The sequence below is a fragment of the Sorex araneus genome, chromosome 8 (assembly GCF_027595985.1).
Source record: "Sorex araneus isolate mSorAra2 chromosome 8, mSorAra2.pri, whole genome shotgun sequence".
Classification (NCBI taxonomy): Eukaryota; Metazoa; Chordata; class Mammalia; order Eulipotyphla; family Soricidae; genus Sorex; species Sorex araneus.
The window spans coordinates 53,708,727-53,778,091 of record NC_073309.1 but is presented as its reverse complement, the minus strand read 5'-3'; the positions used below and the strand labels follow the sequence as shown (position 1 = coordinate 53,778,091).

Here is a 69,365-nt window from a genome sequence, read left to right as displayed (position 1 = left end):
CCTGGCTCTGTACTCAGGAATTACTCCTGGTGGTGCTCAGAGGACCCTATGGGATGCCGGGGATCAAATCCAGGTTGGCCCTATGCAAGGTTTTACCCACTGTCCTATTACTCCGGCCCCTCTACCATTTCTTCTGGAGGTAGCCACTGGGGTTGCATCATTATTAATGTATACATGCTACAGACATCATCACAAGATTTATGTGAATTTAGACCTCCCCCTTTTTGTGCCTCTGTCCAGGGTCAATGCGTGAGCAGACCATAAGCTTCTCACAAGGCTGTGTAATTTGGCTGCAGTTTCTACACATCATTTAATTGAATCAAAATCAAGTGACCCCGTGACATGGGACTTCACATCCCATTGCGCAAGGCAGGACGCTGGGCCTTGGAGGAGTTTGGGGGCTCACCTGGTACCATTCTCTTCATAAAGGAAAGCACCTGGGTTTAATCCCAGGCCCGGTGCTTACAAAGCCTCGTTGAATGCTTCATAGTGCATGACAGCAGGATGGCAGGAAGTTTCTGTATAACTGTTTATTATCCTAAAATCCTAGGGGGATGTTCTGCATAATAAGCTCCTGGCGCCATCTCACCCTGACTGATGTGGGCTCCTGAGCTCCACCTACTGTGGCTTCCCTGGAGAGGGCCGGATTGTTCCTCATCTGCATCCAAGGCAGATACGTCTGCATCCGAGACTCCGGGCTCAGAAAGATTCTCTTCCGTGCTCTCCTGGAGTGCCTGTGTGCAAAGCAACGAGAAGTTTCAGGAGGTGAAGCTGATTTCTGACAAGACATTTGTTCTTCCTTCCATCCTTGCAGCAACTGTCCAAAGGCCCCATTTCTTCAATCATCCATCAAAGAGAGAGCCCACAGTGGTTACATTTCAATTGCAGTGAACACACACACTGACCTGTGTGGAAGCACCAACATTCCACAGAGAGAGGGCCTCAGCCTTGGGGAGCCTCTGGAACCCCCAGGGTCTCATGTTGTTGAAAAGATCTCAACCCCCCATCTCCCTGAGGTCCCCCATATGCCAGAGGGGGATGTCTGTGTCTGTGGAATTCTAGTCAGCGCATTTGCTTCCCCATCAACGTTTCCAAAATTACTTCCTGTCTTCCCGTCTCCCTAAAAAATTCTATGCCAGCACACCTGCTCCCACCAAGCCACTGCATCTACTCTGGTGAAAAATCTGCAGACCCCACTGAGGCACATTCTCACGGGCATTTCCCAGGCCTGAACTTACTGGGCTGGAGCGATAGCACAGTGAGTGGGGTGTTTGCCTTGCGTGAGGCCGACCAGGTTCTATTCCTGTTCATCTCGGAGAGCCCGGCAAGCTACTGAGAGTATCCCGCCCGCACGGCAGAGTCTGGCAGGCTACCTGTGGCATATTCGATATGCCAAAAACAGTAACAAGTCTAACAATGGAGACGTTACTGGTGCCTGTTCCAGCAGATCGATGAGCAACGGGATGGCAGTGCTACAATAGTGCCGCTACAGACCTTATTGGACATCTCATTGTCCTTCTTTTCCCATCTTCCTCCTTTGAAGTTTTAATTCCCAAAGTAAGGAATTCTCTGACACCAGTGTCGTGTCCTGAATCACACTTTCATCTACTACAATCTCTCTGGAGCCCTGAGAAATCCCAGGAGCCGCAGTGCTTGGTGTGACAAGCTCCTTCCACGTGGAGTCTCAAGTTCAAGCTGGGGCTGGGCACCCTACTAGCTACCAGTGTAAGGATTCACCAGCTCCTCTCTGAATCTAGTTTTTTCCCAGAATTGTGACAGGCTCAGAAAAGCAACAGAAATTTCCGCTCACTGGTTATGATAAAGACACCAGCCTGAGGCTGGAGAGATAGCACAGCAGGTAGGGTGTTTGCCTAGCACGCGGCCGACCCAAGTTCGATTCCCAGCATCCCATATGGTCCCATGAGCACTGCAAGGGGTAATTCCTGAATTCAGAGCCAGGAGTGACCCCTGTGCATCATCCGGTGTGACCCAAAAAGCAAAAAAAAAAAAAAAAAAAAAAAAAAAAAAGGTGATGCCCATCACTCTCCAGCATCTGACACTTTAAAAACAACAACAACAAGTTTATTTTACTTTCATTTATTTTTTGGTGTTGGGTCCACATCCGGTGCTGCTCAGGGCTTACTCGTGGCTCTGCATTCAGGTATCACTCCTGTTGGTGCTTGGGGGACCATACGGGGTGCTGGGGGTCAAATCCGGATTAGCCGATTGGAAAACAACCGCCTTCCCACTGTACCAGCGGTCCGGTTCCAGGTGTTTGGAGCCTGTATCCGTAGGATTTGCATGGAAGTTTTAGTTTTTCCAGACTTTCTCTTTGAAGTCCTTCTCTGGGTCTCAGGGTGTCATGATAACTATAGCCTTAGCTTTCTGATGGTCAGCCCCTGTCATCAGTCACTCAGAAACAGAGCAATAAATGAAAAAAAATAGAGACAGTGGTGTCTTATATAATTTTCTCCTTGGAACATTCCTTGGCCCTAAACTTGCTATAACTATATCAGCACATTTATTTTTTAAAAAAATCCATTGAAACCCATATCTCACACCAAGCCCAAAAGGCCGACCCGGGTTTGGCCACTTGGTCTCCCTAGTTTCCAGGAGTGACTCCTGAGCAGAGAGCCAGGGATAAGCCCTGAGCACAGCTGGGTGTGGCCAAAATGCCAAATAATATTAATTTTGACATAGCCACAGTGAGTGAATTTTGAGTCTGGGGCCGACCCTTGACATGCTCTATAGCCAAAAGCATGTACTTGCATGCACTTGTCAGAAAAAGTGAAGGTTTGGGGGGCTGGAGTGATAGCACAGCAGATAGGGTGTTTGCCTTGCACGCAGCCGACCTGGGTTCGATTCCCAGCATCCCATATGGTCCCCTGACCACCGCCAGGAGTAACCCCTGTGCATCACTGGGTGTAACCCAAAAAGCAAAAAAAAAAAAAAAAGTGAAGGTTTGTCTGCAGCCTGCAGACTGTATCACCAGCCCCTCCTGCCCCTGCCCCTCACCTCCATGGGTAGTGCCTTCTTTGTTCTTCACCAGCCCCCACAAACCTGGTGACCCTGAGTCCACAACAAACGCTCTTGCCCACACTCCCCCATAACCCCACGGACCCAGTGTCCCACGGACCAAGTGTTTCCCGTGTGTCCTTCTGCTGAGACCGATTCATGGTCAGGCCGAGGGCTCCACCCTGAGGAACCAGGTGCACCTGCTTCCCACAGGCAGAGTGGGGTGTGGCTGGGGTCACCCCAAGGACGAGAGGGTAGAGGGGATGTCGGGCTGCCCACGTCACTCACCTTGGGGGCCGCCCGAGCTTCAGGTTGAGGGGCATCTGCTCTCACTGGTGCTGGGGTTACCTTTGTGACCCTAATGGGTGACACCGGAGTATTGATCAGGGACGTTCCCTGAGAGTGAACTGTGATGGGGCGGGCTATGGGGGAGGGAGACTAGGAGCCTAAACCCAGACTGAAACGGTTGGCTCTGGAACAAAACTGGGCACTGCCTGCTCAGCCCAGGGGTACTAATGACCCTCGCCAGCACCTCAGCCCACCGCAGCCCAGGGTCGCCCGCCCAGTCATGCTTCTCCACTTTGACCCCAACCCAGGTGGGCTCACGTGTGGAAACGGTACTCAAGGAATGCTCCCAGCAGACCCATAACAATGGCCTCCACAATGCTACCCACGAGCAGCAGCACGATCCAGCCATACTCTGCAGACACGAGAAGCATGGACAGACAGGCAGACGCTGCTTCTGCACGGTTGCCTCTGATCCAGCCTCCTTCCCGCCCTGTGCCCAGCCCCTCGGTTCTACCCGGTGCAGGGGGACGGCAGCCACCCCCGGGCCCCACCCAGCGCCACCCACGCCCTCGAGAAACTTCCATCTCTTCCCATCCCGGGCTCTGTGTGACAGACCCACACGTGTCCCTGCAGGACAGAGGGATTCTGGGCCCCTCCCTGGACACTCAGAGGCAGAGACAGACAGGGCTGGGGCGGGCCCTTCTCTGCAGCTGTCTGTCTCCTCTCTGGGTCTGCACTAGCCCTGTCAGTCAGTGTCCAGGGCACTTTCTCAGTGACTGCGGAAGGTTCTGGATAGGCGGGTGCTGAGAGCTCCCGGCCCTGAGCATCACCTGTCGACAGTGTGATGCCCAGTGGGGACAGCAGCAAAGGGTGACTCTCGTGGGGGACCAGATGCCACTAGCAATGGGAGCTGGCTGTGGGGGTGTGCTGGACTCCGGGGAGCGGGCAGGGTGCAGGTGAGTGGGGTGGGGGCACAGCGCAGAGGACTCGGGCAGTGCTGTGACCTGGCTAACACTGCAGTGATCTGCTCGTGACATTGCACGTTTGCTGAGACCCAAAGAGCGTGTGACCCCAAGCAAGAGCCCACATGTCAGGCTGGGGGTTAGGGGAGGTGTCCGTGCAGCCTTGGGTGGGAGAAGGGGGGGCCGTGCATGTGGGGGACATGGAACCTCGTCGCCTTCCTGTCCTTTTGCTGTGAGAAACCAAGTCCACTAGAATTGTCCCCAGAACATCAGAGACTCTCACTGGGGAGGGGCAGGAGGAAGCACAGCAGCACCAGGGAAGACCAGGGACCAGACCAGTATCAGGGAGCTGGCCTGGCTGTGGGGGTTCATCTCACCATAGCCCCCCGTCCCTCCCCATGTGGGCCGCCCGACTCTGAGCCAGAGGTGACCCTTTCCCATCATAGCTTCTCCTACCATTGGGTTCACACAAGTCCGATGCGTATGGGTCACCTAGGATGAGAGACAGAAGTCCTTAGGGAGGAGGGGATGGGGAGACCCACGTGCCAGCCCCACCTCAAAGACTGCGGAGCTGGGCAGGGGCCGCGTCTTTCTGACCTTCTCCTCAAATCGACCTCCAGGCTCAAAGGTCTCTCAATTGAACTCTCCTGCCCCCTGCACCCAACTGCCTCAGGGGTCCTGCCCCCCTCCCCCCGCCCCACTCACAAATGACGTTCATCTGCACGCTTTTCTTGGCATTGACGTTCACATGCTGGAATGCCACGTGACAGGTGATGAAGTCGCCGTGGTCCCTGTGTCGGGGGGTGATGACGACCTCCGAGGAGAAGTTCCTCTTCTTGGCCACGTAGGAGGGGCCCGGCACTGTCCAGAAGAAGAACGGTCTCCTCTCCCATCGGCAGACCCTGGGCATGGAGCAGGCCACGGTCTCGTTGTGGCCAGCCTCCATCTCATAGGACATGCGGACCCTGGGGCTTAAGCTCTCTGCGAGAAGAGGGAGAGACGGGAGGGGGGCAGCGGGGAGGGTCTGAGGTGCCTCCCAAGATCGCTTTGGTCTCACTGTCCACCTGACACCCCAATCCCCAGGTCGGTGGGAGCGCTCTGCCTCAGCTTCACTTGTTTGGGATGGTGGTAGTTCTGGGGTCACCTGGCAGTGTCTGGCTGACTCTCAGTCTGTGGCTCAGGGGTCACATCTGGCGGGACTGGGGGGCCTGCAGGGCTTTGGGGACTGAAGTCTGGTCTGTCCCATGCAAGGCAAGCACTTTTTTTCCCTTTATGGTCACACCCGGTGATATACAGGGGTTACTCCTGGCTCATGCACTCAGGAATTCTCCCTGGTGGTGCTCGGGGGACCATATGAGATGCTGGGAATCGAACCCGGGTTGGCCGCATGCAAGGCAAACGCCCTACCTGCTGTGCTATCGCTCCAGCCCCAAGGCAAGCACTTTTCACTGCTTCTATCTCTCCAGTCCCTCTGCCCAGTCTCTCAGCCTTCCTCTGGGGGCTCCTGTACTTGCTCCTTACCCTCCACTATCAATGTGACATCGTCCGCGAACCTGACCGGTGAACTCTTTATGGTGGCAGTAAAATAGAATACACCGCTGTCTTTCATCTTGACATTTTCGATGCTAAAGGAACAATCGTTGCTGCCTTTCTTCCCATGACACACGGCTCTTTTTTTAAAATTCAAACTAACGGTCACATTTCCTCCTTTGTTTGTGCATATGGGGACCGTAGGTTCAATCTCACGGTACCAGGAGCCAATGACATCCTGAGAGGTGCTTGAACCGTCGGGGACGGAGAAGGAGCAGCGGACAAAGACACAGAGTTTCTCCTGCGCTGCCACAGGGTTCTGGATATTCAGCCTGTACCCATCTGCTGGTGTGTCTGTGGTCAGCGGCACGGACCAAGGCATGATCATCATCGTGTTCGGTGCCATGGGGGTAGGGAGATCATCATCTGAGGGGACAAGACAGTCAGCAAACCTGTCCCTTGATGAAGACCCCTCCCCTGGGTCCACTCACCTGCCCGCAGCATAGGCAGTGGTGACAGCAGCAGCAGTAGTGGCAGCATGTCGAGGGGCCGGCCTCTGGGCTACCTGGGAAGGAAAGGGAGACCCGGCGAGTGGTCGCGGGGCAGCTCGGGGTGCGGAGAGGAGCTGGAGAGGAGCTCTGAGTGCCAGAGTTCAGTCTTTTTTTTTGGGGGGGGCGGGGCTCATACCTGCCAGGGCTCAGTGCCTGGCTTTGCGCTAAGGGATCACTCCTAGGGGGGCTTGTGGGATCCCATGGGGTGCCGGGGATCGAAGCTGGATTGGCTGCGTGCAAGGCAGTGCCCTCCCCTCTGCCCTATCGCTCCGGGCCTCAGCGCTAAGTCTTCTGCAGAACGGGATGCTCAAAGCCTCCGCGCTCCGCTCCTGTGTACAGAGAAGGGGTGTCTGCAGGCCCCAGTTCCCGCACAAACACCCGGCGGGAGCAGCACCACTGAGCTGGGTCCGGCTCAGCACCCTGGGCCTTTCCTCTAGCCCTGAGCTGCGCCAGCACCGCTCGGTCCCTGATACGGGACACATAACAGTGTCCTTCTGAGGCACTGTCCTGAGAGCAGTGTCCCTGCCAGGGTCGCTCACCACGTGGCGGGCTGCAGCCTTGATCTATGGGAGCACTCACAGAGGAGAAGTTGGGGACCCCTGAGGAAGTGCATTCAGCAGCTCGTTCATTTACTCACTCACTCCTCAAGCACCTAGGAGCCCTGTGTGCAGGGGTCGGGGTGCAGGAGCCTTTTGTCCCCGAGACTCCCCCCGCCCCGAGACCTCGCTTCCTTCAGACACAGCACTGAGTCTTCAGAGCTGAGTCCCTGACTGATGGCCACGTGCTTTGGTATTTTGTAAAATAACCTTTGAAAATTTTTAATTTTTGCTTTTTTGGGTCACACCCAGCGATGCTGAGGGGCTACTCCTGGCTCTGTACTCAGGAATTATTCCTGGAAGTACTGGGGGACCATATGGGATGCCGGGGATGGAACCTGGGTCCGCCGCATGTGAGGCAAACGCCCTACCCGCTGTGCTATAACTCCTGCCCCACGTTTGAATTTTTTTTTTCTTTTTGGGTCAAACCCAGCGATGCTCAGGGGTTACTCCTGGCTCTGCACTCAGGACTTACTCCTGGCGATTCCTGAGGGACCTTATGGGGTGTCAGGGATCGAACCCGGGCTGGCCTTGTGCAAGGCAAACGCCCTACCCGCCGTGCTATCGCTCCAGCCCCCCACCTTTGAAATTTTTGCGGGAGGGCTTGTCTTGATTTGTTTTGGGGGCACTCTAGCCAGGGATGGAAGGGGGGTCAGCAACATGCAGAGCAAGCACCCACTTCTTGGGCCCAAGAGGCGACGTCCCTGCCCTCTGCTCTCCCTTCTTCCAAACTCTCAGCACGGGGACTTCAGGCTCTGGGGGGCATCCACGTGTCCCAGAATCTCACTGGTGTTTATGAAAATATCTTTGGGAGGTTTTGGTTAGCTTTTTGGAGGGAGGAGCTGTCTTGCTTAGTTTGGGGGGCACTCTAGCTGGTGTTCAGGGGCCATTTCAGGCTCAGTTCCTGGGTGTTGTTCACAGCAGTGCTCGGGACCTGGGTGCCGTGCTGGGTTGGAGCCCAGGCCTCCTGCATGCAAACCATGAGCTCCTGGCCCCCCCGGCCTCTCTCTGCGGCTGGGCGGGGGTGGAGCGGGTGGAGGGGGAAGGCAGCAGTTTCTCTCTTATTTCTACTCTGCTGATTCTTCACGTTTCAATCACATCTCAAGCTCCCCATGTAGCATCTTCATGTGACCACAGGGTCAGAGACTGAGCAGGGGGTTGGGGGGCCTCCCACTGGGCTGCTGCCCCCGAGGGAGTAGAGCCCGTTAGCAACCCGTTCTGCAAGTCAGCATTTCCTGGGATGTGAAAAATCTGATTCCCTTGTGAAATCAGAAACATCTGTCTGATATTTTCACATTCATGAGAGAAAATTTTTCTTAACGTTAGAATTTCAGAATCAGGACCGGAGTGCAGAGTGCAGCGAATTTGTCTCGGACACAGACAATCTGAGTTCAATCCCTGAAACCCCATATGGTCCCCAAGCTCAAAAAAATATTAGCACTGTCATCCCCTTGCTCATTGATTTGCTGGAGCAGGCACCAATAACATCTCCATTGTGAGACTTATTGTTACTGTTTTGGGAATATCGAATATGCCACAGAGCTTGCCAGGCTTTGCCGTGCGGGCGGGATACTCTCGGTTGCTTGCCAGGCTCTCTGAGAGGGACAGAGGAATCGAACCCGGGTTGGCTGTGTGCAAGGCAAATAAATGCCCTACCCACTGTGCTATAATGGTGTGGTACCAAGTTGAAACCTAGAATATTGGCTTATGATTAAAAAAAAAAGTAATGTCCTGTTCCTGGGTTGGGAAGGCCCCTGTCTTCACGAAGCCTTGAATGAACACTACTTAAAAGAAGAGAGATGGCACTCAAGGGAGTTTTCTGGACATCACTGTCTGTGGAGAAAAGAACATTTCACTGGCACAGAGACCTTCCCCATAGCCTATTCCATGCCCCTGGACACTCGGGCATGGAAATGAATGGTGTCTACTAGAGAATTTCTTAGCAATAGACTTGAATTTGTGTGTATTTTTTCCATACAGAAAAATATTTCTGAAACGGGTTTCTATGGTTAAGGTTGTAGGCAGCCCCCATACTGTTTTATTTAGATGGAACCAGATGACATTTTCCATTCTGGAGAAGCCTGTATTCTCTCCTGAGCACATATCTCCTTACCTCCCTTTAATTCCCCAAGTAAGCTTGTTTTACTTTAAAAAATTGTTTGCTGGGGCCAAGACTGGAGCGACAGTGCAGTGGGGAGGGTGTTTGCCTTTCATGCGGCTGATGTGGGTTAGATCCCGGCATCCCATATGGTTCCCTGAGCACCACCAGGAGTAATTCCTGAGTGCAGAGCCAGGAGTAACCCCTGAGTGTTACTGAGTATGGCCCAGAAATAAACAAAAAATGTACTAAGGGCATATGGGAGGGTGTTGGGAGGGGACGTTGAGGCAGGTAGAGGATCTTGGTACTGGGTGTGGAGTTGTAATAGCATGTTAAATTGTTATTAACAGTACTACAAACCACAGTGCCTAAAACAATTCAAAATAATAATAATAATAATAATAATTTAAAAAAACTGGATTTGATCCGGAGAAATAGTGCAGTGGGCTGGTCATTTGCTTTGCACGAGGTCAACCTGGGTTTGATCCCTGGCATCCCATATGGTCCCTGTATATATCTGTAGCCATAGTTGATCTTTAAACTGGAAATGTCTATTTACCCACCTTTTGATAAATCTGTGACAGTTACATGCATGTGTTTGGATGCATATGTTGTAAGTACAATAAAAAGAATGAAGGAGCCCATCACAGTATTCTCATGAAAAGAATGAAATCAATGGCAGGAATTGCCAAGCTTTGCCTGCAATGATTGGGTTCTCTCTCATGCCTGTCTGCTGTGTGCCAGATTTCCACAGCATGCATCTGTGAGTACTTGCTGTTGTCACTCTTTCAGATTAGTATTGAATAGTAGCACTCTACTGTTGCACTGTTGTCCCATTGTTCATTGATTTGCTCGAACGGGCGCCAGTAACGTCTCCGTTGTGAGACTTGTTACTGTTTTCGGCATATGGAACCTGCCACGGGGAGCTTGCCAGGCTCTGCAGTGTGGGTGGGATACTCTTGGTAGCTTTCTAGGCTCTCCGAGAGGGATGAGAGAATTGAACCCGGGTCAGCTGTGTGCAAGGCAAACACCCTACCCGCTGTGCTATCGCTCCAGTCCCGGTGTTGAATAGTACTTCTGTTTAAATGCCATCCTTTTGGGGGAATGCATCTTTGAGCCACACTGTGAGGTACATGGGGGCTATTCCCAGGTTTCTGTTAGTGGGTCATTCTTGGCAGTGTTTGGGGGACTCGATGGTGCCAGGGATCAAAATGGGGTCAGCTGTATGCAGGGCTGGTGCCTGCCCACACATTCTCTCTCTGGCCTCTTCAATATCTTGTTTTATGTTACACAGAGGCAAAGCAGGCTTCGCTTTTCCTCATGGACACTTCAGGCTTTGGCTTGTCCATGAATGTGGGTGCTGAGCTGGATGCGTTCAGCTGAATGTGGGTCCTTTTCATGCCATCATTGTATCAGTCCCTTCCTCCATCTTTAATGTTGACATGCGCAGATGGTCCTCCATCTTGTTCTTTACAGAAAATCACGCAGAGGGAATCAGACCAAACAGATCCTCAAAGTCTTCCTTCTCTCTTTCAGCATGATGCTTCCAAGGCCACAGGGACTGGTGGGGGGGCGGGGTGGGGGTGGATGAACCAATGATTTCAGCCTGTCTTCTTCTTCTTCTTCTTCTTCTTTTTTTTTTTTTTTTTGCTTTTTGGGTCACACCTGGAGATGCACAGGGGTTACTTCTGGTTTTGTACTCAGGAATTACTCCTGGCGGTGTTCAGGGGACCATATGGGATGCTGGGAATCGAACTTCGGTCGGCCACGTGCAAGGCAAACGCCCTACCCGCTGTGCTATCGCTCCGGCCCCCTCAGCCTGTCTTCTGTCTTTTCCCGACTGGCACTCTAGGGTTTCAATCAGGTCTGTGTATGGAATTTCCATCGACCCTTTGAGTTGTGTGTGTGTGTGTGTGTGTGTGTGTGTGTGTGTGTGTGTGTGTGTGAGAGAGAGAGAGAGAGAGAGAGAGAGAGAGAGAGAGAGAGAGAGATGAGGGAATGAGGTGGGATGGGACTTGAAGTCTCTACAGCTGATGACTTGCAGGTCACTCTGAGAGCTCTCTTTCTCTCCTCTCTTTCTCCTCCCTCCTCTCTCCCTCTTCCCCTCTTTCTCTCCCTCCCTCCCTCCATCTTTCTCACTCTCCCCCTCTCTGTTCCAGAAAGGCCCCAGGAGACAGAGGCTCAGCCCATGCTAAGTGCAGGGGATTTTCTGGAATGTGGCTGAGGTGCGCTCCCCGGGCCTGTTGTGGGTTCTTGCCACGCGTCTGCTACAGCCATCGGATATGTATTTAGGAGCATTTACATCATCGCCCATATCTTTTCGCTCTTTTGTCCGTCATAAGCTTTCCTTTCCCAGTTACTCTCTCAGTTCATCAGGCCTTCCTCTCTGCGCCCCGAGGAGCGTGGGGGGGCCCTGTGTCGCCGCGCCTGCGGCCTCTGGCTGCCTCTAGGGCACAGGAAAACGCAGGCGGGGAAGGCCGCGCCCCGGGGCCCCGCCCTCCGGCCGTGGCGGCGCCTCCCGCGGTGCCGTGCCTGCACCGTAACGTTCACCTCCACCCTGGCTCCTCTCTCCCAGCTGAGGTTCGCACCCCGAGAAGAACGGCTCTAGGCTGGCGGGCGATGACGAGCGGCGGCTGCGGCTTGCGGACTGAAAAGTGGAGGGGGACTCGGAGAGACGCGGCGGAGGGGGCGAGCCCCGAGACGACGCTCCGAGCCCCGACGGCGCGCTGTGTCCGCTGCGGCCTTTCGCGTGGCCCTCGCGACTGCGCAGTGCCCTCGGGAGCGGTCCCGGCGTCGCGGGAGCCCAGGCGACCGTCGTCCCCCGCGCACAGGCACAGCGGCGAGCCTTCCCGCGGGCGACGGCGGGGGCGCTGCTGACACGAGGGGGACTGCTGAGGGTGACGGGGGCTGCTGACACGACGGGGTGGCTGACGGGACGGGGGCTGCTGAGGGTGACGGGGGCTGCTGACACGACGGGGTGGCTGACAGGACGGGGGCTGCTGAGGGTGACGGGGGCTGCTGACACGACGGGGTGGCTGACAGGACGGGGGCTGCTGAGGGTGACGACGGGGCTGCAGACGGCGAATGGGGGCTGCCGCTGACACCACAGGGGCTGCTGCCCACCCGGAACCTCCACCTCCCCCCACACACACCCAGGCAGAGGCACATGCCTTGATCCTCTCTGCCCCAGCGCCCAGAAAACATCACATGAGGCTGACACCCAAGGACAGCAGATACCAGGGCCAGGGGGATTGCCCAATAGCTGGAAGCCTGCTTCATGAGCGGAGGGGAGAAGGCATATGGAATAGAGACGGGATCACTAAGAAGATGATGGCTGGAGGAATCAGTCGGGATGGGAGATGTGTGTCGAAAGTAGATAGTGGACTAAACATGATGACCTCTCAGTGTCTATTTTGCAAGCCATAATGCCCAAAAGGAGAGAGAGAGAGAGAGAGAGAGAGAGAGAGAGAGAGAGAGAGAGAGAGTATGGGGAATATTGTCTGCCATAGAGACGGGCAGGGTGGGAAAGGGGGGTATACCCAGGATATTGGTGGTGGGATGGGTGTTTGATCATTGTGTGATTGGAAACCAACATGAAAGCTTGTAACTATCTCACAGTGATTCAATTAAAAAAAAAAACTGTGATCTTCCCACCTTCAACAGAGAAGAGGCCAGGCAGTCTGGTGAGCAACTCGGCCGGAGAAATGCTCCGGACCCAAATCCGGGCCAACAACACCAGGGATCCAGACGGAGGAGGTACAGCAGGCACACCTTCTCCGGATGGAGCCCTGGCGACACTGAACAGCCACTAACACGGCTCCGGGTTGCGGGACTGGAACACATCCGAGCGGCGCGGCCGCATCAGCGGCCGCGCGACCTTTTCTAAAAACTGAAAACATACAATCTTTTAATGACAAACCAATTATCAAATGCTTCCTTAGTAGGGCTGTCTTCATTGGGGGGAAACTCCAACAACAATAGTGAGTTTTGTTTTGCAATATGGAATGTAAGCAAGGTAGAGAGAAAATGAAGTGAAATTCATCAGTTATACAGTTGGGGGGGCTGTGGCGGGGGGTATACTGGGGATTTTGGTGGTGGAATATGGGCACTGGTGAAGGGATGGTGTTTGAATATTGTATAACTGAGACATAAACCTGAAAACTTTGTAACTTTCCACATGGTGATATAATAAAAATTAAAAAAAAAAAAACTGTACCACTGTCATCCCTTTGCTCATCAATTTGCTTGAGTGGGCACCAGTAACATCTCCGTTGTGAGACTTGTTACTGTTTTTGGCATATCAAATACACCACAGGGAGTTTGCCAGGCTCTGCCATGGGTGGGAGATACACTCAGTAGCTTGCCGGGCTCTCCGAGAGAGAGAACACCCTACCCACTGCACTATCGCTCCAAAAAACAAACAAATAAAAAACCTTTTTTGCAGAAAAGCACGGAAGCTATCAAGATCCTTCCAGCTGATTTCTGTGGCTTAAAGACACCTCCTTTGTGTTTCCTTTTTCTTTTTCTTTTCATTATTTCCCCTCCCTCCCCATAAACATTTGGGTGTCTTTTCAAATGACAAGATGTCCAGGAATGTCCCGGAAGATATGATAAATTTACACCTCATCTTGGTGAGCTGGAAGATGAAAGAATTCCTTTTCACCTAATTCAGCTTTGGACATCGTAAAGCATGTGCATGACAAGTGGCCCATGGACTGGGAAGAAGAGCAAGTCAGCAGTCCAAGTATTCTGTGACTTATTTATCAAGGTCGATTTCTACATGGAAATGTCACACGAGGAGCATCAAAACTTCCATTTGGGAGAACAACAGTGACGCATTGGGTGGCCAGAGAGACATTGCCAGAGCCAAACTCACAAGGTCAGAGAAATAGTGAAAAGACTGACAAGAGTAAATGCTGTGTGACCCTGACAAGCTGTCCACTAAGTTGATGTGGTTGAGGATTTGTCCTTCGTGCTGTTGAGACAGAAGAGACGCAACACTGCTTCAAAAACCCTCAGAAGAGTCTGCTGGGAACTCATGGGATGGAGGGACCACACAAACACTGTCTTCATTTCTCAGGTAAGTAGAACAAAACCAAGAATGTTTTTCGATAAGATTTTTCTGTTTCTAGTATTTTCCTTGATGTTCAGCAAGGTTAGAGCACAATGGTTTGTGAATGTAGTCACTCTCCAGGAGAAAAATTAACAAGTTGCCATTCATAGGAGAAATGTTGCTGCCATGAAAGTTTTTATCACCAGAACTAACAGATCAGATATTCCAAATTCAGTTTGCATGAAAATGATGGGCATTATTTTCTTCATCAGCAGGACTTATTCTTTACTTTGTGGTACCTAGAAATACTCATGTACAATTCCACACTGGAAGACACTCAGCAATTAATGAAGTTAAGCTTCTAGGCCAACTGAGATGGAAAAAGGGAAAGCTACTAAAATGTTGGGTGAATTCTACCAAGTCAGCTGTGGTAGCTGCACTTGGCAGAGAAGAACTAAACTGACTGACTATTTTCACTGCAACAAGTGAAAAAAAAAAAACCTAAAAAAGTGCCTGTTGTTTAAAGCATTCAGTCGATGGCTGATGAAATGAATTGTTTTTTCTTTAACTTGACTCTTTTTGTTGTTGTTGGGGTCACACCCGGTGATGCACAGGGGTTACTCCTGGCTCTGCACTCAGGAATTACTCTTGGCCGTGCACGGGGGACCATATGGGATGCTGGGAATCAAACCTAGGTCGGCTGCGTGCAAGGCAAACGCCCTACCCACTGTACTATCGCTACAGCCCCCTAACTTGACTCGAGTCAGAGGGTAACAGTGCTTATTCACACAGTACAAAAAGGGGCGAGTGCACATTTCCTAGCTGTAATGTGGGAGGGGGAAATTCCACTCATAGACTTTCATCATTATGCAGAAATAATAAAAAAAAAGCCTTTATTAACTCCCTAGTTTTATGTACTGCAATATTAGCAAGTTGAATTTTTCCATTATTGTTCATCTATAATTGTGTCCAGTGTCTTACTCAGAGTTCAGATGAATTCTTAAAATTAAAAAATTCCTCATAGTACTTATTTTTTTTCTGTTGTAGTTTGCATTTGATATTTGTGCTTGCAATTGTATTAACACCAAAAGGTAATTTTTAAGGTATTAACACCAAAAGGTAATTTTTAAGGTATCCTGAGTAAGGATGCCATTCTTTTGTTTTATACCTGTAGCACTGTAGTACTGTCGTCCCATTGTTCATCGATTTGCTCAAGCGGGCACCAGTAACGTCTCCATTGGGAGACTTGTTAGTTTTTGGCATATGGAGTCTGCCACGGGTAGCTTGCCAGGCTCTGCCGTGTGGGTAGGATACTCTCGGTAGCTTGCTGGGCTCTCAGAGAGGGACGGAGGAATCAAACCTCGGTCGGCCACGTGCAAGGCAAACGCCCTACCCACTGTGCTATCACTCCAGCCCTGTTTTATACCAATAGTTTAAAAATTGGTATGCTAAAAAACAATTTGCACAGTGCTAAAGAATGACTAGTTTTATCTAAATCTGTAAAAATATAAAATTTTATGAAAGACCCTCTAATGTGGCACCGTTGGGAAGAACAAGTAAAGAGGGGCTTCTAAAATCTCAGGGCTAGGACGAATGGAGAAATTACTGAGACCGCTCGAGAAAATCAACGATCAATGGGATGATGATGATGATGATGATGATGATGATGATGATGATGATGATAATTTTTCACTGGGAAGAAATTCTTCCTGGATGAATTACAAATGTATGTAGAATATATTTGATAAACACTTGTAAAATACCAAAATATAAAACATAAATATAGATTAGCATGTGGTGTATAGAACAGTATTCCATATACATAACTGTAGCCTTTTTAAAAATGAAATTGGGGCTGGAGTGATAGCACAGCGGGTAGGGCATTTGCCTTGCACTCGACCAATCCTGGTTCGATTCCCAGTATTTCATATAGTCCCCCGAGCACTGCCAGGAGTAATTCCTGAGTGCAGAGCCAGGAGTAACCCCTGAGCATTGCCAGGTGTGACCCAAAAAGCAAAAAAAAATAAAATAAATTGCAGGCTGACATTAAGTTCTGTAACTTAGTAAGTGTCCACAGCCCTTACAAACATTAAGTGTAAATTTTTTCAAATGAACAGTTCTGTTTGAAGGTGAATCTGGTTATTTCATTCATGTTACTGCTTTGATGAACAGGCTTTATATGCAGTAGACCTACAAAAATATTATTCATACTGATCATTATTAAATTTGTATAGAGCAGAATTTTAAAATGAATGTAAGTAGCATTAAACAGTTTTTTTCCTGTAACCTATACTTATAGATTCCTTCTGTAAAACTAAATTTAAAATTATAATACATTTAGTGGTAATTTTAAAGGTCTTGATTAGGTCAATAGTTGTTTAAAACTCTATCTTATTCATGTTAAATTTTCTGCTTTTATTTCTGAATCTTTTAAAATTCATTTAACTCTTAGGCTGTTGTTGGTTTGGGGTGTGTTCCCAGTGTGGCTCATGTGTGTAGATCATGGGTAGACATATGTAGTCTTTGTAGTCACTAAAATGTCATACTTACGGAATGTTTAATATTTGTACGCTTTGTTGGCTAGCTCAAATGTGAATTGTTAGTATTTGCAAAAGCCGAATTTGGTAGTTCCTCAATTGAGTAATTAAGCCATTTATGGCTCTATTCTTTTTTTTTTTCTTTTAGGGTCACACCCAGCATTGCACAGGGGTTACTCCTGGCTCATATACTCAGGAATTACTTCTGGTGGTGCTTGGGGGACCATATGGGATGCTGGGAATCGAACCAGGATCGGCCGTGTGCAAGCCAAACACCCTACCCACTGTACTATTGCTCCAGCTCCTATGGCTCTATTCTTTTGTATAGCAAACTACTGCTGGTAATTCTTTTTTTAGTACCTATTTTAATTCTGACTATTCTTTCTGTTTTTCCAAAGTTAAAGACTATCTGTTAATTGGGATCAATGATTAAAGTATCTTTGATTGGTTTTCAATATACATAAAAGAAAAAAATAACTCTCATATCCTCTTTGTCCTCAGTCCCTTTCTGGGTCCTGCCCAGCTCCACTGTCCCTCAGTCTCTGTACACTTTAGCGGTGGAATCACACAACATGCGCCTCTCTGAGCTGGTCCAGTTTCCTGTGAACATCCACACTGAGCATCCATGCTGAGCACGGGGCCCCGTTTCTGTTCTTTCCTCTATAGACCATTGGCTATGAGTCCATTGTGTCTCCATTGGCTGCGAGATCATATTTAGTTTATGCATACCTGAGTTTGCTAGTTTTTGGCAACACTGCTCTTTATGGGTTTTTGAAACGCCAATTGAATTGGCTATACCCACACATGAAAGTACTGGGTCATGAACTAATATTTTTTGGATGACATTTGAACCGCAAATGTTCTCCAGACCAAAGCACGAGGTCGGAATCCCTACATCCTTGTCAGCGCTAGCTCCCTTTGCTCTCGCCATCCTGAGTGTGGGAAGGCAACTTTGTGTGTGGTTGTGAGTCTCATGAACCTAAACTGCAGATGTTGAGCATATTTTCATGGGCTCATTGACTCTTTTTATGTCTTGGAGCAAAATACATGCAAATCCTTTTTGTGTAGCAAAATAATGCTTTCACTTTCTTAATGTTAAAGTCTTTTTTTTTTTTTTAATGAATTATTTGGGCTGTCTCCAAAGCAAGGCTCTGGTGGTCCCTAGGGAACATTTCTGGCCAAATGGACTAGTGGCAGGGCGCTAGGGCTGGGGTATGACTCAGTGCTTGTAGAGCTGGGGACTAGCTGGGTCACTCCAGCTGTACTTGGGGCCTTCTGGGTCACACCCACCCATACTCAGTGGTCTCCTGGGCTGTGCCTGGTAGTTAGTAGTCAGGGGACCATATGAATGATGTCAAGCAGTATTGCCCACTAAGAAAACTGTTTTAAACCATCTACTGGTTCTCTGGCTCCTGCGAGGCCTTAAATATCTATCTATCTATCTATCTATCTATCTGAGATGAACCACACAATAAGCAATGGCAATGCCATGACAGGCGGCAGAAATGAGAAAAATCAGCTAGGTCTCAGCTTCCGTTCCTGGAACTGAAACATTTTTAGTTTCCCAGAGGTGAAGCAATGCAAAACTAGCCAACCAAGACCCCACTTGGAAAGTCCTTGGGCCCAGCAAGTGGACTCAATCAATCACCATGTGCCTATCAGCAATGCTAGTGCCAGAAATAGTCTTTTGTTAACCGCCAAGAATGAGTCGCTTATGTAACCATATGCTATAAAATGCCCCTGAAACTGGAGTCGGGGTCCTTGTCTTGGAGCCGCTGTGTCGGTGTGGACTTGACCCTAGCTCCAGTTAGCAATAAAATTCCTTGCTTTTGCATCACAGAGTGGCATTACTTCTATCTGGAGCCCAGTTTAACTATATATACATATATATAACATTGAATTTCTTGGAGAAGGGGCTTTGGCCGGTGGGAAGCGCACGTCCTGCGTGGGTGAATGCTGGTGTTGACCCTGGGTACTGTGCCTTTGCTTCTGCTTTTGTTGGAGCCCCTGGTCCTTTCCCAGACGTCGATGCGTAGATGGTCTCTGCCTGTTGGTGACATTTACTTGCCTCTTGAAATCAGGGCATTTGCATTGGGTGTATCCCTGTTCCCTGGCCACGTGTCCCCCTGAACTGACCCCTCACAGGTGAGCATGTCGAAGAGCAGAGCAAAGCAGAGGTGTGTGTGACGCCAGGCAGGCATCTGCAGGGAACCAGGGCGGGTCAGGGCCTTCTTAGAAGCACCCTCCACTCCTGTTTCTGTGCTCACAAGTCTCCCTCCCTCTCCCTCCCTCCCTCCCTCCTTCCTTCCTTCCTTCCTTCCTTCCTTCCTTCCTTCCTTCCTTCCTTCCTTCCTTCCTTCCTTCCTTCCTATTTCCCTCCCTCCCCCTCCCTCCCTCCCTTCCTCCCTCCCTGTCTTTCTTCCTTCCTGTCTGCCACAGGGACCCTTGACCTTATCCTGCTTTTCTCCTTCCAGTCACGTCCACTAGATAATCCTTTATGTGACCTTCAGCAGAGACTCAATCCCAGGTGCTCACCCTCCCCACCTCCCTGGTTCATGTATGGATCTCTTCTCCTGTGGTGCTCAGTGAGGGGCTCTCTCTCTCTCTCTCTCTCTCTCTCTCTCTCTCTCTCTCTCTCTCTCTCTCTCTCTCTCTCTCTCCTCCTCCTCCTCCTCCTCCTCCTCCTCCTCCTCCTCCTCCTCTCTGTCTCTGTCTCTCTCTCCCACACCTCTTCCTCTCTCTCTCATACTTAGAGCCAGTCTCCATCACCCTGATGAGGGGGTTCATCCTGATAAAAATCCCTCGTGACCAACAGCCCATGCTCTCACCTCACCCCTGCCTGCCACTCCCGCATGTTCACTCCCCACTGCCCTCCGTGGAGAGGCTCCCCACATCTGCTTCCCGCCCTTCCTCCTCACTCTGAGGCATCGTCCTGCCTGGAGGCTGGACCTGTCCTCTGGGCATCACAGTATCTGTTACCTGCACAACTTTCCTCACCCAATTACCACTCGACAAGCTCTGTCACTCAAGACGGTGCTCCCCTGCTCCCCAGATGTGCTTCCCGAGACACGGAGTGTAGACGCTGTGACTGCACTTCACTGCAGGCACACACCCAGGTTGGTGACACACAACTACTGAATGAGTGTGATCCCTGACCACTGACTGCAGGCAAGATTACTGACAAGAACAGTAAAAATGAAGCTAGGAAAAGCATTTCAGGAGGAGCAGCAGCACTTGCAAAGCCTCAGGGAGCCAGGGGCTGCGGTTGGCGAGATGTGGGATATGCAGGGAGGGGGAGGGAAGGAATGGAAGCTCCCAGGGGACCAAGCAGCCGTCACACCTCATGTCTGAACTGGGAGTCACCCTGTGCGTGATGGCGGTGACAATCTCTTGGATAAACAGCCTGGATGCGTGTGTGTGGAGGAGAGAGATGGAGGGAGGAGCCGAGACCAGCTGGTTTCAGAGGAAGACAGTCTTCAGGTAGAGGTGAGTAAGGGGGAGTAACGGTCAGAGATTGTGTCCGAATAATGCCCTAGGGGAGAAACACCCTTGATTCTGAAGAAACAGACCAGGTCCTATCGGCAGAGTGATGGGGAAGTGGCAGAGAACGTGTTTGAGGGAGGAAACGTTTAAGCGTTGCTCTTGCTGCGAGCAATCCATGGGGTCTGCCTGGAGGAGGAGAGTTGTGATGTGGGCGATGAGATGCCTTCTACTCACCTCAGGATTAACCACATAGGGTCCGTGTATCCTCTTCTCTCCCTGCTGGCCTGGTGTCGTCTTGCACAGACTGAGTGAGCAGTTCCGTTGTTCTGTCGAGAGGGGGGCAAACAGGAAGCAGACCCCCTTCCCTGACAAGGGTGGGTGGATGGCTGAGGTAGGAGGGCAAGGCCCTCACAGCTGCTGTGAGCTCAGAGACACACACAGCCTGGACAATGGGCGGGCGGGGCTCAGGGTGGGCTGGGGCTCTCCCCTCTCCTCAGCCTCCTGCTCCATCTCCAATGACACCAAGGCAGGACGGGGGCGTTGAGGATGGAACCTCAACCACACCTCGTGGCGGGGCGGGGAAGACAGCACAGTGGGGAGGGCGCTTGCCTTGCCAGTGCCCCACCCAGTTTCCGTCTCTGGCATCACATATGGTCCCCAAAGCCTGACAGTGTGGTTGCTGGCTCTGAGCCAGGAGCACTGCTGAGTGTGTCCGAAAAACCAAGCCAAAGCGGGGAGATGAGACGTGCCCGAGGACAGTGGCGGAGGGTGTTGGGACACTGGTGCAGCCACAGAGATTTTGTACACAGAGCCTAAATATTGGCACAGTCGGAAACAGGACACTTCAGTAACAAGAAAATATTTTTTAAAAAATAGCGACACAGGGGCTGGAGCTATAGCACAGCGGGTAGGGCGTTTGCCTTGCACGCGGCCGACCCGGGTTCGAATCCCAGCATCCCATATGGTCCCCTGAGCGCCGCCAGGGGTGATTCCTGAGTGCATGAGCCAGGAGTGACCCCTGTGCATCGCCGGGTGTGACCCAAAAAGCAAAAAAAAAAAAAAAAAAAAAAATAGCGACACAGGAAATTGAAAGAAATAACTTGGGAATAGCTGTTCACTTCCACATGGCTCTTGTGCTGTTAGTTGTTGACATTGGGCTGATGGGGCTCGGGAGTGGCAGTGAAATGAGAATGACAGCTCTAGGAGGTCTGCCCGGTGGAGGTGGTCGGTATCTGAAGTCCCACTGACACAATAGCAGGATCAGTAAGACGGTGATGAGGAAGGGCATTGAGGAAGGAGGAGCAGGCAGTGCAGACATGACCAAAGCCCCAGCTTGTCTATTGGAGATGAATCTGTATTGTTGGAACAAAACTCTGTGTGTGTGTGTGTGTGTATGTGTGTGTACGCATGATGGAGGAAATTCAGAGTTTGATTTTGCTAACAGCTTGCGAATACAGAAGTCATCTAAAAAAATTCATCCTGTAGTAAATGTAAATGTAAATGTAAATCCAGATCTGTAAATGACTTTGAGTGCAAAAAATAAAAAGGAAATGAGAAGAAGAATAGACTGGAGCAATAGTTCAGTGGGGAGGGCATTTGCCTTGCCTGTGGCCAACCTGGGTTTGATCCCCAGCTTCTCATAAGGTCCCCCAAGCACTATCAGGAGTAATTTCTGAGTGCAGAGCCAGAAATAATCACTGGGCATCACTGGGTGTGATCCAGAAAGACAAAAAAGAAAAAAAAGAAAAAAAGAAAAAGGATAACAATGAGATTCTGCAGTAACTTTAGGATGGAAATAATAAAAATACAAGCATAAATCAATGATGTGGAAATTTTTTTAAAAGGTGGGGGTGCCAGACTTGTGGCCATTTATGCTGAGTAGGGCCAACATCTGTTCTTTAAGAAACTTCCTCATTGAATGATAACCAGATGTGCATCGCCCAGGAGACTAGCCGTAGAATATGGACACACACTCCACAGAATGGAAGGACCAACAGGACCCGCCATCTGGAAAGCCCAGCTCGGCACAGTCCACGGTGAAAGGCGCAGCACGCAGCCTGGAGGGGCGTCCCAGTGGCCACTGCCATGGGCACTGATGTGTGGGTTTCACCTGCCTGCCCTGGTGAGGGTGAAACACGGCCGTTCATATTACTGAGGACACAAAACTGCCCATTCCCATGAACACAATTTAACCTGAGCCTCAAGTTAAAGGATACAGAGGAAAGAAAACACAAAGTAAATAGAAACCCCGTTGTTTCCGGGGTTCCGAAGGAGAATAGAAAGGGGATGAAACTTGAAGTTTTTATTTTTGGGGGGGACGGCCACACCAACAGTGCTTAGGGGTTATTCCAGGCTCTATACTCAGGAATTACTCCTGGCGGTATCTGGGGGACCCTACAGGATGCTGGGAATCAAGCCCAGGTCAGCGTGTGCAAGGCAAGGGCCCTCCCCACTGTCCTCTGGCTCCAGCCCTGGAAAACTTACTTGAAGTTTTATAATAACAAGAACCTCCATTGGCTGGGTCGCTCCAGACATCCAGATGCCTGTCTTAGACCACAGGCCCAAAGCCTCTCACAATGGCTTCTCGGTTGTTGTATTGGGGCCACATCCAACTTTGCTCATGGTTTACTCCTGGCTCTGTGCTCAGGGAATCACTCCCGGTAGAGCCTGAAAGGCCATATTGGGGTGCTGGGGATTGAATTGGGGTGCTGGGTCACCTATGTGCAAGGCAAATTCCCTCTTCACGGTGACATCACTCCCGCCCTGGTTCTCCAAATTCTCACTGCAGAACTGGGGTTCCCGGAAGGGATGGAGGGTGGGAGCAGAGCGCATAGGTACTCCTTGGAGAGTGCTGAGGGCTCCTGGTGCCTTGGGGGTAGCCCTGCTGAGCAGGGCGCCTTGGGTGAGGGGTGGTCCTCTGCTCCGGAAACCAGCCCCCTACTGGAGCCAATTTCCCTGCAACAAGAGCCATTTTTCATTTCTCTTGAATATGGGGGAATGGGGCCTCAGAGGAAGCAGGCTGCAGACCTCCTGCACCCCCGAGGAAGGGCAACACCCGCAGCCCACAGGGACTCTCATGCCCAGGAGCTGCGGTGACAGTGACTGCGCAAGGTTTGTCATAATGAGGCCTCTGCGAGGGGCTGGACCCCAGAAAGATGGAGGCTCCGTGAGAAGCTCCCCTTACGGTGCCCCGTTCCAGTCCTCCAGGAGAGGGGCCAGAAAGATGCGGGCTTCACCATGTCTGTGTTGAAGAGGCCTCTGTGGAACGCCCAGTAGTTTGGGGTTCAGGGAACATTGACCAGGTTGATTCTATCCTGTCTCTCTGGCCTCTCTTACTCTCATCTTCTCACCAATTTACTGTGACCCCTCAAGGCTCTAAAACATTAGGTGTCCCTAGGGTGCCACAGAAAGAGCTTCGTGGGGGTGGTGAGGAAGGGGGGGTCCCCTGTGAGAGCAGAATCCAGACTCCCTCAGGGAAGGGCCTTCACAGGCAACCCCGTCTAATTGGTGACCGCCCTGTCCCACCAGCCAAGCTCTGGGAGCCGGTTCTGAGCCCTGGTGATGCCATTCAGTCATACCAGCTTCTAAGACGGATGTAGGATGCTGGGGTCTGTGGAGAACCTAGAGAAGGAGTAGAGTAAGGACATCCCCAGGCCCTCGGGAGTCGCACCTTAGCAGGAAGGACAGGGCTTATGTGGCCCAGCTCAGCAAGGCCTCAGCGCAAAGCACCAGTGTCCGGTGTGCTAGCTGGGACACTCCCCTGCCCTAACACCCACAGGATTCTGGGAATCCTGCCCCTACATTCACAGGAGTCACTGACCTGAAGGTTCCTGCCATAGTCATACCCGCTATCTGAAGTGCAGCTGGCAAGGGAGGCTGGTGCACTGGTCCCAGGTCACGGGTCAGAGGGGGAGTTTATGAGGGGGCAACTGATGTCAAGGAGCAGCAGGGAGACATGACCCACCCCATGCAGGGCACAGAGCACTTCATCTTCTGGGGGCGGTGCCCAGTATCCAGAGTCCTTGGGATGAGGGGATTGGAGTGAGAGCACAGCGGGGAAGGCGCTTGCTTTGCACATGGTGAGCCCAGGTTCGATCCCCAGCACCCCATAGAGTCCCCCAGACCCTGCCAGGAGTGATCGTTGAATGCAGAGCCAGGGAGTGAACCTTGAGGAAAGCCTGGTGTGACCCAAAATTTAAAAAAAAAAGTCCCTGGAATGAGAATGTTGGGGATGTGATTCATGACTGAGGGGTCCATGAGATGGGGGGGGGCTCTGAGAGGTGTACGCGACGCCCCTCAGCTGTTGGTCCAAGTCCTTCCCTGCATTTCTAAGTCCCACATGCATTTCCCAGAATCTTCACATAAAGTGGAATGAGATCATACTCTCCCAGGTAGCGCAGGGAATATTTCAATAAAACCTACTGCATTCAGGGTGCTGGGGGTAGGATTACAGACCCTGTCCCTGCAGACCAGCATTTCCTGTCATATGAAAAATGTATGCTTCTCATAGTTCCAGGGGCCTCAAAAGATGGCATTTCCAAAAATGGGCGGGTGTCTGGCTCGAATGCTAGCTTCAGGCTCCATCCAGATCACTTCAAATCTCACATCTGCCAATTCCCGACCATGGCACATCATAACATCAGTCTGTAAGAGATTTCACAAATTTCACAAAGCAGTCATACCTAGATAAATGTCCCTTCAGTATTTTCAACATAGATTTTGCACTCTCCCTGGTACATAAGGAAGTAAGCATCCAATAAGTAAAATAACTTATTCCACATTTGGGACAGGGCGTTGGGCCAAAGAGCAACCTCAGGCCTTACTCAGGGCTTACTTATGGCTCCATGCTTTGAGACCATCTGCTACTTAGTATACCCATATGGAGCACCAAGCATCAATCACAAGTCTGATGTGCACAAGGCCAGGATCTTACCTGCTATACTATCACTCTGACACTTAAATTATTTTATAAAGGAATACAGGAACCCAATACATTTGGTTTTATCATAAAAAAAAAAACCAGACCCTCAGGCTTGAAGCAATAGTAGTACAGTGAGAAGGGCACTTGCCTTGCGTGCATCTCACCTGGCACCTCATACGGTCCCTCTAGCACTTCCAGGAGTGATCCCTGAACACAGACCCAGGAGTAAGCCCTGAGCACAGGTGTGATACCCAGTCCCCCTCCTCCACCAAAAAAAAAAAAAAAAAACCCACACAAAAGAAATATGGGAGTTATAGCACTTGCCAACTTTGAATTGTACTATAAAGCTAGTAATCAAACCTCCACGGCTAGTACAGCAGGGAGGGCATTTGCCTTGAACCTGGCTGATTGGAGTTTGATCCCCGGCATCTCATATGGTCCCCCAGGCACTGCCAGGAGTGATTCCTGAGTGTGGAGCCAGGAATAACCCCTGGGCATAGCAGGGTGTGGCCCAAAAACAAACAAAAACCCCTCTCCATGGTCCTGGAATATAGACATGCAGACCAAATGAACAGAACAGAATTGAGAGGCCTGAGTTAAACTCTCAGATGGAGGGACAGTGAATCTCCAGTTTGGTAAAGAAATAATGAACTTTAAAATACACACAACATGCCATCTATCTCCTGTGATTTCTATGAATTAAAAATATACAACCCCAATGTAGTTCAACTCCAGAACTAATCTGAAAGATTCTCCCACAACTCTGAGCTCACATCTAACATCCCCATCACAAGTACCCATAGATAATGCTCCATCAGTGTGAAGTAATTTCACTATTTGAGACTTTCTTGAATATATACACAGTTGCATGTGTATTATTGTTTTTGGACCACACTCGGATGTGCTCAGGGACCACTCCTGGCAACTTAGGGGAACATATGCAGTGCCAGGGATTAAACTTGGATTGGCCAAATACAAAGGCAAATGACTGACACGCTGTTCTCTCTCTCCCCTCTCTCCCTCTCTCTCCCTCTCTTCGACACTCTCTCTCCTTTTTCTCTCCCTCTCTCCCGTTCTTTCTTCCTCTCTCCCATATCTCTCTCTGTTTCCCTCTCTCCCTATCTCTCTTCCTCATTCTCTCTCTCCCTCTCTCTCTGTGTCTCTCTTTCCCTCTCTATCCCTCTCTCTCTCTCGTCTCTCTTTCCCTCTATCTCTCTCCCTCTCTCCCTTTTTCTCCCTCTCTTAGGTCCCTGTATCCATGTATTTGACCTCATAATGTGTCTGAAGTGGATTCAAGATTTTGGTATCTAAATTAGTGGGGTAGGGAGGGGTGGGACATCCTTAGTGGTGTTCAGGGACTAATCCTGGCTTTTTTCTCAGGATTGACAATAGGCGATGTTCAGGGCACCATATATGTGGTGCTGAGGCTTTGACTCAGGTAGCAGCAGCCACACTGCATGCAAGACAAGTGCCAGTCCACATTGTCTCCCCTGCCCTAAATTGAATAAGACATTTACTAGTCATTACATTATATGAATAGACATTGAGCTTTATATTTCTCTATCTCTAGAAAGGCAATTGAAATGATTGCATTTTGGCTATAAAGGAGACTATTGGCTCTAAACGTGTGACTATTACTGGACATGGTTTTTTTTATAAGGTTCGATATCTGATAGTTGCTTTGTTGGATTAATGGGAGTTTGGGAGAGCAGGAATTCCAGTGTCCAGCTTTATTCACAGAACCAGGTGTTGTGTCTTTGAAGACCTTGGGCTCAGGGGACAGCCTGAGCTAGAATCATATTGTTAATACTGAGCTAGATAGTCACTTTGAGATGGTAAGATAAGGAGCAGTTACCAGAAGGTCTGACAGAAAATTGCAGAAAAGCAGAAAAGGGTGAAATGCCCGAGAGTAGGAGTCAAATTCAGCTGAGGTGCCTAGTTTCGTTCTCCAGTTCTGGTCACAGAACTCATTGTCCCTGGGATGAGAGGGACAGACTCTGGTCAGTATTTCTGGATGCCGTTGATCCCTTGGCTGCTGGAGGTAGAGGTAGATGCTTGGGACTAGTTATGCTTGGGACTCCCTTCCTTCCCACAGAACGAAGACTACCTCACAAGTCATGGGTCTTCAGCTCTTGCTCAGAGTTTTGGAAATAAGTCTATGTGTGCTTCCTCTGTGGAAGGAGGGATCCAAATACATTGTCGGTCCTTCCATCCCGTCTCATAACCAACTTGCTTCTCCTGACTCATTTCCATGACTCTCCCTTAGTGCCTCTGGCACTGTTGACAAGGCTGAGAGTTTTCGGTAGAGGATGCAAGAGGGAATCATAGTCGTGTATCTTGTTGGGTCAGAGTCCTGTCCATCGGTGTTATGCGTGTTTAAGAGGCAGAACGGCTCCCTTCACTGACCCTGACCTGGTCATAAACAGATACTTGACTCTACGATTTCTTCTGATGGAAGTGTGTGGTGGTTGTATTTTTTTTAATACAACCTACCACAAGTACCACATTGGTTTCCCTGAGTGTGACCTTATGACACCATATTTTATCCTCTTTGGGGTTACGAGTGCCACTCTGTTGTCCAAGGTGTGAGGAAACAGAATTCTCCAAACTCCTACATGGCAATAGAACTTGGCGGGCATGTTCCATGAGTTCCATATATGATTGTGTTTAGTAGGAATAGAGCAAGAATGAGGGAGAACTTCAGCCACCCTTTCCTCGAGTCATGAAATCAAGAAACAGAAGTTAGGTGGCTCGCATGAGGCCTTTTCCTTAGTAATGGAGAGAGCTTGGGTTGATCTCATGACTGATGGCAAAGTTCAAGACTGTGAAGGGCTGCAGGAAGTTCATGGAAAGCTGATAATTCCCATAGCTGTGGAGGCGTTAAGTCTCTTAAGAATCACTGACTACCCATAAAGTATCGTGTGAATATGTGTGATGTTATTCACAATCCCAGCAATTCCTCATGGGTCTTGGGCATCTCCTCCTCAGGCTTTGGAGTGGAGACGGTGATGGGAAAGTCGAGGCTGCTGTTGCTTCACACTCATGGTGGATCTAGCCACCTTTAAGTCCACACTGTCGAGGAAAGACCCTCTGGAGTTCTGGTTGTTCTGTGTGCAGGGCGAGATGATGAACTGGGTCCCTACCCCCAATGGCATGGTCATTCATTCTTCCTTCCAATACTTCCTAAATTCCCTTGTCTTCCATGATCCAATACATATTGGTCATATTGCAATTCTATGAACACTCACTGAAGTGGACTTGTATAAAGACTTATGTGGGAAATACTATTATTTCAGTGATAGGATCTAAGTCTAAGAGGGGGTGGGCCAGAGCAATAGTATAGCAGGTAGGGCATTTGCTTTGCCTGCAGCTGACCTGGGTTTGATCCAGGTCCCCAAAGCACCACCAGGAGTGATCCCTGAGCACAGAGCCAGGAGTAAACCCTGGGCACTTCTGGGTGTGGCTCCAAAACAAAGAAAGAAAGAATTTAATTTTAAGAGAGATTAGATACTTTCCAGGGAGTTGTATAGCCATTGCAAGTTTGCTTGGGCTGGTGTGATAGTTTGATTCCTGGCACCCCTATTACCCTTGTGGCATACCCATGAGCAGATGAGTGGATAGAGATGTGATAGGTATACAACTAGGTCATAAAAGTAAATGAAATTCTGTCATTGGCTGAAGAATTCAGGATCAATGATATTTCTTTGTGGTTCCAGGAGGCTCTGGAAGAGGTGGAGTTCTCAGAGCTTCGGGTAAGAATTGTCAGTCTCTTGGCCTGGCCTGGCCAGGTCTTCTTGGGACCCAACTTCAGGGTTAGAGACGTGTCTCCTCAAATTGCCTGTCAGTGAACTGACAAACACTGGGTCTAGACAGCAGGTAGTGAACTCAGTTTTGTCTCCAGCCTGCCATCACATCACCAGCCCTTCCCCACTCTGCTCCTCATTTATGTGTGTAGCTCCTCCCTCCTTCACCAGCCCCTCTAGACCTGCTGACCCAAGTCCACAACAAACATTCTTGCCCCTGTTTCCCTGTTATCCCATTTACCTCCTATGGACCAGGTGCTAGTCCGGCGGGCTACTCGATAAGGCGTCTTCGCTGCTGGGGGCCTCTCTGCTGCTGGGGGCCTCTCCACTGCTGGGGACCTCTCCGTTTCTGGGGGCTTCTCCGTTTCTGGAGGCTTCTCCTTTTCTGGGGGCTTCTCCGTCCCTGGGGGCGTCTCCATTTCTGGGGGCTTCTCCACTTCTGGGGGCTTCACCAGACCCTGTTTGTGGTCAGGCTGACGGCCTCTGTCAGGATCCAGCTGAGCCTGCTTCTCACATGCAGAATGGGGCATGGCTGTGGGGTTGCCCCAGACCATGGGGGACAGAGGGGACGTCGGGGTGCCCGTGCCATCACTCACCGGGGAGGAAGCTGTCTCTTCAGTAGGGTGGGTAATTGCTTTCCTCCTCCTGGTCTTCTTTCTGAGGGGAGAGACCAGGCTCGCGACTTAGGGTCAGTTCTTGGAGGGTGAGCTGGACAGGGGCGGTTTGTGGGAGGACCAGGAGCTTGAAAAACAGACTCGGACGAGATTCTGAGGAGCTTGAAGCGGGGGGAGACTCGCAGCAAGGGACCCGGCTCCCCCCAGCCCCGGTGCCCTCTCAGCCTCAACACAACCACCACCTGGCCCCAGGCCCGATCGACCCCCACACCAGGCTTCTCCCTCAGACCCCCTGACCCAGCTCACATGAAGAAAAGGAAGTAGACTAATACACCAAGCAGGACCGTGACACAGGTTCCCACGATGGCCCCATCAAACCATCCGAACTTGACTGTGTTCGTCTCTGAAGACAAAGGAGAGCAGGGATGAAGCCTCCTCTGGCTGAGAGCGTGAGTTCCCGCTTCAGCACGGGAGAAGAGGCCCCAGGATTCAGCCCCTGGGTTCTCCCCTCTGTGAGGGACACCAGTCTCCTCCAGGACATGGAAGGAAGAACACAGTCCATCCAACTCCGCCCCCACGCACCCACACTCCTGTCCAGCATTTCCAGGGGTCTCCACAAGACTCAGACCTGAAGCTGTGGCCCTGTGAGCATTCAGGACAGCGAGTTTGCTCAAGGTGACCCGCCTTTCTTCTCTGTCCTCTGGGGGTAACTCATCTCCTTTCTGGGCCTACTCTGCAGAGTAATTCAGGGCAATTGGTGTGTGTGTGTGTGTGTGTGTGTGTGTGTGTGTGTGTGTGTCTGTGTGTCTGTGTGTGTATGTGTGTGTGCGTGTGTCTGTGTGTGTATGTGTGTGTGTGTGTGAGAGAGAGAGAGAGAGAGTGTGTGTGTGTGTATGACTTCAGAAAGTTCTGGAAGAGGTAGAGAGGTAGAGTTATCAGTTTCAGGTCATAAAAGTCAGTTCCCTGGCCCTGCCCGGTCATGTCTCCTGGGGCCCAGCTCCAGGGTCAGAGATGTGTCCTCTGGCAATCTAACGGACGCTAGGGCACGGCACTAACAGATCACCACCCAGGACCACTACCAATGGGAACAGGACAGTGGCGGAGCACTGGACTCCAAATAAAGATATCAGTGTGGATATATATAGGGGTGCTAATGAATTAGAAAACCACTTGCAGCACAGAAGATTTGGGGCAGTCAAAAGACCCTGTCCCACAACACAGAGACGCACTCACAATGATGCTCATTTGCTGAAATGTTTTCAAGTATCATGTCTTCTTGAGAGAAGATAAAGTGTCTAGGTAGGTCCCTTGGCTGGGGCAGGATGCCAGCTGGCAGGGGTGTCAACAGAGGGGGAGCTTGTGCACTGGCCGGGTGGTGGGGGGTGGTTGCGGACTGGGGAAGGAAGTCTCTCCTTCCCATCATTTTACTGTGACCCTCAGTCAGCTCTGAAATGTCAACTCCACTAGAATGTCTCCCCCGGGCATTGGGGCCTGAGGGTTAGGTAGAGCCTGCATGGGGAGGCTCAGTCTGCAGGAAAGTCGGTCCACACTAGTTCAGAGCTGAGGCTGATGGAGGTGGCTCATTCCTTTCTAGCCATGCTGTGCCCACTCTCCCATCCCCTTCATGCCAGGGTGGATCTCGCCTGGTGACCACATCTGCTCCTGGCTCATGCTTACGTTTTGAAGATGCACATGATTCCGGGTTCTCTGGATTGCCTAGGGTGGGAGAAGGTTTCCCTTTTAGTGGGAACAGTGGGAGATGGGGGGGTCCCCCGACCTGCAGACATTACAGAAACACTGATAAAGACTGTGTCTGGAGCTGGAGCAAAAGCACAGCGGGTAGGGCATTTGCCTTGCACGTGGCCGACCCGGGTTCAAATCCCAGCATCCCATATGGTCCCCCGAGCACCACCAGGAGTAATTCCTGAGTGCATGAGCCAGGAGTGACCCCTGTGCATCGCCAGGTGTGACCCCCCCCCAAAAAAAAAAGACTGTGTCCTTCACAGCCCAATGCTCAGCCAGACTGTTTCTCCTGTGGTCACCCCACGCCCCATCCTCAGGGACCACATATCCCTCCTGCCACACTCACAGGTGACGTTGATCACGATGACTTTCTCCCGAACCACACCTGGGATGGAGTAGTACACCTGACAGGTGAGTCTGGTGCCTCTGTCCTCGATCTCTGGGAAGAAATTAAGAATGGAGGAGTGTGTGGTCCTGGGGCCCAGGGAGGAAAGGACGGGTGACAACCACGTGAAGAATGGGGAGGTTTCCCATTCACAGCTCTGGGGCACTAAGCAGATGATGTGGCGGCCAGGGTCCATGGAGTCAATGGTCAAGACAGTGGGGACCACGGTGTTGTCTGTGAGGAGAGAAAAGCATTGGGGTGTTAGGGGGAAGAGTCTGAGGCACCTCCTGGGGAGCATCTCAAACTTCGGTTTAGCTTCCCTCTGAGCCCCTGACAATCTCCCCCAGGGAGAGGGTATGCCAAGCCCCGCCCCAACCCTGCAGTCCCTCTTGGCACCTTACCGGTCACAGAGACAGACAGCAAGTTATCCATATAGTTATAGACCACGCTGCCTTTTGACACACTAAAAAAGTATTCGCCCTCATCCTCTTTCCTGGCGTTTCGGATGATGAGGGTGCAGCTGTTGGCTGAGACATTTCCAGAGAACAGGAAGTGATTCCAGGCACCTGCTTCCACTTGCTGAGTGGGGTGGCTGGAGGCCACGGGGTGGTAGGTGAGGTTGTCACTCCCCTTTTGAAACCAGGAGCCAACCAGCTCTTCTGAAGATGCGACGGCATCGGGGACGGTGAAGTTACAGGGCACCTTGACACACAGCCCTTCCTGCACTGTCACGTGGCTTTTGATGTTCATTGTGTAGTCTGCCCCCTGCGCCAGAGACCCTGTGGGGACAGGAAGGTCAGTGGCAGCCCCCCCCCGGTACACACAGCCCTCAGACCTGGCCCCACTCACCAGCCCACAGAAGTGGCAGCAGCAGCAGTGGCAACATGTGAGGTGGTGGCTTCTGGGCTTCCTGCAAGGGAGACGAAGAGAAGAGTGAGGGTGGCCGTGGGGAGCACTCATGGGGAGCACCCCGGGAAGCTGGAGGGAGCTGGGGCTCTGAGCACTGGGCTTCAGCCTTTCTGAGAAGGGGCACCTCAGAGCCAAAGCCCACTAATCCTATGTGGAGCGAAGGGGGCAGCCCCCAGACCTGAGACCCCAGAGAAGTTGGCAGGAAGCATGCTGGGAACAGAGACGTGAGACAGGCCGGGGACGAAGGCCGAATGCAGAGCAGAGCGCCCTGAAACCCGGAAAGCCACCACAGCAGGGAAGGGGTGGGGGTGTCCCGTGACCACTTGTCTCTGCTCTTTCTCCCAGAGGAAGCACCATTCAGATGAACCCCAAAATGTTTGTCCCACAAAGCAGGCCCTTGGGTATGTAAAGAGTTAAATGGGCATCTGACTGGAGAATGTCCTCCCACTTTTTCTTTTCCTTCTTTGGTTTTTGGGCCACATGTGATGATGTTCAGGGCTTCCTCCTGGCTCTACATTCAGACATCACTTCTGATGGGACCATATGGGATGCCCGGAATCGAACCCAAGTCAGCCGTGTGCAAGGCAAGCACCCTCCCCGCAGTGCTGTCATTATGGGGTTCCTCCCCCCTTTTGCTGTAACAATTCCTTGTTCTAAGTCTTAAGTGTGGAACAGAAACCTCCCTGATCTCTTCTCTTCTGTTTGTCTCATTTTCTTTTTAAAAATTTTTTAAATTTTATTATCATAAAATTGTTCACAATAATTGATTGCATTCAATATTTCAACACCAATCCCACCACCATTACACCTTCTCACCACCAGTATTTCAAAGTTCCCCCCACCACTTCAAGTCTGCCTCACAGGGAGATGCTAGATTATTTATTCTGAATTGCTCCTTATGAATAGCAGAAGATGTCTGTAAGGGTCTATCTCACCGTGATTCAACAACAACAACAATGTAGCACAGCACAGTTGCACAGTCATCTCGTTGTTCATCGATTTGCTCGAGCGGGCACCAGTAACATCTCCATTGTGAGACTTCTTGTTACTGTTTTGACATATCAAATATGCCACAGGTAGCTTGCCAGGCTCTGGTGTAGCGGGCGAGATACTCTCGGTAGCTTGCCGGGCTCTCCGAGAGGAGTGGAGGAATCGAACCCAGGTCAGCCGCGTGCAGGGCAAACGCCCTATTCACTGTGCTATCACTCCCGCCCAACAACAATAAAAACTATGATATATTGTACAGCTGCTTTTGCGGCCACGTGCTCCTGGGATCATAAAAATTTAAATAATTGGGGTTCGGAGCCAACCCTGCAGCAAGTTGCTAGGTTCTGAGATTCATTTGTTGGTTTTTTTGGGGGGAGGGTTGGGTCACACCGGGCAATGCACAGGGGCTATTCCTGGCTCATGCACTCAGGAATCACTCCTGGAGGTGCTCGGGCGAACATATGGAATGCTGGGAATCAAACCCGGGTCGGCCGTGTGCAAGGCAAACGCCCTACCCGCTGTACTATTCATTTGTGAATCTCAGGATCATGGCTGTTAATGTGCTTAAATGGCACCTGGAGGGGGTTCATGGGCGTGACAGCCAGGGCCCCAGAGGGACGGAGAGATGGGAAGGGACAGCTCAGTCCCGACTCCATGCGTCCTGGTGTTCTCAGTCACTGGTCCCACGTACCTGGGTTTTTCAGCGGTTTAGTCTCTTGCGTGGGGGGCCCAGAAGTCAAGCAAAGATCAGCTGTGAGGGTGGTGATGTTGGTTTCTGGAGGTTTGGGGCTCCCGGGGTTCATCTGGTGCAGGCGGAGAGAGAGGATGCCTGCTCCCATCTGAGGTGCCCTTGCGAAATCAGGCTGGTACATGGTCTGGAGCCATCCCTGCAGCAAGCTGCTTGGTTCTGAGATTCATATGTGAGTCTTCATCTCATTTTCTTTTTTTTTTTCTTTTTGGGTCACACCTGGCAATGCACAGGGGTTTACTCCTGGCTCTGCGCTCAGGAATTACTCCTGGCAGTGCTCAGGGGACCATATGGGATGCTGGGAATTGAACCCGGGTTGGCCGCGTGCAAGGCAAACGCCCTACCCGCTGTGCTATCGCTCCAGCCCCCTTGTCTCATTTTCTTAATGCTCTGTGGTGCTCCTGCTTTTATCCTATCCACCTGGGGCAGTTTCTGGCAGAAGAGAAATCTGGAGATTTCTCTTCCCGAGTTCTGCTCATACCCTGGCATTTGGATCTGCACTAACACCTGAGACCCCCCAAGACGGTCTGTCTACATCAGGGTAAAGTAAGCCTTCGTGCTAGGAGGCCATCACTTCAGCAACCCCTCAGAGCAAATCTTGGAGGTGAAGCATTAGGGTCTGTGAGAGCCTTCTCAGAAGAAAAGCTAGAGGAAGTGCAGGCAGCATTTCTTCACCCATTCATTCATTCATCACTTAGGAGCACTGTGTGCTTGGGCACACACAGAAGGCAACGTCTTAATTTTTTGTTTCTTTTTGGGCCACACCCAGTGGTGTCCAGGAGGTACTCTTGGCTCTGCATTCAGGGATCACCTTGGCGGTGCTTGGAGGACTATACGGAGTACTGGGGATGGAAGTGAGGTCAGCCACATGCAAAGCAAGCACCCATTTCTTGGGTCCAAGAGGGGACATCCCCACCCTCTGCTCTCCTTCTTCCAAACTCTCAGCACTGGGGGCTTCAGACTCTGGGGGGCATCCACGTGTCCCAGAATCTCACTGGTGTTTCATGAAAATACCTCTGGGATGTTTTGGTTAGCTCTTTGGAGGGAGGGGGTGTCTTGCTTAGTTTGGGGGGCACTCTAGCTGGTGTTCAGGGGCCATCTCAGGCTGTTCCTGGGTGTTGCTCACGGCGGTGCTCAGGACCCAGGTGATGTGCTGGGTTGGAGCCTGGGCCTCTTTCATACAAACCATGAGCTCCTGGCCCCTGGCCCCTGGCCTCTCTCTGTGGCTAGGCGGGGGTGGGATGGGCGGGGGCGGGTACTCTTCCTTATTTCTACTCTGTCGATTCTCCAAGTTTCAATTGCATCTCAAGCTTCCGATGTAGCATCTTCATGTGACCTCCAGGGAGCCTCTGAGCCACAGGGGCTTTTAATGAGGTCACTGTGTTCTCCAAAGTCCTGAGTATTTGGGGTTCGCACCACAGCGCCTGCAGCTCTGTACATCCCCATCCTCCAGCAATTGTACCATCAGGTTATATATTTCTCATTATTTGCTCACTTGGGGGCTATTCTACTAGGTGCTCGCTCTCACTGGAGTCTTCCTCACTAATTTCCCAAGGCCAGAGAGGTGGAACGTGTCTCCACTGAGCTTCCTCACCACAAAACCTGAAAAAGTCTTTGGCTGCCTCTAACCGTTCTTATGGAAGAACGTGTGCCAGGATGCCCATGGCCCTGGATCCTCTGCTCCTGTTCAGGCTGATGGCGGCCGGCACGTTGGCAGTGGCGTGCAAGCACCACCAGTGTCCATGTCCACACTGGTTTGTCTTCCCAGTCTGGGATTTGCAAAGAACGGCTCTTCCACCTCACCATTCACTCCTCCCCTGTCCAGGCCCTGGCAAGCTTCGCTATCCCCGAGTCTTGGCACTGCACGGCTCTGGACCCTTCATTGAGGCACACGTCCTTCTGAGCTGAGCCAGGCGCACCCGTCTGCGTCGCACGCGGCTACACATTTCCTTCCTTCTAGCTGCGCGACAAGATTCCATTGCTTTCAAGACCGTTTCAGCTTCCTCCTTGTCGGAAGTCTCAGGTTTCCTTTCACCTTCCTGTTATGCAACATTGCGGCTCTGAGCACGAATTTTTGAAGGATCTATTCAAGTTTCTGCTTTTGACTTTGGGTGATCTACGCCCACGCATAAAAATGACTGGGTCGCGAGTTACTATTATTTCAGGAAAAACATTATCTGGAGCAAGCCCGGTTTCATCATCCCCACGTCCTTGCCAACATTTGTTATTTCCCTTTTTCCTCGCATTCACCAGCCTAATGGGCACTTCAGGATGGGGTTGCAATTCTTATTAACCTACATGGGAGACGTTGAGCATGTATTTCAAGTGCTTCTTTGGTTATTTTCATATCTTTGGACAAAATGTATGCTAATCCGTTCCTTTACTAAAATAACTTTAAACTCTTATTGTTGAAGGCATTTTTAGTTTTTGTAGCATCATTTGGGTTGTCTCCCTGCAGCGCTAAGGAGAACTGGCAGCCCTACCCCTTCAGGGGCCTGGTCAGTTTCCGAGGTGCTGCGGGCTCCTCCTGGCTGTGCTCCGGGTTCTCAGACCACACCCCGTGGTCTCACAGCTGACTCCTGACTCTGTGCTCAGAGATCACTCCTGGTGAGGATTGAGAGACCATGCATGGTGCCGGAACTTGAGCGCCAGTTAGCCACGTGCAAGTCAAACGCCCCACTCGCTGTACGACCATTCAGGCACACAAGTGCCTTTTTAAAAAATGTGTTCATCTGGGGGCCACAATTGGCAGTGCTCAGGGCATACTCCTGGCTCTGTGTTCAGGGATCACGCCTGGCAGGGCTCAGAGCACCCTCTGTGGTGACAGGGATCAAACCTGGGTCGGCTGCATGCAAGGCAAGCCCCCGATCTGCTGTCCCTGGCCTCCACGAGTGCCTTTTTAGAAGTGAAAAATCCCTTAGAAATCCCTTCCCAAAGGAGAGTTGGAAGGGCACTTGCCTTGCACATGGCTAACATGGACTCCATCCCCGGCATCCCCTATGGTCCTCGGAGCCCCCCAGGAGTAATTCTTGAGTGCAGAGCGAGGAATAACCCTACACACACACACCTGACTCTCTCTACTCGCTCTCACTCTACTCTCACCTCACCCCTGCCCACCACTCCCGCATGTTCACTCCCCACTGCCCTCCGTGGAGAGGCTCCCCACGTCTACTTCCCGCCCTTCCTCCTCATTCTGAAGCATCGTCCTGCCTGGAGGCTGGACCTGTCCTCTGGGCATCACAGTATCTGTTACCTGCACGACTTTCCTCACCCTATTACCACGCGACATGTTCTGTCACTCAAGACGGTGCTCCCTGGCTCCCTGGATGCGCTTCCCGGGACACAGAGTGCAGATGCTGTGACTGCACCTCACCTCAGGCACCCCCAGGCTGGTGGCACTGGAATAGGTCTCAGCACACATGCTGAATGAGTGCAACCCGGAACCACACACTGAGTGTCATGATGACGAGTCCAGACATGGGGGTCAACTCAAGAAGCGGAAATGAGGTGAGAGAAACGTTTCAGAGGAAGTGCACACTTCACCTCAGTGTGCCAGAGGTTCCGGCCGAGTTGGGCGTGTAAATCCGGGAGGTGCCGAAGGGGAAGGATGTGGGTATTAGGTCACAGCGAGCGTAGGGGGTCACAGCTACCCGGGAAGTCTGTGGAGGGAGCCCCTAGTCTTCGGCAGTAAGAGTAAAAAGGCACCTCGTTCTGCATCTGAGCATCTATGGCCATGCAGTGTGGAGCCTTGGGTGGAGGAAAGGTGGAGGCAGGTGCCGAGGGGGGCTCGGAGAATATGCAGTGACAAAACCAGATGGGGAGGATGAGGAAGGCTTGTCAAGGAAAGGTGCTAGAGGAATAATGAGAAGAGGCTGCTTCCTAATAAGAAGAGGGACCGGAGCGATAGCACAGCAGGTAGGGCATTTGCCTTGCACGTGGCCGACCCGAGTTCGATCCCCAGCACCCCATATGATCCCCCAGGTACCGCCAGAAGTAATTCCTGAGTGCAGAGCAGGAGTAACCCCTGAGCATCGCTGGGTGTGACCCAAATAGCAAAGAAAAAAATAATAAGAAGAAGAAGGATCCAATGGGAGACTCTTACCTGAGTTCACATGAGATGCAGCCACGGTGTCTGCAATGTGACAGGGAGCAAGAGCCAATGAGATCACAGGGGTGCACTTGCTGAAAGCAACCAATCCCCGGGGCCTTCCTGGAGGAGGTGTGGGTGTGATGTGGCATCGAGACACCCTCCTACTCACCTCCTGGATGGTGTGTGTGTCCTCCTCGGCACCTGAGGGCCCGCAGCCTCCCTCCTTCGGCTCCTCTCCTGTGAGAAGGGACCAGGACCTGTCCCTCCCTCAGACTGCATGCAGGGCTACAAAGCCCCTTCACTGTCAGAGAAAGGCGGCCATGAGTGTGGCTCTCCACATTCAGAACTCTTGAGGTGACTCTGTCCTAGACAATGGGTGGGCGGGGTCCCGGAATTCTGGGGTGCACGTCACCACCCCTCAGCCTCCTGCCTGTCACCCGGACCACTCAGGTCCCTTGGGCACTGGATCTGGATTCCACCGTGCTCCCCGAACCCCTGGCACTCGTGGGCGGTGGTCACGGGCATCGGTAGGGCAAGAGGACGAGAAGCAGCTGAGTCTGTGACCACCAGAACCACGTTCCCACCCGGGCTCCCTCCAGGATGGGACCAGGATGTCCCCTTAGCCCTCCTGCTGCCTGTGGACCGGACCCCAGCTCGCTTCTTCAGGACTTAGAATAAAATCAGCACCTCACAGGGAAGACTTCCTGGAGACTCTGGGCCCCTCTAGCCAGCTCCTAAATACAAAGAAGGATGTAGGAGTCCCAGATTTTAGCTGGGCAAGAGGTGGAGTGACAGCAGACACTCGGCGGCCTGGACCCACGGGCCATGATGTGGTGGCTCGGGAGAGCCCATGAAGGCTCCGTGAACAGGTGGGTCACCAGCTGGAGTGATGCGATGCTCCTGTGGACAGCTGCTCCCTCGCCCCCGCAGTGGCCATGTGGCTGTGGCAGCCATGTTCCTGTCCGGCCGGTGAGCCCTCTCGTGGGGGCGGGGAGAGGGGAGCTATCTGTGCCCTTGGGGGCCCAGCCTGGGTGCCAGAAGCTCTTCACTGTCCCGCCAATTTGCTTTGGACTTTTCAAAGTCCATTAGTAAGTGTCTCTGGGATGGCAGGGACTGAGGAGGAGAAATAACCTGGGGCGGGGAGGGGAGCACTGGAGGAAGAGAATGGTCACTCCGTAAGACCAGTGTGAAGTCAACTTTATGAAAGGGACCTGTAGACGGGGGTCTCTGTCAAAAAAATAAAATAAGTCCCCGCCCCATTCCACCACCTGAGCTCTGTCCACCATGACCCCCGGCAGTGACCTCGGCGCCAGTCAAACCCTTGAGGAGTGTGAGATGGCCCTGGCCAGCTATGCCACATCCTGGATGCCATCCCGGTCTGTGAAGCAGGGGGTCCCACACAGGGAAGCAGCGGAGGTCTGTAAGGACCACCCCAGACCTCCAGGAGTCAACAAAAAGTAGGAGGGAGTTTCAACCAAGCCACCAGCACAAAAGCAGCCAGTGTCCCAGCATGGTACTCCTGTCCTCTCCGCCCCCGCACACAAGGACATGGGGGACGTGTTCCCACACTCACAGGATACACGCTATCCGGCTGGCTCTCCCCCGAGTCCCGCTGCTGCACCAAGGGCTCCCCACAGGGAGATTGGACGTGGGTGAGGGTGAGCGCCATGGAGACAGAGTCTTGGGGTCCAGGGAGCTGAGGGCAAATGGCATCCTCAAATCAGGGGCTCCCTGTCCACAGGCTTAGCCAGAGCCCAAGGAGGAGGACAAAGGGGGGGTGAGAGACTTGGGGGTCAGAGGGCGGGTCTGAGGTGTGTTTCACAGAGAAGGCTTGAGCATTGTCCCAGCTTCTCCCTCTGAGCCCCGCAGTCTTCACCTGCACCCCTCCCAGGGCGAGTCCCCGTCCCCACCCCACCCCCTGCCATCCCTCCCTGGGCCTCCATGTCCTCTGTGCCCTACCTGGACACTCCGCCAACCGTCCCCCCGGCATGTCACCACATGTCACCTCCCTTGAATGGAAGCTGAGCACCCGGGCAGAGTCTATCCGTACCCCCCAAGGGCCTCCACAGACCCTGAACCCCACACCCGGAGCCCGCGAGGTAACCCTGTTCCCAGGTTCAGTCCGGGAACCTCAGAAACACTCGAGGGGCTGGAGCAATAGCACAGTGGGGAGGGCATTTGCCTTGCACATGGATGACCCGGGTTCGATTCCCAGCATCCCATATGGTCCCCTGACACCGCCAGGGGTAATTCCTGAGTGCAGAGCCAGGAGTGACCCCTGTGCATTGCCGGGTGTGACCCAAAAAAAAGCAAAAAAAAAAAAAAAGAAACACTTGAGGTGTGGAGGGCAGGAAGTTGAGGGCTGCTCTGCCGGCACATGCGGGGACCCTCAGCCTCACCGGCTCTTCTGCTCTGCTGCTCACCTCTGAGCACTAGTCGTCCGGGCCAGGACGGCTGCTCAGGCGGGCTTTTCTCTAGCCAGAAGGTAGAAGAAGGGGCAGGATTCCTCAGATTCCCCCAAAGACCCTCTCTCCGCCTGGAAGTACTCTGCGCCCAGGTCCCTCCTCTGAGCACCACATCCAAGGAACAGCTGCAGGTGCTATAAACGCCCCAGTCCATAAATGTCCACATATGCCCATAAGTTCCACAGACTGGCCTCACTTTTATGCGTTAGGTTGTTTGTGTCCAGTCACAGCCCTTAAGGCTGGCAGCTGGGGGACGGATAGGTGATGTGGCTCGGCCGGTTGTGAACCATCAGACTCTAGACCAACGGCTGTGGGGTCAGAGTGGATGGCATTGTTTTTGCTGGATATTAACCCTAAGTGTTTTAGGCTTCATCAGTGAATGGCCCCTCTTCCTCCTCCGAGAGAAGCTTATCGTGCTCTTGCTAGCATCCCTAATTTAAAGTTTATCTTAAACCTCTCCTCTGTATTTTCCCTCTCATTGTCACAGTTCTCCAAGTCAGTCTTGATTACTTATAGGCCAAAACTTTCTGGTAATTCTGTGCTTTGTATTTGAAGTGTTGTGTATTTGTACCTGCTTTTCTATTTCCCCTATAACTTTTTTTTAAAAAAATTTATTAGTGAATTACTGTGAGGTATAGTTACAGACTTATAAACTTTTTTTTTTTTGCTTTTTGGGTCACACCCGGCGATGCACAGGGGTTACTTCTGGTTCTACACTCAGGAATTACTCCTGGTGGTGCTCAGGGGACCATATGGGATGCTGGGATTCGAACCCGGGTCGGCCGCATGCAAGGCAAACGCCCTACCTGCTGTGCTATTGCTCCAGCCCCTGGACTTATAAACTTTTGTGCTTGCATTTCACACATAATGGTCGAGTGCCCATCCCTCCACCAGTGCCCATTTTCCACCACCAATGACCCCAGCATCCCTCCTGCCATCACTATCCCATCCTTTCCCCCCACACACACACCTTTGTGGCAGGGCATTCCCTTTTGCTCTCTCTCTCCTTTTGGGTGTTGTGGTTTGTAATAGAGGTATTAAGTGGCCATCATGTTCGGTTTATAGTCTGCTTTCAGTCCACCTCTCCCATCTTGAGCGGGCCCTCCTAGCATCCTTTACTTGGTGGTCCCTTCTCTATCTGAGCTGCCTTTTCCCCCAGCATGCAAGGTCGGCTTCTATGCTGTGGAATAATCCTCCTGGTACTTATCTCTACTGTTCTTGGGTATTAGTCTCCCATTCTGTTACTTTATACTCCACAAATGAGTGCAATCTTTCTATGTCTATCCCTCTCTTTCTGACTCATTTCACTTAACGTGATACTTTCCATGTTGATCCACCTATATGCAAATTTCATGATTTCATCTTTTCTAACAGCTGCATAGTATTCCATTGTGTAGATGTACCAAAGTTTCTTTAACCAGTCATCTTGTGTGCCAAGCAATGTGGAGGTCAGAGAGGTCGCTGCGAACGTGGGGAGCACTGTAGCACTGTAGCACTGTCATCCCATTGTTCATCAATTTGCTCGAGCAGGCACCAGTAATGTCTCCATTGTGAGACTTGTTGTTAATGTTTTTGGCATATCGAATACACCAAGGGGAGCTTGCCAGGCTCTGCCGTGCATGCTGGCTACTCTAGATAGCTTGCCGGGCTCTCGGAGAGGGTCAGAGGAATCGAACCTGGGTTGTGGTCTTAAATCTTAGAAGGGCTCTGGATTTGATGCGGGGCTTTTGCATGTGCCCTGCTTTCATGGACTTAGGTATCAGGCCGGGACCTGAGCTCTAGTCTATGGTCTAGATTCTGAATTTGATGTTTTTGCTTTTGATTTTGGATGACACCTTGCTGTGCTCAGGGCTGGCTCTGGCTCTGGCTCAGGAATGAACCCTGGAAGTGTTCAGAGGACCATGTGTGGATCTGGAGACTGGCCCCGTGCAAGGCAAGCTATTGGCTCTAGACTCTCCTGGGTTCTAGGTCATCCCGGCTCTAGATTCTCTCAGCTCTAGACTATCAGGTTGCGGGCTCTTGGTTCTAGACTACCCTGATCCTAGATTATCTACGTTTTAGGCTATTTTAGTTGCAGGCTCTCTTCAGTTTTGGAATCTCCTGGTTCTAGATTGTCCTGGGTTCTGGGACACCCTGGTTCTGGGCGACTTTGGTCCTGGTCTGGTGTTGTTCTAGACTCTCCAGGTTCTAGGCTGTCTCTGTTCTGGGTTCTTCTCTCTGGGCAGTCTTGGTTCTGGGTTGCCTTGGTTCTAAACTCTCCTATTCTAGATTATCCTGTCACAGGCCCTCTTGATTCTGGACTATTCTTCTTCCAAGCTCTCTTGTCCTGGGCTCCCTCAGTTCTAGGCTTGCCTTTAGCCCCCCGCCCGCCCCCCAGCTCTTCACTAACCCCCGGGCAGAAACCAGAAACAACAATGGGCTCCACACACAGCATAGCACCCTCAACCGAAATTCCCTGTCTTTGGGGACACTCATGGGCGGACACAGCGGCGGTGATGACCCACTGCCTGGGGAGCAGGGCACCCCCACAGAGGAAATGCCTGGACCTTACCCACAGGGAAGGCAGGTGAGTGCAAAGTGCTGTCCCCCTTACTCCCGGATGCCAAGCGCCCACACAGCCCCCCTTTCTCTCCCTGAACTCCAGAGCTCTCCCCTCCCCCTGCCCAACCCACCAATGCTAAACCTTACGATGGCCCCATCACTGCGCCCAACATAAGGGGAAGCTTCCAGCTCTTGTCACCTCCATAGCTTCAGTCATTTGCCCCCATGCCCTGGCCCCTTTGTACCCCACTTCCACACCATACACACAAATTAATTTGATTTTTAAAAACATTACGGGAGCCAGAGGGGGCTGGAGCGATAGCACAGCGAGTAGGGCATTTGCATTGCACACGACCGACCCAGGTTCCATTCCTCCATCCGAAAGGGATGTACCCAAGCTACCGAGAGTATACTGCCCGCAGGTAGAGCCTGGCAAGCTACCCGTGGCATATTTGATATGCCAAAAAAAGTAACAACAAGTCTCAGGAGATGTTACTGGTGCCCGCTCAAGCAAATTGATGAACAACAGGACGACAGTGCAACACTGCTATGAAAGCAGAGCCATAGTACAGCGGGGAGGGCTCTTGCCTTGCATGCCACCGACCTGGATTTGGTACCAGGTATCCCATACTGAGCTGCGCCAGGAGTGATTCTTGAGCACAGAGCCAGGGGTAACTCTTGAGCATCACCAGGTGTGTCCCCTCAAAAAATTATGTTGAGGGGCTGAAGTGATAGTACAGTGGCTCGCATGGGTTCAATATCCAGCATCCCATATGGTCCCCCAAGCCCCACCAGGAGTGAGCCCTGAGTGCAGAGCCAGGATCAGGCCCTGAGCACAGCTGCATGTGACCCAAGACGGCATCCTCAGGGGGAAAAAAAAACCCAAATCAAAAATATGTTGAAATGTCCAATTTAGAACTGGGGGGATCATTCAAAGGGTGGGGTACTGACCCTGCAAGCAGGAGGCCCAGGTGCCATTCCCAGAACCCCCCCACCCCAGAATGACCCAAGTGTGGCCCCAATAAAATAGGCAACCCAAAGTCACTCCTGGTGGGGTCCTGGGGACCCTGTGCAGTTCTGGGCATCAAATTAGGGTCAGTCCCATGCAAGGCCAGAACCTTAACACCCCTACAACCCAGACCCCAGAACTTTCTGGTCTCTAGCTGAATTCCGTCCCCCTACCCATCCTGACCCCCACGCGCATCCCACTAACTGGCCCCCTGAACCTGACTTCTCAGGGACCTTTCCTTTCTGGATTTGCCTCCCTTGCTGGGACAACCCGAGCTGGCCTGTTGGAAACGGAGTGGGGGCTGGGGGAGGCAGAGAACCGCCCTTCCTTCCCGTGGCTGAATCACATCCCAGTGTCCCCATGGACAAGTATGTGTTGACCCTAGAACTCCTTACTGGGGTTCACTTCCTCATTCCTCCTGCCCTTCTGCCTGCCCGTTGTCAACACATACTTGAGCAGCCACGTTGGTCATGGCCCTAATGCAGGGCGGTGATGCCAGTGACCCAGCAGACAGAAACCTCTGCTCCTTTTCGGGATGGCGTGGGGGAAAAGTCTCGTGAGCTGCACATCAGGCGGACGTGGCGGGCTGAGGAGGATGAGAAAGATGGAGGGTTAGGAAAGTGCCATCTTCCTGACTTTCTTTTTCCTTTTTGGTCTTTGGGCTACACCCAGCGGTGCTCAGGGCTGACACCTGGCTCTGTGCTCACCCCTACGGGTGGGGGGACTGATCCTGGCCCGTCTGCATCTAAGACGAGTGCCTCCGCCGGCGCTCTCTCCTGACTCTCGAACCCAGGGACTTGCATGTATTCTTTTTTTACCTCCCTCCTCCCCTTGTCTTCAGGGGACCCCCACACCCAAACATTCTGCTCACACCCTTGGCTTTGACGCCCACTAGGTTGCACACGCTCACGGGGCAGGGGGTGCCGTGCTCTTAGCCTCGGCGTCCTCACACTGGGCTGCAGTGCTCTCTGCTCTCTGGGCTGACCCGCACTTCTGGCATGTCCAGAAACTGCTTCCTGGTGGCAGTGCTCAGGTATCTCTCTAGTGACAGGGCTGGCCAGGGCTTAGGCCCCTGGGCAGTGTCCACCTACCCCTGGCGGCAGGCAACCCCTCACAGTGTGCGTGTGTGTGTGTGTGTGTGTGTGTGTGTGTGTGTGTGTGTTCGTGCTAGGATGGTTCTTGGTATGTCTTAGCCCCAGGAGTTCCCCTCGTGACCTTATGCTGCAGACGGGCACTCTAAACCACTGTGTTCTTCCCCTTGGGTGTCCCCAAGATGCCTTTGACGCAGACCTGGAGGAAGGGGAAGAATCTGTCCCTGCGGAGGGGACAGCACATGGTGAAAAGGAGGGGCCAGTGTGGCGGGGACAATGGAGGGGGCGGGGGTTGAGGAAAGCCGGGTTGTGGCACACAAACCGAGAGGCTGAGCGAGCAGAGGCCTGGCCTGAGAGCATCCCCCCAAACCCTCGACTCTCCTCTCTGCTCCCAGAAGTGATCTGGTTTGTCTCGGGGGTGGTGGACGCTCCAGCTGTGCGTGGGGGCTGGCCCGGGCTCCCCGGGCCCAGTGTTTGGGCCGGGTTGCACCGTTCTCCATGCTGGGGATTGAACCTGAAAAACGGACTCAGCCCTTTCAGCCATTCCTGTGGCCCCCGCAACACCTTTTTAATTTGGGGGGTGGGGGAGGGTGTTGGTGACATGTGGCAGTGCTCAGGGCTGAGTCCGGGGTCTGTGCTCAGGGATCACTCCAGGCAGGGCTCAGAGGATCCGACTGGGTGCTGGGAATCAGCCCGAGGTTGGCCACACGCGAGGCCAGCGCCCTCCGCACTCGAGTGGGCTCTTCTTTCCTCCCGGAACGTCCTGACCCTTCCAGCGGGCCTGGGAGAAACAAACTGCAGGCAGCAGGCGAGGCGGAAGAGGCAGCATCCCAGGCCAGGGTGTTGCCCAAGGCGGGCGGAGGTTCTGAGCCACCGCTGGGGGTGGAGGCCGAGGAACAAAGGGGTCGCCGGTGCCTTGCGAGAGCGGTGGGATTAGCACCCAGACAAAAGGTCAGAGGCCTCCATTGTCCCGGGAAGGAAGCAAGAAGAGCAGGCGCAGCTTCAGGTGCGGGCTGGGCAGGAAGTGGGGCTCTGCTGGCCTGGGCCTGGCTCAGCCCGAGGGGCACTGGGTAGGCGGGGCCGCCCGAGAACTTGGCCTTCAGGAATTTCAGGAGCCCCTTGTGTGCAGTGGGAGGCTGGGCTGGGCTCGGGTTGGGTTGGGGACCTGGAGACCCAGGAGCGGGCAGGGCTGAATTTCGGGCAGTGGGTGGTGCAGGTGCTCGGGTGGCTGGGTACGTTGTGTGTCTGCAGAACTGCTTGCAGGGGATTGGGGGGTGTCAGCGTGTCTCTGAGGTGGAAGAGAGGTGGTCCAGCAGCTCCGGAGAATGGCATGGGGGGGCGGGATCTGTGATTACAGGGCAGAGCTTCCACAGAGATCCAGGGCCAGGTTGCACCCCTGGGAATGGGTGAGGATGCGGAGAGAATGGGGGTGCACGCTGAGGCTTCAGTCCCCCCAGGGCTCCCCGCCCCGGCTGACTGTCCTTGCTTCTGCTGTACAGCCCTCCCTGGGCTTCTGGGTGGGGTGCGAGTGAGCGCCACGGGACAGGCACCCGAGGGAGGGGGGACCTGGTACTATGAGTGTCTCTGGGGCCTCTGATCAGCTGTGCTTTGGTGCATTGTTACCCCCCCATCCGCAATGTGCCACACCCCCATATGCCTGAGCCTCCTGTTGCATGATGTGGAAAGGGAGAGGAATGAGGTGGGTGCCCAACGTGAGCCCCTGAGTGAGTGGCAAACCCCAGCCGTCTCCCACGTCCGTTACCCAGGTCCATGGGGGCCATTGCCAGAAGTGCCCGCACTGTCTGCCGTGTGCGGGTCCCCTCAGCCTGGCCTGGGACCCCGAGCCGTCTCTAGCTCCTTTGGGTGGGAGCTCTGTCCCACTAACATTGCTGAAGCCCCCCTCATTGGTGGGGCTTAGTCTGGGGCGATCCTGGGTGCCCCTTGCTTGCACCCCTCCCTGGCACTTCTTACAGGTGCTCTGTGCCGTCTCCCCTCTCACCCTGCCCTGTCCGTGTCGCTCCACTGGACAGGCCTCAGCGCCTGAACCCCCTCATGGTTCCAGGGTGGCCAAACATACTTTATTTGGCTGGGTTTGGGGCTTTCCATGCTGCAGAGTTGCTCCTCATGGGGGTCCATTAAAGTGGGGGGCCTGGAATCCCAGGGCTCCAGCCATCAGCCCATCGGGCTCCGTGTCCGGTGCTCCCCCACTTTTCTTTAAGCAGAAACTGGATCCTATTAAGACTATGACCTGGTGTGGGGCCGCCCGGATTTGATTTCCCTGCGGGCCCTGCGGGTCCCTATGCCTGGGCCTTGCCCCACTGCCACGTCCTGTCGAGGGGCAGGGACCCGGCAGAGAGGCTAGGGCTCCCCCTGACCATCTCCAGGGTCAGTTGGGGGCCCAGGGTGGCGCTGATCGGGGCGCCCTCTGGCCCTGCACCCGGGACCTGACCCCCCAACCCTGCTGGCTGCCCTCCTGGTGCTGCGCCCCATCCCGGGCTGGGTGTGGGCTGCCCACCTCCAGCTCCGAGCCAGCTCCTGCCTCCCTTTCCCCTGCACGCCACCTTGCATGAGAGACACGCACAGTGCTCCTGGGGGCGGGGGTCCCCAGTTCGTTAGGGCACCTGGGTCTCTGCCAGATCCTGGCTCCTAGTCGTGGGTGGCCGGGCGGAGAGCAGAGTGGGCGTCCCCGGATGCACGGACTTCACAGTGCCCCCAGCCCCCGAGCGCATCCCTTCAAGGAACCCGCACCTCCCCCCCAAAAGCTAGGAATCAAACATCTCATTAAAATGTCTTAATATATTTATTACATACTAGAATAATACTGACTACATACGAGAACAAGGGCATTTTGGATAAACGAGTGTGAATCCAGAATTTCATCCACCATTTCCACCCCCCTGCCCATCTATGGCTATTAGAATTTAAGGGGATTTTTTTTTTCTTTTTCCACCAGGGGTACTCAGGGTTTATCCTGGCCCTGTGCTCAGGAGGGACCCCAGGTGGCGGTGCTGGGACTGAACCAGGGCCACTGTGGAAGGGATCAGTGGCCACTGGGAATATTTAAATTTTGATCCCTACTGTATGGTTCTAAGTCTCAAAGAAAATGCAACCTCAGATGGCACAACTGAAGGGCAAAGGTGTTGTGCTGCTGTGCGATCCTGGGCAAGGCACTGCACCTCTCTGAGCCAGTTTTTGTTGTTGCTGCCATTTCGCTGTGCAGTCTCCAATCCAAGCCTTCGAGTCACTAGGTTCATCCTTCATAACACGGGGAATGAGAGCCCGGCCCGTGGCACTATTAGGCTCCCTGGGGGGATAGACCCAGACCTGTCCCCAGTAAAAGCCTCACCTCACTAACCCTGGGGTCTTGCGCCCCTGCTGGTCAGTCTCGGCACTGCAGCTGGAGTGATTGTGGGGGAGGGAACCCCCAGGATCCTTCCCTTTGTTCCCAGGTTCTCTGGTAACTCGCTCTTTAGTCAAATTCGTCTTGCTTCTGTCTTACCTGCTCCCCTCAAAACTTCTACTTTTGCTTTCCCTAAGCACCTCCCAAATGGCCTGTTGCGTTTCTGCCTCTGCTTCACTCAGGTCTCTGCCTGATGGACCCCGCCCTGGACCCTAGGAACTGGCTCTCTGCCTGCTTCTGGAGCCCTGCCCCTCAGCTTGCTCTTCCTTCCGTGTGTGTGTGTGTGTGTGTGTGTGTGTGTGTGTGTGTGTGTGTGTGTGTGTGCGCCCACACCCGCCTCATTTCTAGCAGAGCTGGGAGTCCACTGTGAGTGCAGATGGGAACTCAGGCCTCCTGCCTGCAGAGTGCCCGCTAGAGTTTTTGAGCGATCTCTGGCTCCAATCTACTTTCTTTTCATTTGATGCCACCGAGAAACAGGATCTATTTATTTGCTTACTGTCTGTTCACTTCACTGGGACAGGGCTTTTGTCTGCTAGGGGCTGTGATCCTAGCACCAAGCACGTCCCAGTGCTGGGAACAGAGATGGTACCAGGAAAAGAAAAGTGTTGAACGAATGGGCAAACCCTTGATCACCCCTGCCACCAGCAGGCAGGACACCTGGCAGTGCCCTCCCTCGGAGGTGGGCCTGGGTGTGTTTACATGAGGGCAGTTCTCAGCCCTGGGCTGGGAGGATGGATGGGTGAGGGGAGAATCCGGGGGACTGCTAGGACCCTGGAGAATCTGAGCAGGGCATTTCTGATGAAGAGGCCACCAGCCTAGGACGGCCAGGAGTTGTGTAAGTGGGGGTGACTTCAAATACCCAGTCCCCTCTTGGGTCAGGAAGGGGCCAGGCTTACACATTCCTTGAAGTCCAGCTCCCCCCAGTGGCCGAAGCTTAAGTTGCTTGGACACCCCAAGATTGGAAGCTTGATGCAACAGTGCAGAAGGACCAAGGGTGCTTCCCAAGCTCCAGCTTCCGTGGGGTCCCCTCCCGCCTTCGAGCTATTCCCACGGCCACGTCCAGGGTCCCCTCGTCCCATCGCAGGTGCGCGCCGGGGCCCCTAGAAGGTGAGCTGGGCCAGGGAGGCCAGGGCGGGCTCGGGCTTGGGTTCGGGCTTGGACTCGGGCTCTGGCTCGGGCAGCCCCTCCTCGTCCAGCCCCCGACGGCCCTTGCCGATGGCCAGGCGGGGCCGGCCGCGGTTGAGGCCGTCCAGCAGGGCGCAGGCCTGGCAGAGCGCGCGGCTGGCCAGCGCCCCGCAGCGCGTGCAGGCGCCGGGGGGCGGGGGGCGCGCGGCGGGGGCCAGCGCCAGGCGCTCGGCCGAGTGCACCAGGTCCAGCACCGCCGATGGCCGCGCGGCCTCCAGCATCTTGAGCAGGCGGCGCGCGTGGCCGCGGAAGGCCTCGGGCGCGTACACGCACTCCTCGGAGAAGTAGCGCAGGCGGCGGAAATGCGCGTACAGCACCACCTCCTTCTGCGAGGCCAGCTGCAGGGGCCGGCAGCGCGGCAGGGCGCCCCCCTCGCCAGGGGAGCCCAGCACCCCGCCGCGGGCCAGCCGCCCCGTGTCCCCGCGCAGGAAGTTCATGAGCACTGTCTCGGCCATGTCGTCTGCGTTGTGACCTGCGGAGAGGCACGGAGCAGGTGAGCGGGCACGGGGCAGGGACCCCCACCGAGACCCAGAGAGTGGGGGGAGCCGGTCCCTGACCGGGGCAGCAACCAGCACTGCAGAGCAGCCGGGTGCAGGTTGACAATGGGCCCAGGAGGGAGAAACGTGGGGGACCTACCTAACTGGGGTCCCCTTGAGTCATCTGGGGGCGCAGTTGGTTCCAATTGAGCCAACCCACCCTGTGCTGTGGCCCCTGCATTTTGGAATGAGTAGTTGTGCACCCTAGACCACATGAGGACTCCCTTCAAAGTGCTCACAGCTAAGGTCTGGAGAGAGAGTACAGAGAGAGGGCGGCTTGCCTCGCATACGGGTGACCAGGGCTAGACCCCCGCACCCCATAGGGTCCCTGGAGCCCTGTCGGGAATAATTCCTGAGTGCAGTCAGGAATCAGCCCTGACAGTCACAAAATCAAAGACATTAAGTGCTTGCACACCGTCCACAGGGCCCCGCAACCCCGCAGGGAAGGCGTCTGGGGTGCTGGTGGTGTTTGGAAAGAGGGGGAGTGGCTGTGCATATGGACAGGCTCTACCTCCTTCTCTGAGCCTCGGGTACCCCACTTGTGACCGGAGGATCCCGGGTCTCAGCACTTCTCTGCCCACCGCGGCACCCCCATTCTGCCCGTCGGTCTGGACTGGCTCCTTAGATGGTTCTTCACCCTAACCCCAAAGTTGTCCCCACAGAGTGCTCCCCGCTCTTGCTTCTTCTCCCAGCGGGCGCCCTGCGCCTGCGCTCACCGGTCACGATGTGTGTGGCTCCCACGCGGCGTGCCCCCTCCTCCAGCGCCCTGCGCCGCAGCACCCCGCAGAAGGTGCAGCAGGCGCGGCTGCGGCCGGTGCCGGCCGTGCTGCGGGCCACGTCGTCCATGGTCCAGCCCCCGAACAGGTCCGCGTAGGCCACGACGGTGAGCGGCAGCTCCCAGAGCGCCGCCTGCTCGCGGACGGCCGCCAGCGCCGCGTCCCGGTAGCCGCCGATGCCCTCGTCCACCGCCACCAGCTGCAGCGTGATGCCCAGCCTCGGCGCCAGCTCGCGCAGCACGTGCGCCAGAACGGTGGAGTCCTTGCCCCCCGACGCGCCCACGGCCACCACGGCGCCGGCGGGCAGCAGCTGGCCCTTGGTCACCGTGTGCAGCACCTCGGCCTCAAAGGCGGTGCAGAAGCAGCCGCTGCACAGCGCCTGCCCCGAGCGCGGGCGGCGCAGGGCGGCGCGTGCCTGCTGGCAGGAGGCGCACTGCGGAGCTGGCATCGCGGGGTCCTGGCTGCAGCAGCTCCTCCTGAACCGGGAGAGAGGGGGGCGGGTTCTAGGGGATTCCGGGCTTGGGGGTGGGGACGGGTGTAGGAGCTCCCTGCCTAGGAATAGACCAGCGTGGAGCCAATGAACAGAATTCTTCGAGGCGCAGTGGTGAGAGTTTGACACGTGGGCCCCACATGGTAGACTGGGGCTTCTGCCTCCTTGTCTCACCCATCAAGGGTAATGACAGGCAGGTCACACCCAGATTGAGCTCAGATCTTGTTTTGGGGAACGGATTCACTTTCTCCTTCCATAGCCCTGATCACAGGGCAATTCAGAGTCTGAGAGGTGCCGCAACTACACTGGGGACCAGTCCCAGTGACAGTACGACTGGGAAGGGTGCTTGCCTTGCATGCGTGCAGCCACCCCGGGTTCACTCCTTGGCACCCCATATGGTGCCCCGAGCACCACCAGGTGTAACTCCTGAGTGCAGAGCCAGTAGTAAGCCCTGTGCATCACCCAGTGTGGACCCCTCCCCAAAAAGAAAAATGTCAGGACTAGAGGGCCCAGGGGCTTGTCTCTCGGGGAAAGACGGCAGGAAGGGCAGCCTACGGTTCCCTCTGGGGCTGTAGGGGTGATGTGACACTGTCTTCAGTAGGGGCCTCACGAGAACCTATGCCATTTGGACCCCTTGCCCCAGGCTTCAGTACCCCAAGAAGACACCTGTTTCCTGGTGCCTGCTCTGCCCCGGTTCTCAGCCCGCTGGTTCAGCCGGTTGGTTCCTCGCCTGCCACTGGCTCCCCCTGGTCCTATTTTCTCTCCCAGACCTAACTTCATTCTCCCTGGATTCCCTCTCTCCAATTCCTGGTTCTCCAAGATGCCCAACTTGGTCTCCTGGAGGCCGCCTGGACTGTGCTGCCCAGTGGGTGTCCATGGGAGGGTGCTCCGAGGACCCACCTGGGTTCCCACAGAGCCTTCGCTCAGCTCTGCAGTGCTCACGCCCACCCTCTGAGCCCTCTTGGGCGCTGGCTGAGTTCATCTGCAAGATGGCAGGGACAACAGCGCCCAGCTGACCACGCTCGGGCTCCAAGCTCCGTTACAGGGAGGGAGCATGCGCCTCACCCTCCGGCCAGGGCACAGGGTCCGGCAAAGAATCGGGGTCTCCGGATGTGCCAACTGGAGGCGGCGGGGAGGAAAATAATCGAAGCTGACCGGCGCGGGGAGTGGAGTGGGAGGACAAGACACGGCCGGTCTGCACAGCCAGGACCGGGACTCCTGGACAGGAGGGATCCAGGCGACTAGGAATCACAGAAACAACAATCACCACCCCCGGAAGCATCCTTAACACAAGGCACCAGGATAAAAAAAAGTTTTCTAAAAAACGCGGGAGCCCATGAGCCCAGCCGCCACGGGACAAATACTCACCTAGCCAGAAGTCGGGGACGGGACGTTTATACAGTCACGCGGAAGCTGGCACGCGGAAGTGATTCCGGAAACTACACTCCGCACAAGGGCCATGTGCCTACAACTCCCAGGATCCCACGCGGCGGCAGCGCCAGTACTTACGGCTGCTGCGCGAGCTTGGCCTTCAATTCCCAGAACCCCCTGCGCCTCCCCTTGTTGTCCCCGCTCCCGCCTGCTGTTCCCATCACGGCGGGCGCGGTTTACCTTTCTGCTCCTGCGCACGTGGTGCCCCGCCCCCGCCAATACTGTGCCAGAGGCTTGAGACCTGCCTATTTGGATTTGCTAGTTTGTTGGGCTTACGGTGGGCTTCTAAGGGGCTGTAAACCATATTACTTTACCCTTCGCAGTGGCGTAAGTGTGTAAGAGAGGCAGATACACAGACACACGCACGCACGCGCACACACACACACATTTACACCTTTGCGCACAGCTGCGCATGCGCCAAAGCGCTGCTGATTGTGCTGGCGTACACACCCTATTGCAAGCAGCCCACCTTAAAAAAAAATTTATTTCGGGGTTGGTGTGATAGTACAGCGGGTAGGGCGTTTGCCTTGCATGCGGCCAACCCGGGTTCGATTTCCAGCATTCCATATGGTCCCCAGCACCGCCAGGAGTAATTCCTCAGTGCATGAGCCAGGAGTAACCCCTGTACATCACTGGGTGTGACCCAAAAAGAAAAATATATTATTTTAAAAATTAAATTATTGGGGCTGGAGTAATAGCACAGCGGGTAGGGAATTTGCCTTGCACACGGCCGACCCGGATTTGAGTCCCAGCATCCCATATGGTCCCCCAAGCACCACCAGGAGCAATTTCTGAGTGCAGAGTCAGGAATAACCCCTGTGCATCGCTGCATGTGACCCAAAAAGCTAGTAATAATAATAAAATAAATTATTGTGAGAACAGTTACAGTTATCCATGATTAGGTTTAAGTCTTACAATGTTCCAACATCCATCCCTTCATCAGTGAACATTTCCCACCACCAATGTCCCCAGTTTCCCTCCTTCCACCCTCCACCTCCGGTCTGCCTTTATGGTAGGTACTCTCTCTCTCTCCTCTCCCTCCTCTCTCTCCACTCTCTCTCCCCTCTCTTCTTTCCTCTCTCTCTCTCCCTTGAACTTTTCCTCTCTCTCCCTCCCTCTCTCCTCCCTCCCTCCCTCCCTCACTCCTTCCCACTGCCCCCCCTTTTGGGCATTATGATTTCCTGTACAGGTACTGAAAAGTCACCATGATCACTGTGGACATGAATGTTTAAAGTAGGCGAAAAGCAGCCTGCATTTGCTGCACTTGGGCACAAACATGAGACACAATACATGGGCTGACATGACAGAAGTGAATTGACTCTGAGCAAGAATCCAAGTGCCTAATGCCCAGGGCTCTTAAGGAGTCCTGCAGGAGTGACAGCAGCCCAAACCCCGTCCAGCCCACGCCCTCCTTCCCTCCGGCTGGGCAGGGTTGGAGCCAGTCCCTTCCATGCTGGGCCCATGTTGGGGACTGGCCTTGGTAGCCCGTTTGCTTTCCCTGAGAAGGGAGTGAGCAGGGGAGAAACAGGGCATGCGGGAGTGCCATGTCCCACTGACTGACCCTGTAAGGCAGAAGGGAAGGCTGCACCTGATGGGCCTTGGCCAGGCCAGAGCCACATTCTCATTCCTGAGAGAATTCAAGGAACTACCTGCATACACAGCTGCAAAGCAGAATAGCAGATAACGTAGCTCGCTCCACTTGTAACCTTCAGCTTTCCCACAGAGTGTTCACTGCATCACTGTATCACTGTCATCCTGTTGTTCATCGATTTACTCGAGTGGGTGCCAGTAATGTCTCCATTCGTCCCAGCCATGAGATTTTAGCAGCCTCTCTTTACTCATCTTTCCTAACACTGCTGTATTGGAGGCTCTTTCAGGGTCAGGGGAATGAGATCCGTTCTTGTTACTGTTTTTGGAATATCAAATACGCCACAGGTAGCTTGCCAGGCTCTGCCTTGCAGGCGAATATTCTCGGTGCTTGCTGGGCTCTCCGAGAGACATATATTTTTTTTTCCTCTATGATTTGTTGCCTACTTTCTGAACCCCATAAAATATGGTCTGGTAATTATGGCAAATGGGTAGGGAGTGTCTTATGATGCGTCACATGGCCGTGCGGTCCAGAAATATGTTCACTCATATGTTCACTCATATGTACACTCAGCCCAAGTGCGTGGAAAGCGGCCTGGAGCGTGGCGGTGGTTGGGTAGTGGAGGTCGGCTTCGGGGGCTGGGTCCCTTGGGGCAGGGAGGGCTCTCTCCCACCCCCCTCTGGAGCACCCCGAGTGAAAACAGCCTGGTGCAGAGTCCGGTGGCATGGTCACAGGGGCCTCATTTTATGCTCCCTTCTGGGAGAAGCAGCCGGAAGTTCCCAGCTAGGCAACCCTCTGATCTTTGTCTAATCCTTGAGGGGGTATGGGTTGAGAGGGTGAGTGGCAGGAGCCTGCAGTCAGCTCTGAAGAAGGGCTTGGACTAGAAAAGTCATCCTCACCACACCCCTGCAATATGATTGGTCACCATCCCCTACCTGCCATTCCTCTGTGGAGTGAGCAACCTTGGGGCTGAGTAACGGGCATCCGAACAGTGAGTGGAGGAAGAGGCTGGGCTGGGCAGGAGGGGGATACCAGCAACCCTGACACCTGTGGGCGAGCAGCAGAGGGGTCCCTAGCTGGCAGGAGCGGGAGTCTCCATGCACCCCACACTAGGGTGCCTTCTGGTGCAGCTGTGGGGAGGGCAGGAATCTCACTGGCAGGGGCTGGAGTAATGGCACAGTGGGAAGGGCATGGCTAGCCTGGCATGCGGCCACTGGGGTTTGACCCCTGGCATCCCAGAGGCTCCCCGGAGCAGTACCAGGAGTGATTTCTGAGTGCAAAAATCTGATCTGCTGATCAAAGAAAGTGTCTGGTCTCTGGGGACCTCCGTGTCCTGGCCTGAGACTCAGACCAGACTGAGTAATAAGAGCAACAGCAGCGCAGGGAAGCTGCAGCATGAGGTGATAGCGCATGTGTGTTCGGGACGGGGGGGGGGGGGCGGGGGAGGGGGCAGAGAGAGCCCCAGGCTCTGGCCAGTCACAGACCCTCGTGCTCGCTGCTCCTGCTGCTCTCGTTTGCTCTTGTGGTGTCTGAGCTGGGGACAGCCAGTACAGGTGACACGATTCAAACCCACAGGAGCTGGGGCTGCTGGAGAGAGTGAATCCTGAAATGTGGGTGCTTTTTGCTTATTTGGGGCCCACACCTGCCAATGCTCAAGGCTCACCCCTGGCTCTGTACTTGGGGATCACTCAAACTTGGGTCTGCTCGTGCAAGGCCAGCGCCCTTCCCGCTGTGCTGTCCCCCCAGTCCTGGTCCTTTTGTTTTGTTTCATTTGAGGGCCACACCCAGTGGTGCTTAGGGCTTACTCCTGGCTCTGCTCTCAGGAGTTACTCCTGGCAGTGCTCAGGGGACCATATGGGGTGCTGGGGACCAAACCCGGGTTGGCTGTGTGCAAGGCAAACGCTCTCCCTGCTGAGCCATCGCTCCAGTCCGAGAACGTGGGGAGACAGCATATAGAGTGAGCTTGTCTTGATGGCATGTTTTCTCATTCTATTCTCTTTTAATTCCATATTCCCTAAAGTCTTCAGGTACCCCGGGAGCAGCATGCCTCTGCTGTGTTAGTGCTATGAGCACTCACACAGACCTCAGCGGGGATCTGCTGTGTCACAGGGGAAGCTCTAAGCCTAAGGAGGTGATGTGTTTCCTAGGTCAGCACAGCTCCTGAACATCAAGCCCTGCTCGCTGGGCTCTTCCAGGGACCTGTCAATGGACACACAGAAAGGTGTTTGTGAACAATCGCCTCTTTGCCATGCATCGCTGCACAGTGCACGCCATCACACTTACTCTCCCCCCATCTCTCTTGAGCTCTCTGCAGCCAACATCTCCACCACCACCAGACAACCACATCCGTGTTTGTCCAAGTCAGCAGTGATGGGTCTGAGAGATAGTATAGCAGGTAGGGCACTTAACTGGCATGCGACTGACCTGGGTTCTATCCCTGGCATCCCATGTGGTTCCCCAAACCCTGCCAGGAGTGATCCCTGAGCACAGAGCCAGGAGAAAGCCCTGAACACCGCTGTGTGTGACCCTCCAAAACCAAAATAAATTTTAAAAATAATAAGATAAAATAATAAAACTTAAAAGCAAGCTCCCGGAAGCTTCGCGGCCTTGCGATATCTTATAGCCTACTCCCTCTAGGAGAACCTGGCAAACTACCGGGGGGTTCCTGCCCACATGGAAGAGCCTCGCAAGGTCCCCATGGTGTATTAATATGCCAAAACCAGTAACAAGCTGGGTCTCATTCCCTCTACCCCGAAAGAGCCTCCGATGTGGCATCATTGGGAAGGATAAGTAGAAAGAGGCTTCTAAAATCTCAGGGCTAGGATGAATGGAGACGTTACTGAGACGGCTCGAGAAATTTGACGATCAACGGGATGATGATGATGAATAAGATCAGCAGTGATATCGCTTAGGCACATCTACTGGGCACTCCTTACATCCCAACTTCTTGAGCTGGTCCACTGAAACAGGATTTCCTTTCCCAGACAGAGGAATTATCTGACACCAGTCGGGTGTCCTAAGTGGAGCTCACTTCCGACCGGGTGTGCGCGGAGAGTGCAGACTCCAGGGACGCAGGGTCCGGTGAAACCGGTGTGTGTCCCCTGCAGACCAAGCCACCCTGGCCAGGCTGCTGACAGTGCAGCCCCCTGGCCCAGGGATCCCCCTGTGGATTCCTTTGGTTTGTGAGAATGGTGACAAAGAGAAAGGAAAGCAGGGGCCGGAGAGACAGTACAGTGGGCATGAGCCGGATCCATCCCACAGCCGAATAAGGGGACCTCAAGGTCTGACCCGCTGCCCTGCCAGGGAAGGTGAGGATTGGCCAGCAGGCCTGCCCGTCAACCTCCCCAGACCCCAGCTCGCCCAGCCCCCTGCCCGCCCAGTCCTGTTCCAACAGGGTAGGCTGCTCCGAGCCTTGCTTGCCCGGCTCAAACCGCCAGTGTTCTCTTGTCCCATGGGCCTCACTGAACCCAAAATGTAATAAAAGCGACCCCCTCCCCGACGGGAGCCCAGTGAGCTTGTCCCTGGCGTGGGTGCCCGGGTTCCTCACCGTGAGTGCTGGCCCTGGACTGGTCTCCCCAGCCTCCTTTTCCTTTTTCTCTGCCTCTGTTCCCCTAGAGGACATCAGGGTCTTGGTTCAGGATCACCTTGAGGTCGGACTGTGATTGGGGCGTGTTGTGACCCCACCCCCGGAGCCTGGATGGGCGTGCCCGTGGATTCCCGCGGCCAGGACACCCCCCCCCCCCCCCCGCCACGCACGTGGCCCCGCCCACTCCCACGGTGGCCTCACGTGCAGTAGATGAAGTAGAGCAGAGAGGCGAGCAGAATCGTGACGGTGACTCCCACCAGGCTTCCTTCTATCACGTCCAGCAAGGCTTCGGAGTCTGTGGACAAGGGGGGCTCGGGGGAGCCCCAGTGTGCGGTCCCCTCCTGCCAGCCCAAAGCCAGGGCCACCCTCCCCCCAGGCTCTGCCGCTACCTGCTCGCAGTGGTGACAGGACTTCGAATTCCCCCAGGTCTCGGTTGTCCCCACGCCTCTGTGGCGGGCAAAGTCCATCTCCAGGGCTATTCAGGGGGCATCTCTGAGGCGGATCTGGGCCTGTTGCGTGAGACAGCGAGGCCTGCAGCCCATGGGCGTCAGAGGGGGCAGCAGACGACGGCAGTGGGACAGGGGCCCCTCCCTGCCCCAGGCCTCTCATCTCTCCTGATGGAGGAATCGGGTCGAGGTTCTCTCTCCACCTCCAGAGGGGCCCCGGGGACGGTGGCACTCAGAGCTCCAGGTCAGATTTTAGAAGTTCCCTGATTCTGTGTGGCCAAGTGTCCTGCCGCCCAGTTCTAACTCAGAGATCATAACCCTGGCCCTAAGTACCACTATCCTGGGGCCAGAATAGATGCCATCAGCAATGGGGTGTGGGCGAGTGTGGGGGACGGGGGGGGGGGCACAGCGCAGAGGACTCGGGCAGTGCCGTGACCCATCTAACACTGCAGTGATGTGCTCCTGACATAGCACGTTTGCTGAGACCCAAAGAGCATGTGGCCCCGAGCAAGAGCCCGCGTGTCAGGTGGGGCTTTAGGGGAGGTGTCGGTGCAGCCATGGGTGGGACAAGGAGGGGTCGTGCATGTGGGGGACATGGGACCTCGTTGCCTTCCTGTCCTTTTGCCGTGAGACGCCAAGTCCACTAGGAATTGTCTCAGAACATCAGAGCCTCACTGGGGAGGGGCAGGAGGAAGAGGAGGGCCGTCTGCTAGGCCAGAGTTGAGACTGTTGGAACTGTACTTCAGTGTGCCGGTACCAACCCAGCTTCAGGTTCTAGCACCACAGACCCCCGAGCATCACCGAGGACAGCCCAGAGACCAGCTCCAGACCTGGTGGCATCGCGTCCCAGGACACTTGTACTGCATTTGGGGCTAAGAATCATCACCATAGGACAGTGAGGAGGACACTCGCCTTGCGTGCAGTTGACCCAGGATCAATCCCCAGCACCCCATGGGGTCCCCTAAGCACTGCCAGGCATGACCCCTGAGTGTTGAGCCAGGAGTAAGCCCTGAGCACCACCAGGTGGGGCCCAAAAACTGAAAAGAAAAAAAAAAGAAAGAAAGAAAGAAAGAAAGAAAGAAAGAAAGAAAGAAAGAAAGAAAGAAAGAAAGAAAGAAAGAAAGAAAGAAAGAAAAAGAAATCACGGGGGTTAAGGGGGGAGGTCCCGGACCTTCTGAGCACTGGAAGATCTCCCCACCTCAACAGGGGGACAAAGACAATTTCAGGGGCAGGACTTGGGGATCCCACCGCATCTTCCCATCTGAGCACTGCAGCCCAATTCTGAACCTGGGAAGGGACCTTCCCACAGCTCCCGCCTACCTGAGGCTTTGTAGCATTGTTCTGGGTTGTTGGGGTCACCTGGGGAGGGAGAGAGGAACAGGGGTGATCTGAGGCACCCCACAGCCTCCCAAACCTGAAACACCTGAAGACCGGGGCTGTGACCTCAACCACCCCCCTGCCCAGTCAGGCCCCCGCCCCCTTCCAGGCCCCTGCTCACAGCTGACTTGGATCCTGACTATCTTCTGCACAGTCAGGCCGCTCTCAGGGAAGTAGACCTGGCAGCTGAGGATGGAGCCGTCGTCCTTGATCATGGGGGTGAGGGTGAGCACCGAGGAAGTGTTGGTGCGGGGGCCCAGTGTGGCGAGGGCTGCCGAATTCCACAAGATGATCAGGGATGTCTCCCACGCTGTGACCCAGGGCACGGAGCACACCAGGTTGCTGGGGACGCCGGGGTGCAGTGTCGCCGGCAGGAAGATGTCTGGGGCTACGAAGGTGTCTGAGGGGGAGGAGGGGTCGGGAGGGGAGTCTGAGAACACCCACCAGGAGAGCGGGACTTCCCAGGCCCTGCCCCCCCACCTGACACGTGGATATAGATGGGGCGCCACTTGAAGCTGTATCTATGAGTTATCCTGAGTAGCTGGTAGAAATAAGAGCCTTCGTCCTGCTTCCTGGGGTTCCGGATGATCAGGGAGCAGTCGTTCTGAACGGGGCTCCCGATTATTTCAAAGCGACTCTTGTCCTCCTCCGCCACCTGTCTGTCGCCTTCTCTGGCGGCCACGAGCTTGTCCTTCTTCTCGTTCGTGCTTTCGCGGAACCAGTAACTGTAGATGACCGGCATGCGTGGCCCCTTCGCCTTTGGCTTCCCCTTCCAGGATGCAGGGTGGTAGACTCGGCAGGGAATGTAGAAGGACATTCGGGGCGCCACTGTCACGTTCCGCTCCATGTCTATCCAGAACCTGTCATACGGAGCCTGCGAACCTGGGGCGGGGGGTTTGGACATCAGCCCAGCCGGGCCCCCAGGGGCCCCTCCCTGAGCCCCACTCACCAGGCCACAGCAAGACAAGCAGCAGCAGTATGGCCGAGGGGCGGCTCTGGGGTCCCTGGGAAGGGAAAAGGGGAGGAGAGTGTGTCAGGGCAGTGGGCGGCCCACGGGGGCCGAGAGGAGCTGAGCACTGGAGTTTGAGTCTTTCACAGAGGAGGGTGCTCAGCCCTCCCCTCCTGAGTGCAGAGATGAGGCATCCACGGTTCCCCGACCCCTCACAAGCACCCCACGGGAGTGACAAGAACAGAGCCTGGGTCTGGCTCGGCCCCCAGGACTTCCCTGCAGCCCCGTGCTGCACCCTCACCACCAGGTCCCGACACAGGGACGCAGGGCAGTGTCCCTCTGAGGTGCTGTCCCGCCAAGGCGGTCACCCTGCTTGCTGGTGGTGTGCAGCCTCCCCCAGCCCTCCAAGGGCTTTTGATTTTGTTTGGGGGCCACCCCTAGCAGTGCTCAGGGATGATGAGGACCGTGTGGGATGCCGGGGATCGAGGCTGGATTGACTGTGTGCAAGGCGAGAGCCCTGTCTGCTGCCCCTGCAGTCTTTTGGTTTGGGGATCATACCTGGTGGTGCTCAGAGCTGAGTCTCGGCATTTGCACTGGGTGGTCCCAGTTCCCTTACTCAAGTCTCCCCCGCTCTGGCGTGCTGGGGGAGAGAGCAGAGACTGTCTCAGCCACTCTTTCACGCTCACGCTGGGTCCAGAAGTTTGGGAGACAGAACCAACAGTTTCCCAAGAGGACCCTCGAGTCTGGTCACTGCTCCTTCTTCCCACGAGGCTGGGGAGGGGGTGGGAGCCATGGCACAGCGGGGAGCAGCGGCTTTGCATGGTGGCAGACCCAGGTTCAATCTCCGGCACCCCCTGTGGTTTCTTGAGCCCCACCAGAAATGATTCAAGAGCACAGAGCCAGGAGTCAGCCCTGAGCATCACCGGCTGTACTTCCCCAAAACACAAAACAAACACCAGGAGCCCAGGGAGAGCATCAGCCTCACCGGGAAACCCCTAGTGCGACACGACCACACTCCCCACTCTCCCCCTCATCCTCCACACCCTCCCCTGCCCCCTGGGTTCCCAAGTCTCAGGTTGCCTAGCAGCCGGTGGCTGTCACTGAGAGTCCCTCATGCCCTGGCTCTCTCCAGCCTCCAGGTGGCCGAGCTGGCCTGGGGGCCTCACCTGCCACCTCCACACGGCCCAATACCCCGCACCCTGCTTCCGACAGCAGCCCTCGCCCTTCACTCTTCCTGCCCACCCGGCCTGGCTGATCCCCGCTACTTCGGCTCCAGTAGCTCCCTGCAACCGCCAGGGAGGAGTCTGTGTGCCCCCCCCCCCCGATTCCCTGCAGGACTTGTCCTCCCCCCAGTCAGAGTCCTCCCCGAACAGTCTGGCCAGGGTTATTCCTCAGGACTTGTCTCTCCTGCTTGCCGGGGGACACAGGGTTCAGCTGTCCTACGATGATGTTTTGCACTTGGGGGGCCCCGTGGGATGCTGAGGTGGCACCCAGGCTGACTGCACACAAGGCCAACGCCCCCCTGCTGTCCTAGAGCTCCAGCGCCATCATCACTCTTCGCCTCCGGCACGCCTAGAGGAAAAACTGACTTGGAGCCAGGAGTGGGGCGCGGGTCCTGGGGCCGGGGGTGTCTGAGGAGGAGGAACAGCACGTGCAGAGGCTCCAACACGAGGCGTGAGAGGAGCGGGCGGGGTGGGGGCCGCAGAGCAGAGACACTGGCTGGCAGCAGCACTGTTGGGGCCGGGGCAAAGTGACGGGTCTGGACATGCTTGTGCATGTGGGAGAGATGGAGGTAGGGGCGAGGGTTAGGGTGGAGAGAGATGGGCGAGAAGAGGAGGGAAGGAGCTCAGGACTTGTGTCAACCACCAGCGAGCAGAGAAGAGAGTCTGGTCTGAAGAAACAGACCCACTGGGTCAGCAGTGATGGGGAACACTCTGTTTGCTCAAGAGGACAGTGACAATTCAGCTCTGACTGGTGGAAATCCCCAGGGCCTTCCTGGAGGAGGTATGGGTGTGATGTGGCATCGAGACACCCTCCTACTCACCTCCTGGACGGTGTGTGTGTCCTCCTCGGCGCTTGAAGGCCTCCCTCCTTCGGCTCCTCCTCTGTGAGAAGGGACCAGGGCCTGTCCCTCCCTCAGACTTCGGGCAGAGCTCAAACAAAGCCCCTTCACTGTCAGAGAAAGGCGGCCATGAGTGTGGCTCTCCACATTCAGACCTCCTGAAGCGCCTCTGTCCTAGACAATGGGTGGGCGGAGTCCCGGAATGCTGGGGTGCACGTTGCCACCCCTCAGCTTCCTGCCTGTCACCCGGACCACTCAGGTCCCTTGGGCACTGGATCTAGATTCCACCATGCACCCCGCACCCCTGGCCTTCGTGGGCGGTGGTCACGGGCATCGGTAGGGCAAGAGGACAAGAAGCAGCTGAGTCTGTGACCACCAGAACCACGTTCCCCACCCGGGCTCCCTCTAGGATGGGACCAGGATGTCCCTTCAGCCCTCCTGCTGCCTGTGGGCCCAGGTCCTCCTTGGGAGTCTGGACTCACGCCAGGCGCCTCTAGGCCTCCTGCATCACCATGCGCAGGAGCATCTGCGAGTCCGCCTGTCCCACCTCGGCGCACCCCGATTGACCCATTGTTGGGGACAGAACTGAGGCAGAGTCATGGCAGAGGATCCAGAAAATGACAGGGGTGGGGGCTGGATCGATAGGGCATTGGGGAGGGCATTTGCCTTGCACGCAGTCAATCTGGGTTTGGTCCCCGGCACCCCATATGGTCCCCCGAGCACTGCCAGGAGTAATTCCTGAGAGCAGAGCCAGGAGTAAGCCCTAAACATTGCTGGGTGTGGCCCGCAAATGCAACAAAACAAAACGACCAGGACTGGAGGGACAGCACGGCCGGAAGAGCGCTGGTCTTGCACGTGCAGACCCAAGTTTGATTCCCAGCACCCCAGATGTTCCCCAAGCCCTTTGGGAGCTATCCCCAAGTGCAGAGCCAGGGGTGAGCCTTGAGCATCACCAGGTGTGGCCCCCAAATAAGCTAAAAGCATCCACGTTTCAGGATTCACTCTCTCCAGCAGCCCCAGCTGGTTTGAATCGTGTCACCTGTACTGGCTGTCCCCAGCTCAGACACCACAAGAGCAAAGAAGAGCAGGAGGAGCAGCGAGCATGAGGGTCTGCGACTGGCCAGAGCCTGGGGCTCTCTCTGCCCCCTCCTTCTCCCCTCCCCGCTCCCATCTTGAGCACACATGCGCTATTGCCTCATGCTGCAGCTTCCCTGCGCTGCTGTTGCTCTTATTACTCAGTCTGGTCTGAGTCTCAGGCCAGGACACGGAGGTCCCCAGAGACCAGACACTTTCTTTGATCAGCAGATCAGATTTTTGCACTCAGAAATCACTCCTGGTACTGCTCCGGGGAGCCTCTGGGATGCCAGGGGTCAAACCCCAGTGGCCGCATGCCAGGCTAGCCATGCCCTTCCCGCTGTGCCATTACTCCAGCCCCTGCCAGTGAGATTCCTGCCCTCCCCACAGCTGCACCAGAAGGCACCCTAGTGTGGGGTGCATGGAGACTCCCGCTCCTGCCAGCTAGGGACCCCTCTGCTGCTCGCCCACAGGTGTCAGGGTTGCTGGTATCCCCCTCCTGCCCAGCCCAGCCTCTTCCTCCACTCACTGTTTGGATGCCCGTTACTCAGCCCCAAGGTTGCTCACTCCACAGAGGAATGGCAGGTAGGGGATGGTGACCAATCATATTGCAGGGGTGTGGTGAGGATGACTTTTCTAGTCCAAGCCCTTCTTCAGAGCTGACTGCAGGCTCCTGCCACTCACCCTCTCAACCCACACCCCCTCAAGGATTAGACCGAGATCAGACTTGCTGTGATTCTCACCTGCCTGGTCCCCCATTATAGTTGAATGTAACCAAGGTGAGGGGTTTCTCCCATACAGGGACCCAAGAAGGTTGTCAGGACTCCGCTGCATTTAAAATTTCATCACTTATGCTGAAGTAATCAATAGTACAGTGGTTAAGGCATTTACCTTGAGTGCGACTAACCTGGGCTCGATTCCTGGCACCCTGCAGGGTCCTTGAGCCCACCAGGAATAAGCCCTGAGCATCACCACATGACATCCGTGCCCCCCCAGAAATAATATTTTTCACCAATGTTCCAGGGCTGGAGTGACAGCACAGCAGGTAGGGTGTTTGCCTTGCACACAACCGACCTGGGTTCAATTCCTCCGCCCCTCTCGGAGAGCCCAGCAAGCTACCGAGAGTATCTTGCCCGCACGGCAGAGCCTGGTAAGCTACCCGTGGCATATTCTATATGCCAAAAACAGTAACAACAAGTCTCACAATGGAGACATTACTGGTGCTCGCTCAAGCAAATCGATGAGCAATGGGACAAGAGTGACAGTGACAAATGTTCCAAGTTACAATCACTCTCTGTCCTATAACAGGGAGTGGCAGATTCTTGTCACTGAGCTCAGTTTGCTTGCCCCTCCCAGAGCCATGAGGAAGAGGCTGTGGTAACTTGATCTAGTGATAAGATAGGGCTGGGAGGGCTGGGGGTACATCGCAGGAGACTTCTTGGATAGCATTGGGGTGTCCTTGCTCCTCCCGCAGGGAGCTTAGCTTTATTGAGTTATTCCCACTACCGTGCCACCAAGGCACACCCAATTCAGGCACTAATTATCCTATATTGCTTTTCTCTTTCCTTTATGTCCTTTGCATAGTTTAGTTATTTTGTCCCTTTTTGTATAGACACAGGAAGACAGTTAATGCTTCACTTTTTGTAACTTGGGAGTTAATTGACTCTGAATACTATTTATTCTTGTATATTCGTCATTTTGACTCGACTTATGTCTCAATTGCCCTTAGTTCCTAACACCCCAAAATGGGAGTCCCTTCAAGGTACAAGGATGGACCCAGGGCAAGTCATAGCTATCTTGGCATCGAAAAGGAACAGGCTAAGTGCCATAAAAAGTATAATAAGCTAAGAGCACAGTCATGGAACAAACTCTGTCATGACCCAAAAAGAAGTAACTGAACCCTGCCGGGATTAGGAAAGACTAACCTGGCCCGAGGACTGTAGTCTGGGATATATAGTGAGATGTCCCCAGGAAGAGGCCCCCTTTAAGCTGAATATATCTCTTATTGTGTTCATAAAAATGGCTAGAAATATTAGTAAGAAGGAAATTTAATATGATTGTTAAAATGGATTACTAGCTAAGGAAAGGAGAAGGCAATATGCCCTTAGATGGAATCCTGTCCTTGAGCGGATCTCCTAGTAATCTAGAGTGCTGACCCCCCAGATGAGATTTTGTCCTTGAGTTAATCTCCTAGAACTCCCCCCGAAGGAGGGGTTTTATATCTGCTTATTGTTATGATAAAGTTCAATCCCACTTATGTGTACCTCCACCTTTCACGATTTCTATATAACTACTCTGTAAGAGAGAAGTAAACACCGTATCACTGTATCACTGTCATCCCGTTGTTCATCGATTTGCTTGAGCGGGCACCAGTAAGTAACGTCTTCATTATGGGACTTGTTACTGTTTTTGGCATATCAAATATGTCACGGATAGCTTGCCAGGCTCTGCTGTGCGGGTGAGATACTCTCGGTAGCTTGCCGGGCTCTCCGAGAGGGACGGAAGAATCGAACCCCGGTCGGCTGCATGCAAGGCAAATGCTCTGCCAGCTGTGCTATCGCTCCAGCCCAAGAGAGAAGTAAGGAGAAATAAATGGTGAGTGATTACCAACCAGCCTCTGGTCCTGCTCCTTTGTTCCCTCGTTTCTTCATTCGTCTGTCACTGTCAGTCGGCCTGCTGAGGTGGTTCTCGGCCACCAAGTGAACGCGTCCTGCACCTACAGTTTGAACTCACAGGAGACCTGGGCTCCATGATCAGGATGGAAGAAAGAAACACAGCGGGCTTCAGAGAGAGACAGAGGGTGCGAGCACCATTGGCCGAGACCAGCACATGGCCCAGGTGAGCACAGACACTGGCAGCCACCAGCGCCAGCAGCCACGACTCTCCCTGCAGGGAAGTGATTCCCAATGATGTAGGTGGGCCCCACGGGTGGCTCACGTGAGTCGGGAGAAGAAAAAGATGGTCACTTTCTCCTTATCTGCCTCTGCCACCCGGGACCCAGGGTTGCTGGGTTCTTGTCTTGCCTCACAGAAAAGAATTTCAGGAGTAGACAAGCAGTGAAGTAAAACAGATTTTATTTGGAGGTTTTGAAGGCAAGGAGGGAGAGAAAGTGGCAGAGAGTGGAGAGTAATGCGCTCAAGAGAGAACCCGGGCTTCTCCAGGGGCGGAGAGAGCCCTACACACCTCCCAGCAATAGACACAAAAGCATGAAAGTCCACATCTCAAGAGGGGAGATGTGGGCGACACATGTGCTCGGGTGCCACATGTGCTTGGCCACGTGGGCGCAGGCAGCACATGGGCTCGGGTGGCATATGTGCATCCTTCCTTTGTTCAAGGTGGCTTTTATAGGTTCTTCTCAGGTTGTCTTGATCCAGAATGTTCTGGAGTCTTCTCGGGGCTGAATCACTAAAGTTAATCGGATTAAGGAAGAGGTCCAAGGGTTTGAGGAACTTCATGAGGATGGGTCCAATCTCCTCAGGGTCTGCTGCTGAAGGTCTTATCAGGTCTCTGTTTTCCAGATCCACAGGGCAGATCAGCCTTAGAATTTTCCTCCCAGAACTTTTATTGATCTAAGCTTCGTTGCCGAGCACCTTTCCCTGTCTACCTGCCTCCATCACCATCACCTGAAAGTATCTCACACTCCTCCTAGATTCAGAAGCGCCGTCTCGTACAGGATGATCCAATTAAGAGTGGACCTGGCGTGAAGGGACTGGCTCCAACCCTGCCCAGCTGGAGGGAAGGAGGCCATGGGCTGGACGGGGTTTGGGCTGCTGTCACTCCTGCAGGGCTCCTCAAGAGCCCTGGGCATTAGACACTTGGATTCTTGCTCAGAGTCAATTCATTTCTGTCATGTCAGCCCATGTATTGTGTCTCATGTTTGTGCCCAAGTGCAGTAAATGCAGGCTGCCTTTCGCCTACTTTAAACATTCAAGTCATGTCCAGTGATCACGGTGACCTTTCAGTACCTGAAAACCATAATGTCCAAAAGGGTGGGGGGAGGGTAAGGGAGGGAGGGAGGAAGGAAAAGAGGGGGAGAGAGAGAGAGAGAGAGAGAGAGAGAGAGAGAGAGTACCTGCCATAGAGGCAGACTGGGGGTGGAGGGTGGAAGGAGGGAAACTGGGGACACTGGTGTTGGGAAATGTTCACTGATGAAGGGATGGGTGTTGGAACACTGTAGGACTGAAACCCAATCATGGATAACTATAACTGTATCTCACGGAAATTTAATTAAAAAAAATTTTTAAGGTGGGCTGCTTGCAATAGGGTGAGTGAGGCAATTATTCTGGAGTAAAGTATTTTATTCTCCAAAAGATACCTGATCACCTGACATCCTTAGCTGAAGAAAACAGGTAGGGGGTCCTGGAGAGCTAGTACAGTGAGAGGGGAGGGGGCTTTCCAATCTGGGTTCCATCTCTGGAACCCCACAGGGTCCCAAAAACAAAAGCCAAAAACATTAAAAGTAAATAAAAAGAAAAGTTAGAACTATGTTTTTTGTTTTGGGGTCCTACCCAGCAGTGCTCAAGGCTCACTCCTGGTTCTGCACACAGGGGTAACTCCTGGCAGTGCTCAGGAGACCATTGTTGGCTTTCGGGGATTGAATTTGGGTCGGCCTTGTGCAAGACAAAAGCCCTCCCTGCTGTGCTACCCTTCTTCAGCTCAGAAAGGTGGACATGGAGGTTTCTACACCATCGTGTCAATAGCTGAGCGGATGATAAGCGTCATACACGGGACATAAAACCATAAAGGCAACCACCCCGGAGCAGCTCCTCCTTCGATCCTCCCACAAAGGTGCAAAGTCCTCCCCAGAGGAAAAGAAAGACACAGGCGTCATCTGGGGACAGAAGTGGGTCAGAGAAGGACCAGGCAAAACTACTTAGGCCCTGGAAGACCCTCCACCAGGAGGAAACCCCACAGAGCATGGAACCTTCTAGACCCAGTCACTGCCTCTGGAGGGGACTCCTTGTAGGTAAGACACCCCGACTGGCAAGGGGGAGATCGGGGGAATGGAGGGGGAGAGGGGGGAAGTGCCTCATCTGAGCTCACACA

At 53.9% G+C, this 69,365-nt stretch overlaps 3 protein-coding genes and 1 pseudogene across 3 annotated transcripts; 1 reads left to right on the top strand and 3 right to left on the bottom strand.

Annotated features, from left to right (window-relative positions):
• Positions 1-13,623: 13,623 nt before the first annotated feature.
• Positions 13,624-13,990, top strand: LOC101551337 (ubiquitin-like protein 3; annotated as a pseudogene).
• A 15,763-nt stretch (positions 13,991-29,753) lies between these two features.
• Positions 29,754-32,465, bottom strand: LOC101551071 (myeloid cell surface antigen CD33-like). The gene is made up of 5 exons (XM_012935297.2): positions 32,429-32,465; positions 31,981-32,358; positions 31,541-31,813; positions 31,129-31,167; positions 29,754-29,854 (listed from the first exon to the last, which is right to left on the bottom strand). Exons 1-5 carry the CDS (start codon positions 32,463-32,465, stop codon positions 29,754-29,756), a joined length of 828 nt encoding a protein of 275 aa, XP_012790751.2.
• A 15,735-nt stretch (positions 32,466-48,200) lies between these two features.
• On the bottom strand, positions 48,201-53,309 carry LOC129406768 (cytoplasmic tRNA 2-thiolation protein 1). The gene is made up of 3 exons (XM_055145410.1): positions 53,175-53,309; positions 51,257-51,792; positions 48,201-50,476 (listed from the first exon to the last, which is right to left on the bottom strand). Exons 2-3 carry the CDS (start codon positions 51,762-51,764, stop codon positions 49,920-49,922), a joined length of 1,065 nt encoding a protein of 354 aa, XP_055001385.1. The 5' UTR covers positions 51,765-51,792; positions 53,175-53,309; the 3' UTR covers positions 48,201-49,919.
• A 5,299-nt stretch (positions 53,310-58,608) lies between these two features.
• On the bottom strand, positions 58,609-63,816 carry LOC101550538 (myeloid cell surface antigen CD33-like). Its single transcript, XM_004619774.2, has 7 exons — positions 63,757-63,816; positions 61,184-61,238; positions 60,715-61,116; positions 60,356-60,634; positions 60,178-60,216; positions 58,801-58,920; positions 58,609-58,706 (listed from the first exon to the last, which is right to left on the bottom strand). The coding sequence occupies exons 1-7, from the start codon at positions 63,814-63,816 to the stop codon at positions 58,609-58,611; spliced, it is 1,053 nt and encodes a 350-aa protein (XP_004619831.2).
• Between the last annotated feature and the right edge of the window lie 5,549 nt (positions 63,817-69,365).

What these genes read in the sequence shown, in the direction of transcription:
- LOC101551071 (XM_012935297.2), bottom strand. Translation starts at nt 32,465, where the DNA reads ATGTTGCCACTGCTGCTGCTGCCACTTCTGTGGGCTG. An exon ending in GCTGTCTGTCTCTGTGACCG is followed by an intron (nt 31,814 to 31,980) that starts GTAAGGTGCCAA and finishes CTCTCCTCACAG; the next exon opens with ACAACACCGTGGTCCCCACT. An exon ending in CATCGTGATCAACGTCACCT is followed by an intron (nt 31,168 to 31,540) that starts GTGAGTGTGGCA and finishes CTCCCACCCTAG; the next exon opens with GCAATCCAGAGAACCCGGAA.
- LOC129406768 (XM_055145410.1), bottom strand. Translation starts at nt 51,764, where the DNA reads ATGCCAGCTCCGCAGTGCGCCTCCTGCCAGCAGGCACGCGCCGCCCTG. An exon ending in AGCCACACACATCGTGACCG is followed by an intron (nt 50,477 to 51,256) that starts GTGAGCGCAGGC and finishes GCCTCTCCGCAG; the next exon opens with GTCACAACGCAGACGACATG.
- LOC101550538 (XM_004619774.2), bottom strand. Translation starts at nt 63,816, where the DNA reads ATGGGTCAATCGGGGTGCGCCGAGGTGGGACAGGCGGACTCGCAGATG. An exon ending in AGTCAGGATCCAAGTCAGCT is followed by an intron (nt 60,217 to 60,355) that starts GTGAGCAGGGGC and finishes CTCCCTCCCCAG; the next exon opens with GTGACCCCAACAACCCAGAA. An exon ending in ACAATGCTACAAAGCCTCAG is followed by an intron (nt 58,921 to 60,177) that starts GTAGGCGGGAGC and finishes CTCACGCAACAG; the next exon opens with GCCCAGATCCGCCTCAGAGA.